Consider the following 72,089-nt stretch of genomic DNA (forward strand, 5'->3'; position numbering starts at 1 on the left):
CAGCCAATAGTAACTTGCTCGCAACATCTTCTTCGCCATAGCATGTCCGTTGGAATGAGTACCAAAGGAGCCTTCATGCACTTCGGTCATCAACAAGTATGCTTCGTGTCTATCCACGCATCTGAGCAAAACCATGTCGAAGTTTCTCTTGTACAGTATATCACCATTCAAGTAGAAATTACCGGCTAATCTTCTCAAAGTCTTCTTATCTTTCAAAGACGCCCCAGGCGGGTAAATCTGACTTTGGAGGAAACATTTGATGTCGTAATACCACAGCTTCTCATCTTTGATCTCTTCAACAACAAACACATGAGCTGACCTATCAAGATGCATCACAGATAAATTGGGAACTTCATTCCAATACTTCACTATAATCATTGATGCCAACGTTGCAAGAGCATCTGCCATCCGGTTCTCATCTCAAGGGATATGATGAAACTCAACCTTTGTAAAGAAAGTTGAAATCATCCTCGCATAATCTCTATATGGTATTAAACCGGGTTGATTTGTCTCCCATTCTCCTTTGATTTGATTTACAATCAAAGCCGAATCACCGAAGACATCCAAATACTTGATTCTGAGATTCATGGCCTCTTCAAGCCCCATAATGCAAGCTTCATATTCTGCCATGTTGTTTGTACACTTGAAAGTCAATCTAGTTGTAAATAGTAGATGCGTGCCTTGAGGAGTAATAATCACTGCCCCAATGCCATTTCCATATTGATTAACAGCTCCATCAAATACCATGCCCCAACGGGAACCAGGTTCTGGCCCTTCTTCAAGCAATGGTTCATCACAATCTTTCATTTTCAAGTACAAAATCTCTTCATCAAGAAAATCATACTGCACTGACTGGTAATCTTCAATTGGTTGGTGAGCCAAATGGTCAGCCAAGATACTACCTTTGATCGCTTTCTGAGATCGGTATTCGATATCATACTCTGATAACAACATCTGCCAACGGGAAATCCTCCGAGTTAAAGCAGGTTTCTCAAATATATACTTGATTGGATCCATTTTGGATATCAACCAAGTGGTATGATTCAATATATACTGGTGCAGACGCTTAGCAGCCAAAGCCAATGCGCAACAAGTCTTCTCAAGCATTGAATACTGAGTCTCACAGTCGGTGAACTTCTTACTGAGGTAATAAATTGCAAATTCTTTCTTCCCAGTCTCATCTTGCTGACCAAGAACACAACCCATATTATCTTCTAGCGCAGTCAAATACATGAGCAACGGTCTTCCTTCAACAAGTGGAGACAAAATCGGAGGTTCAAGCAAATATTCCTTGATACTATCAAATGCTTTTTGACAGTCTTCGGTCCAATCACAAGACTAATCTTTCCGAAGAAGCTCGAATATAGGCGCACATGTGGCAGTCATGTGTGAAATGAATCTTGAGATATAATTCAAGCGGCCGAGAAAACCTCTGACTTGCTTCTCAGTTTTGGGCGCAGGCATCTCTTGTATTGCTTTGACCTTGGTAGGATCAACTTCAATACCCTTCTCGCTGACAATAAAGCCCAACAACTTACCAGAACGAACACCAAAAGTACACTTATTGGGATTCAAGTGGAGTTTATACTTCCTCAAACGCTGGAATAACTTCAACAAATGCTCAACATGTTCCTCTTCATCAATTGATTTAGCAATCATGTCATCGACATAAACTTCAATCTCTTTATGCATCATATCATGAAAAAGAGTAGTCATTGCTCTCTGGTAAGTTGCACCAGCATTCTTTAGACCGAAAGGCATCACTCTATAACAAAATGTTCCCCAGGGTGTAATGAATGTGGTCTTCTCCATATCCTCGGGTGCCATCTTGATCTGATTATATCCAAAAAATTCATCGATAAACGAAAAGACTTTGAATTTAGCAGTATTGTCTACCAACATATCAATGTGTGGCAGAGGGGAATCATCTTTCGGACTGGCTTTATTCAAATCTTTATAATCGACACACATGCGGACTTTTCCATCTTTCTTCGGTACAGACACAATATTGGCTACCAATTGTGGGTACTCAGCAGTTACAAGGAAACCGGCATCGATCTGCTTATGAACTTCCTTTTTGATCTTCACAACCATATCAGGATGCGTTCTTCTCAACTTTTGCTTGACTGGAGGATATTCTGGCTTCAACGGCAATCTGTGCTCCACAATCTCAGAATCCAAACCAGGCATGTCTTGATAGGACCAAGCAAACACATCTGAATACTCTCGAAGAAGATCAATCAACCCCTTCTTAGCATCTGGACACAGTCGAGACCCAATCTTGACTTTCTTCACATCATCCTCGGAATCCAAGTTGACTAGCTCAATCTGCTCTTCAAAAGGCTGAATAATCTTTTCATCTTGCTCAAGAAGACGAGACAATTCCTCACTTACTTCCACATCACTTTCATCCTCGGCCTCAAACACAGGGAATTCAAAATTTAGAGAAGGAGAAAGATCATTGTATTCAATGGGGTTAGGAAGCAACCTGCATAATGATTTGATATTTTGATTTTAGAGAAGTGAATTTGTGACCAAATATTATGCAAATGGACAATTATATTATTTATGTTTTTTATGATTACCATTTTCAGAATAAAGCAAAATGTAAAAACAAAACATCAAAGATGTGGATGAATAAAATTAATTTTATTGATGATCAATTTAAAATGCCCAAACAATGTTCACTTCTCCCTTAGGCATAGGAGAAGGATTTTAAAAATATAAAAGCAATTACTTAGATCGATGCAAAATAATAGGAATATCAACGGCAGTCCAATTGTTGCATGTCCTTCCATGCGTTACAAAGTTGGTGCAATCTTCCTCTTCGCTATCCTCTAGCACAACAACTAAGTGTTGTTCATTACCATGAATGAACCCTCTGCTACAGAAGCTAAGTTGCATATCTTCAGATCTAACAGCTGATGAGCCTCTCTGGAACCCCAAACCAGTTCTCCCTTTGTTATCGGAGACCTCTACCATGCGCCCCCACTGATCAACAGGACCTTCTTCAACAATCTTCTGAGCATCTTTCAACAAGGACATAGGTGCCCCAATTCTCTTCTCAGCAGCAATAGACAAAGCTTGGAGCGGAGTTCCAACTTCATCCTCAGCTTCTACATACAAGAAAGATGACATATGGCTAACCAACAACGCTTTCTCTCCTCCCATAATCACTAGCTTGCCATTCTTGACAAATTTGAGCTTCTGGTGCAGAGTGGAGGTAACAACCCTTGCCTCATGAATCCATGGCCTTCCCAATAAACAGTTGTAGGCCGGGTGGATATCCATTACTTGAAAAGTAATATGAAAATCACTTGGACCTATCTTAACTGGAAGGTCCACTTCACCAATTACTGTTTTGCGCGAGCCATCGAAGGCTTTGACAATCACCCCATTATATCTCATGGGAGCTCCTTGGTAAGATAACTTTGACAGAGTTGACTTTGGAAGCATATTGAGTGACGAACCGATGTCAACAAGCACATTTGACAAAGCATCTTCCTTACAGTTCATTGAAATATGCAAAGCCAGGTTATGGTTTATTGCCTCCTCAGGGAGTTCTTCGTCACAAAAGCTTAAATTATTGCATGAAGTGATGTTAGCCACAATGTGATCAAACTGATCCACAGTAACATCTTGCTCTACATACACATGTTCAAGAACTCTCTGTAGTGCTTCTCTGTGTGCTTCAGAATTCAAAATCAGAGACAACACGGAAATCTTTGAGGGAGTCTGTAGCAACTGCTTAACCACATTAAATTCACTCATTTTTATCAGTCGGAGTACCTCATCATCATCATTGGCTTTCAAGTTGCTAGATTCACTAGACTTATCTTTTGAACAGCCAACTGGATCTACATTAGGTACCTCCATCTTCTTACCAACAATCAACTCTTCTTTACTTTCTGGGACCACCGACCCAAACACTCAACCACTGCGGGTCACCTTCGTAACATCAGCAATGCTCACTACTGAACTAGTCATAGGTAATGGTACCTCTTGACCATTCTTCATCATTGTAGAATTATACTAGTATGGTACATCCTTATCAGATGCATACGGGACTGGGCCCGCTAACCGTATTACCAACGACGATACTGATCTCTGACTGACATTCTTGTTATTGCTGCTATCATACTGAATTATTAACCGCTCTTGTTGCTTGAAAACGGGCACTATGACATTGACATCGTCATCTACATGACGGGATTGACAAATTTGGATCATGCTTTCATCCATCAGACACTGGATGTCCCTTTTCACCACAACACACCCTATTGGGTTCACACAACACACAACACAACCATCATGGTCATGTTCACAATCACTCACCATACAAATATCCTTGTGTATCTGTACCAAGGATCCTCGGATGAAACGCACATCAAAAACTTTGTACTCGCCGAGACAACCGTCTACCATATTCACTGAAGAGTTCCCATGAGCGGGCAAATGGTTAGCTTTCACATTTGGCGCGCGGTCCTCAAAGGACACCGTACCACTCTTCATGAGCTTTTGAACCTCATACTTCAACGGATATCAGTTTTCAATATCATGCCCAGGTGCACCCTGATGAAAAGCATAACTAAGCTCAGGTTTATACCACCAGGGAAGTGGTTATGGGATGTGTGGTGGGTTCCTCGGTTGAATCAAGTTCTTGAGAACTAACGAGGGATATAACTCTGCATACGACATAGGAATTGGGTCAAAAGAGACCTTCTTCCTCTCGAAATTTTGCCGCTGATGATGATTGTTATTGGTATTGTTGTTATTGTAGGTGTTCGTTCTTTATTGCGGTTGTTGTTGTTGACGTTGATGTTGTGGTTGAATTGGTGTTGTTTGTTGATTAGAAAATACCGGAATAACGGAAGATACTTGATGATGATGATGTTGACGGGGTGGTGGATTTCTTCTTATTTGAGGCCTCCTCTGCCTCCCACTAGAAATTGCATTGGTCTCACTATCCTTCTTTTTGCTGAAACTACTACCATACCTCTTACTAGATGACGCCTAATCTCTTGACAAACGTCCTTCACAGACCCCTTCTTCAAGTCTCATCCCCATATTTACCATTTCAGTAAAATCACTGGGGGCACTAGCAATCATGCGTTCATAATAAAATGAACTCAGGGTTTTCAAGAAGATCTTCGCCATCTCTTTCTCCTCCAAAGGATGAGTGATCTGGGCAGCCAACTCCCTTCATCTCTGCGCGTACTCCTTGAATGTCTCATTGTCTTTCTGAGACATAGACCTCAACTGGTCTCTATCCGGTTCCATGTCCACATTGTATTTGTATTGCTTCACAAAAGCCTCTCCTAGGTCATTGAAAGTGAGGATGCTTGCACTATCCAACCCCATATACCAACGGAGTGCAGCACCAGTCAAGCTATTCTGGAAGTAGTGAATAAGCAATTGGTCATTATCTGTCTGAGTTGACATCTTGCGGACATACATCACAAGATGGCTGAGCGGACAAGAGTTCCCCTTATATTTTTCAAATTTATGTTTGAACAAATTTGATTATGGTAGATTTATGTTTGAACAAATTGTCAAACATGCTTCTACAAATGCAGTAAAGCTGCCTATAACTTTTCCCTCAATGATTTGTGGGATTATCCTGAGTAAACACCCTGGAATTTTGAGTACCAATGACCTTCCAAGTAGAAGAAAACCTCCTTTATCAGTACACTACAAATTGTTTAAAGGCAGTCATGTCGAAGACATTGTCATGACATCTGTTGTGAAAAAGCCAGCCTCAAAAGGTGGTCTTATTGCTGAGCTGAAGGAAACTTGTAAAGAGTTGGATATAGGGATAAGGGTAGCAACAACCAGGAAAGAAGCGTTGAAGGCTCTGATTGCAAGCTTGGAGCAAGCTGAAGGTGAGAATATTGGACAGGCCAAGGAAGCTGAAGCCCAAACCTCTAGTGAGAGGTCTGCAACTAAAGATGAATCAAGTGGCAATTCTATTTCTGATGCTGATGAAGATACAAGCTCAAGCTCCTCTGACTAGCTTTTTATAGAAGTTGTCCCCCACTCTTTTGATGGTGTTTTATTTTCTCTTTGGAAAGGTGAGATCAAGAGGAAAAACTTTGATGTTCAAAACTTTTTAATTTGGAGCTTGGAACTTATATAAATTTGAGGTGGAAGTTTGGAAATTTTTGACATATCAAATTTTTTCTAAGTGTCAAGCCATATGTCTCAATATTCCACCTTTCTTAACTTTTTATATGAGCTTCAAATGAGAAAAGTGTCTTCATCAAAGTTGTATATCTTTCAAATACCTTAAAAATGGTCACAAATTTCATATCATTTAGATTTGAAATGATAGAGTTGTGCATTTTTGAAGTTTGGAAAAATCACTTGATCAATGGTATAGGTCAAAAGTGACCTATAATGTAGCCTCATATCACATGCTTAAAAAAGTTGAATTAGCTCCCACTTCAAACATCAAAGTTGAATTATACACATTGAATTTGATTGTGCAACTTTTAAATCTTTCATCTCATAAAAATTGAGCAAGTTATGGCCTTGGAAAGTTGGCTTTCAAATTAGGGTTTAGACAAAATGACCTATAATGTTTTAACATAGAAAATGATTTTCCAAGCAAAACTAGCTCTAGGTCTCAACATGAAAGTTGTTTGAAATGTCATTCAGAGTATGTTTTATCTTGGAATAATTTTCATATGGTGAAAATTGTAGGAGATGGGGTCTAGGGAGACCCAGTTTTGATCAGATGAATTCATCTGGCCAACCACCATCAACCAACTTGCTAATTTCCAATTATCTTGGCTTTCTTGGTTAATGGTAGATCACATATGCATAATATGATGACATTTGAAGTGTCCATTGAGAAATTTTATCAATTGGTGAGATAGCTTGTTGGAGAAGTTACTCAAGATACCTAGTCAAACTAGGGTTTCCAAGGCAAATCACTTCCAAACTCTTGAAGAACACTTGATCAATATAACATGTAGGAATCATTGGGACTCATATATGATGTTCATAACCATTCTTGAATTAATTCTTGGTTGTGCTCTTTGTTCATGAGGGTCTCAAACCCTAAATGTGAACTTGATGAATCAAATGAGATCATGCCCTTCCTACAAAAGAGTTAGACACATACAAAAACATATTTTTGGTATTTTAGTTAGTAAAATGATAATATACAAGTATGATATAATCACAAAGTGCTTGGTGATCTCTCCCAAAACAAACCCAATGAAAGAGGGGTAAGGAGAACGCCAAGACATGATCCCAATGCTAATGCATATGATGAAATTTCATGAGGGATCTTAGGGTCACCATTGAGAAATTTCCTTGTGTGTGATCCCTTATCTGTGATTGTTGAATTCATGCATTCATGCGCATCATAACATTCATCACACGAAAATTTCAAGGAACTGAGGTATTATTTGCAAATATTTTCAGACCATGGATTGTGGACGAAGGAACACTAAGAAGTACAGTTTCAGATGTCCCGACTTGAAAGAGTTAAGGAAGCTAGCATCTTTTATATTAGATCCCTTGGACTTCAAACAACGTCATGGGAAGATTCTGTCCATCTTGTCTGCCGATGTGGTTGAAGGACTTTTGAGTGTGCTAGTGCAGTTCTATGATCCTCTCTACCATTGTTTCACTTTCCCAGATTTTCCACTTGTGCCTACATTGGAGGAGTATTCTCATCTTTTGGGGAGACCTATTTCTAGTAGAGTTCCTTTTATTGGATTGGAGGAGAATCCCCGATTCAGTCTTATTGTTGAAGCTCTTCACTTGAAGAAGTCTGAGATAGAGGCTCATTGGGTGAAGAAAGGAGGACTGTTTGGGTTGCCATCTGATTACCTCATCAAGGAAGCTACTGCTTTTGCTCAACCCGGTAGTGTGGACGCTTTTGAAGCTATCTTTGTGTTGCTCATTTATGGATTAGCTTTTTTCCCTAACATTGACGGTTTTGTTGATGTCAACGTCATTAGACTTTTCTTGATTGGGAATCTTGTGCCTACTCTGTTGGGTGATATGTATTTATCTTTGCATCTAAGGAATTCTAAGGGTGGTGAAACTATTGTCTGTTGCATTCCTCTTTTGTACAAGTGGTTTATTTCGCACTTGCCTCAGACACTTGCTTTTGTGGAGAACAGACAATGTCTACGGTGGTCTCAGAGACTTATGCCTCTCACTAATGATGATATAGTTTGGTATGATCCTTCTTTAAGCAGTTTTGACATTATTGATAGTTGTGGTGAATTATCTAATGTACCTCTCATTGATACACAAGGAGGAATTAACTACAACCCTGCTTTGGCTTGTCGTCAACTTGGGTTCCCCTTGAGAGACAAATCTAATAACACGTTGTTAGAAGGTCTTTTGTATCAAGAGGGTAAAGATCCCCAACATTTGAAGCAGAAGATTGTGCATGTTTGGCATAATGTTCATAGGAAAGGAAGATCCGAGCTTGGTCCGTGCAATTGTGTAGCTTTGGAAGCCTACACTCTTTGGGTGAAGAAGAGAGCTTTGGAGTTGAAGATGCCTTATCCTTGTGAAAGACCTATGTCTATGGTTGTGGTTGAGTCATTAACTCTCCCTAACCAAGATGTAGAGGAGTTGGAAGACGCGCTCGCCAAGATGAAGCAAGAGCAAGATATGTGGGAAGAGCGTTTTCATGCTTTGAGCAAGAAACATGAAGAGTTACAATTGGAGTCTAGGGACAAAGATGCACTTATTGAGCTACTTGAAGACCGAGTGACAAAGAGACAGAGAGAGCCAGAAGTTTCATCTTCTAGCATGCCTCAGCCTTCCGTTGCTTGGAAGAAGATTGTTGATCAGCTTGTCCTCGAGAATACTCAGATAAAGACTTATTTTGAGACCGAGATCCGTCGCTTTCGAAGGAAGTACGCGCCTTCATTTAGGTCTTCTGACATTGCTGTTAGGGATCCTTAGGATGACTAGTCTCCTTTTCTCTTGTATTTTCCATTTGGTTTCTGAAATTGTACTCAGTGTAATCCTTCCAATTATAAATGAAAAGAGATTTTTGGTCATATAAAAATTATTGCAATTGGTGATATATATATATATATATATATATATATATATATATATATATATGTGTGTGTGTGTGTGTGTGTATTTGCAAATGATATAGTAAGTTCCTTGAAAATAAAATAATAAATAAACAAGCATTACGTTTCATGCATTGCATAAGCAGGTTTCTCTTTCGCCGGATGTCTCATTGGTGTTTCTTCTGTGCTTTAGCCAAGCTGACTCATCGGTACAATACCCGTGCCAACCATCTGAAAATTATGGAGCATCTAGAGCAAGAGAACAGAGAGCCGAAGGACGAGATTTCCCGACTGACTGCCATGATGGAGTTAGTTCTTGCTGCTCAAAGCCAAGCTTCTCCAACGCCTGTAACTCCTCCTCAGAGGACTGTTATTTCAGAGGTGGCTACCTCTACCATGCCTACTGCTACCGCTTATTTTGAGCCCACCACGCCTGTCGGATTCTCGTGGGGAATGCCGCCAAACTTTATGCCTGAAGGTTTCGTGCATACCTTTGCTTCCATGCCGGTATCTAGCCCGATCATGTCTGTGCCACCGCCCGTTGTGCACACCTTACCTCGTGTATAGGACACCATTTATCACTCCGAGCCGTCTGAGGGCCTGGATGTTTACGAGAAAATGGACGAAATAAAAGATCAGTTTCTTGAGTTGCGCAAGGAATTGAAGATGCTAAGGGGCAAGGACTTGTTTGGAAAGAGTGCTGCTGAGTTGTGTTTAGTGCCCAACGTCAAGATCCAGGTGAAGTTCAAAGTGCCTGACTTTGAAAAGTATAAAGGGAACACATGTCCGTTCAGTCATCTAGTGATGTATGCTCACAAGATGTCTACTCAGACTGACAATGATCAAGTGTTGATTCACTATTCCAAGGCAGTCTGACTCGGTGCTGCGCTCAGATGGTATATGGGATTAGACAGTGCAAGCGTTTGTACTTTCAATGACTTGGGAGAGACTTTTGTCAAGCAATATAAGTGAAACATGGACATGGTGCCTGATAGAGACCAACTGAGGTCTATGTCTCAGAAGGATAAGGAGACGTTTAAAGAGTATGCGCAAAGATGGAGGGAATTGGCTGCCTAGATTACTCCTCCTTTGGAGGAAAAAGAGATGACAACAATCTTTTTGAACACTCTGAGTTCATTTTATTATGAATGAATGATTGTTAGTGCCCCCAGTGACTTTACCGAAATGGTAAACATGGGGGTGGGGCTTGAGGAAGGAGTCCGAGAAGGACGTTTTTCGAAAGAAGAAGCATCGTCAAGTAAGAGGTATGGCAGCAATTTTGGGAAGAAAAAGGATAATGAAGAGAATGCAATAAGTAATGGGAGGCAGAGTGTTGGTTCTATGTATTGGCATCAATTTTGGTAAAACTTAAGTGTTATCACAAGAAGTCACGCTTGTTGCTTTACATGTGATATCAGCTTTCTGCAGGTTGTTTGATATGGTTGTGCAGGATTTATTCAAGATGTCAGACCCGATGTTACGACATGTGCATACAGAACACTCAGTTTGAATGTTATGTATTTTGTTGTTGCGCTTTTCATGCAAGACTTTGTGTGCTTATGTGTGGTGATTGCATGCGTTATTCAAGGAGTAATTCTATTTAAAACCAAAATATTCTGTTTCCAAAAGAGGAATGATTTGTTAAAAATTCCCAGGGAATACGCATTAAATAGAATTAGGGTTTCATGTTGCCCAGGCCCATTCAGAAAGCTTCTATTTAAAGACCATGTGAACCCTGTGTGATTGTACACAAAAACAAAACGTTGAAGTGAGTGAGTTTTAGGGTTTTTGCCTAATGTACGTTTGTGAATTGTGAGCCATTCATTCATCTTGTTGATGTGTGAATTGGACTGAGTTTTGAGTTGTATTGTGTCCACTCTAAGCTTTGAAGTACGAGTGTATTTGTTTACTTGATTGAAGCTTTTAAGCAAGATCAAGTGTGTGTCCTTGAAGTGCGTCTTTTTTCTTTGTGGTATTTGTTCTAGTATCACTGTTGTGATTAAGGGGGAGTGAGTAGTGTCTCATATCTAAGAGTTCTTAGATAGAAGTCACACGGGTAGAGATCAGGCGTAAAACTGTAACATGAATTTGTTTACTGAGAGTCTTTGAACTAATTCCATTTAGTGGATTTCCTTCCTGGCTTGGTAGCCCCCAGACGTAGGTGTGTTTGCACCGAACTGGGTTAACAATTGCCTGTGTCATTTTTCAATTGTTTAATGATTTTTATTCTGTTTATATGTCATCTGTTGTTCAGATATTAGTGTCGTGACATTACTTTCGACATCTCATATCTGATACCAGAATTTCAATTGGTATCAGAGCAGGCATCCTGCTCTGGTTCTGGGTGAGATCTTGGGACATTACTTTCTGGTACTATGGACAGAGACGGAGGATCTATAAACAGACCACCAATTCTAGATGGATCTGACTATGACTACTGGAAACCTCAGATGGTATCCTTCTTGAAATCTTTGGACAATTAGGCTTGGAAAGTTGTTCTAACAGGTTGGGAACATCCATTCATTACTAAGGATGGAGAAGTTACAACTGATAAGAAGCCTGAGGAAGAATGGACCAAGGAGAAGGATGAACTAGCTCCTGGAAACTCTAAAGCATTGAATGCTATATTCAATGGGGTTGATAAGAACATCTTCAGACTGGTGAACAATTGTGAGGTGGCTAAAGATGCTTGGAATATTCTCAAAACCACTCATGAAGGTGCCTCGAGAGTGAAGATGTCTAGATTGTAGTTGCTTACTACTAAGTTTGAAAATTTGAGGATGAAATAAGATGAAAGTATTCATGATTTCCATATGAATATTCTTGAGATTGCTAATTCCTCAGGAGCCCTGGGTAAGAAGATGTCAGATGAAAAGCTTATGAGGAAAATTCTCAGATCACTTCCTAAAAGATTTGCCATGAAGGTGACAGCCATAGAAGAATCTGAAGATATCTGCAAGATGAGAGTGGATGAGCTAATTGGATCCCTCCAAACATTCGAGTTGGGAATGAGTGATGGATCTAAAAAGAAAGTCAAAAGCATAGCCTTTGTGTCAAACACTGAAGATAAAAAGGAAGAAAGTAGTCAGGATACTGATGAAGGTATGTCAAATAACTTAGCCTTACTTGGAAGATAATTCAACAAAATCCTGAAGAGGATGGATGTGAGGTCAAAGTCTAATGTCAAGAATAACTCATTTGACATCAGTAGGCCCAATGATGCTGGAAGAAGAACAAAAACTGAAGAAAAATACAAACAGGACAAACGAATTCAGTGTCATGAGTGTGAAGGGTATGGTCACATTAGAGCTGAATGTGGGACCTATCTCAAGAAATAGAAGAAGAGTCTTGCTGCTACTTGGTCTGATGATGATTCTGAAAGTGAAACAGAAGGACAATCTGCCAATCTTGTGATTGCCTTGATTGGGAGATGGGATCTTGATGAAGACTCTAGTGATGATGAATTAACCTTTGATGCATTAGCTAATTCTTACAGGAAGTTGTATTTCAGAAGTGAAGAAGTGTGTCAACAAGTGGAGAATCAGAAGAAACTGATAACCCACCTAGAGGCTGACAAGATAGAACACTTAGAAACCATTTCTAAGTTGAAGATCGAAGCCTTGTTCCTGAATTCCAAACTGGATGAGATGACGAAGTATGTCAGAATGCTAAACAGTGGATCTGACACCTTAGACAAAATCCTCCAGGCTGGAAAGATGACAGGAGACATGACTGGCCTTGGGTTCAATGAATCTTCTCCTGAGTGTAATCCCTCTAATAGCAAACCAAAGATGTCACATCAGGTATCTCAACATCACAAGGGAAGACAACATAAAGGAAAACACCAAAGATGGAGATGTCATTATTGTAGGAAATTTGGTCACATAAAACCATTCTGCTTCAGGCTGTATGGTTATCCTAGTCCTACTCATCAACCTAGACCTAAACAACACATCTCTTCTAACAGAAAACAGTGGGTTCCTAGGGTTGGTGCTACTAACTTGATAGCTCACACTTCCTTCAGAGTCTCAGCCAAATAAGATTGGTACTTTGACAGTGGATGCTCCAGACACAAGACTGGAAGCAAAAATCTGCTAGTTGATCTTCAATCTCATGTCACAAACTATGTAACTTTTGGTGATGGAGCAAAAGGTAAAATCAAGGGGATTGGAAAGTTAAACTGCTTTGGACTTCCTAACCTTGATAATGTGTTTCTTGTTAAAGGATTGACTGCAAACCTGATCAGCATCAATCAGGTATGCGATCAAGGTCTCAATGTGAACTTCACAAAAACTGAATGCTTGATTACTAATGCAAAAAATGAGGTGATCATGAGAGGAGTCAGATCTAAGGACAACTGCTATATGTGGATTCCTCAAGAAACTAGCTACTCATCAATATGTGCTCTAGCTAAAGAAGAAGAAGTGAAACTATGGCATCAAAAACTGGGTCATCTGCATCTTAAAGGAATGAAGAATATCATATATGTTGAAGCAGTCAGAGGAATCCCAAAATTAAAGATTGAAGAAGGAAGAGTATGTGGTGAATGTCAGATTGGAAAGCAGACAAAGATGTCACATCAGAAGATCAAACATGACACCACATCTAAAGTGTTGTAACTTCTCCACATGGACTTGATGGGGCCTATGCAAGTGGAAAGTCTGGGTGGAAAAAGGTATGCTTATGTTGTGGTGGACGACTTCTCCAGATATACCTGGGTGAATTTTATAAGGGAAAAATCTGATGTGTTCAAAGACATTTGCCAAAGAATTCAAAGAGAAAGAGAGAGTCATGTCATCAGAATCAGAAGTGATCATGGGAAAGAATTTGAGAACAGTAAATTTGCTGAATTCTGTTCATCTGAAGGGATTGGACATGAGTTCTCTTCTCCCATTACCCCTAAGCAAAATGGTGTGGTGGAAAGGAAAATTAGAACTCTCCAAGAATCTGCTAGAGCTATGATTCATGCTAAGAAGTTGCCTTACCACTTTTGGGCTGAAGCTATGAACACTGCTCGTTATGTTCAGAACAGAGTAACCTTGAGAAAAGGGACCTCAACCACTTTATATGAAGTCTGGAAGGGAAGAAGACCTACTATCAAATACTTCCACGTGTTTGGTAGTAAATGTTATATCCTGGCTGATCGTGAACAAAGAAGGAAAATGGACCCCAAGAGTGATGAAGGAATATTTTTGGACTACTCAACAAACAACAGAGCCTTTAGAGTTTTTAATTCCAGAACTAAAGTTATGATGGAATCTATCAATGTTTTTGTTGATGATCAAGAGACTGATGTCACAGACGATGTTGAAAATTTTCTGAATGATGCCCCAGCTGAAATCCCTGATAAAAGTAGTGAGAGTGAGTCCACTCAAGCTGAACCTGAAGCTGATTAAGTAAATAAGGGACCCTCTATCAGAATTTAGAAGGATCATCCTAAGGATCTCATTATAGGAGATCCTAATAAAGGGGTCACCATTAGATCAAGGGAAGTGATCTCACATGTCTGCTTTGTGTCAAAGATTGAGCCTAAGAATGTTACAGAAGCCTTAACTGATGAATTCTGGATCAATGCCATGCAGGAAGAGTTAGGTCAATTCAAGATAAATGAAGTATGGGAATTGGTTCCAAGACCTGAAGGAATAAATGTTATTGGAACAAAGTGGGTTTACAAGAATAAATCTGATGAAAAAGGTGTGGTTACTAGAAATAAAGCAAGATTGGTAGCACAAGGATACACTCAAGTTGAAGGAGTTGACTTTAATGAAACATTTTCTCTTGTAGCTCGCCTGGAGTCCATTAGATTATTTCTAGGAGTGGCATGTATCCTGAAGTTTAAACTGTTCCAAATGGATGTGAAAAGTGCCTTCTTAAATGGTTACTTGAATGAGGAAGTATATGTTGAACAACCAAAGGGATTCACATACCCAAATCTTCCAAAGCATGTGTATAAGTTGAGGAAAGCTCTTTATGGGTTGAAACAAGCTCCTAGAGCTTGGTATGAAAGACTCACAGTGTTTCTCATTGACAATGGATATAGAAAGGGAGGCATTGATAAGACTTTATTTGTCAAAGATGAAGGAGGAAAGCTCATGGTTGCTCAGATCTATGTGTATGATATTGTGTTTAGTGGGATGTCAAGTAAGATGGTTCAACATTTTGTTGAGCAAATGCAATCTGAATTTGAAATGAGCCTTGTTGGAGAACTTACCTATTTTCTTGGCCTGCAAGTCAAGCAGATGGAAGATTCTATCTTTCTATCTCAAAGTAAATATGCCAAGAATATTGTTAAGAAGTTTGGCATGGAGAATGCAAGCCACAAGAGGACACCTGCTCCTACTCATCTGAAGGTGTCTAAAGATGAAAATGGTGTCAGTGTGGATCGAAGTCTCCACAGAAGCATGATAGGGAGTCTGCTATATCTTACAGCAATCAGACCTGACATTGCTTTTGCTGTAGGTGTATGTGCTAGATAACAAGTTGAACCAAAGGTGAGCCATATAAACCAAGTGAAAAGGATCCTGAAATATGTCAATGACACTTGTAACTATGGGATGCTATACACTCATGGATCTGAATCTGTGTTGTCTGGATATTGTGATGTTGATTGGGCTGGAAGTGCTGATGATAGGAAAAGCACATAAGGAGGATGTTTCTTCTTGGGGAACAACTTAATATCGTGTTTTAGTAAGAAGCAAAATTGTGTTTCACTGTCTACTGCTGAAGCTGAATACATAGCAACTAGAAGTAGTTGTTCTTAACTGGTGTGGATGAAACAAATGTTAACTGAATATAATGTCACACAAGATGTCATGACATTGTACTGTGATAACCTGAGTGCTATAAACATCTCAAAGAACCCTATTCAGCACAGCAGGACCAAACATATTGATATTCGTCACCATTTTATTAGAGAACTTGTGGAGGATAAGATTCTAGTCTTAGAGCATGTTTCTACTGAGATGCAGTTAGCTGATATTTTTACAAAGGCCTTGGATACAAATCAATTTGAATTCCTGAGAGGGAAATTAGGGATTTGCATTTATGAAAATTTGTAGCAATTAATCTGGAGTGGAAAAAGTAATCAAATTACTGCCTATTGTCTTAAAATAAAGTGTCCTCATTATGGTAAATCATCAATTTGTTTTGGAAATACCATTTATTCCATCTTCACACGCTACCCCCATAACATCATTACCTACTCTAACTCTTCCATCTTCCTTTTCCTTCTCCACAAACCTCTGCTAGGGAAACATTACTTTTTCCAGAAAAACTCCAAAATGTCACAACATCAAGATACTTCTGCTTCAAAAATTACTAAGTCTACTCCAAACGTTAGTGCTCCTCCCATGGGCATCCCTAATGATGAGATTCTGGATATTGCTCCTCTCTTTGTTATTCCTGGCGCGGACATTGACTTGAACCAACCCATCTCCATTGATGCCTCCGCTTCTGCATGTTCCAATCAAGGTAATCCCTCTAGTATTCCTTTTGGTTCAACTCCTGCCACTAACTCTAAGGAAGGAACACACTATATTGATCGTGTTATAAGAGACCTAGTCACTAGGATTCTTAATGAAGGCCACTCTGTGAAGGGAGTTTCTACTCCCCTTTCTCAAATATACCCCTCTCTTGAGGTTGAACAATATAGTGGTAAGGATGACGATTCTTCCAGTTCTGACAAGGAGTTGGCTGCTGAAGGGTTGCAATCTCTAGGGTAGACCATGTCTGAAAAGGAGAAATTTGTGGCTTCTCTCACTGATAATGCTTCCTACTCTGAAAAACATGACGAGGCAAATGTTGTGATTGATTTAGAGGATGGTAGCTCTGATGATCAAAAGGAAAGCTTGATTTATCACATGAAGCCAAGTGTGGCTAAACGCATGAAGACTCACAAAGGAAAATCTGTGGCTGAACTTATGTCAGCTAGAAAAGCTAAGAAGACTGCAGGTATTGGCCCCTCCAAACCATGGAGCAAGGTTGAAGTAAAGAAGAGGAAGGTCAAAGATGATTTTGAGCCTGAAGAGGATGTTGAGGAAGATTTCCCTGACATCTCGCTTGCAAAGAAAACTATTGTTAGGAAGTCTCCTGTTAAAGTCCCTGTTGTTCATTTGGATAACATATCCTTCCATCTTGAGGATGGAGCTGCTAAGTGGAAATTTATGATTCAGAGAAGGGTAGTTGTGGAAAGGGAGTTGGGAAAAGATGTTGCTGATGTCAAGGAGGTCATGGACCTGATAAAAGTTGTTGGGCTGTTGAAAATTGTTGTTGGGTTCTCTCAATGCTATGAAGGTTTAGTTAAGGAATTTATTGTTAACATTCCTGAGGATATTTCTGATAAGAACAACAAGGAGTTCTGCAAGGTGTATGTGAGGGGTAAGTGTATAACATTTTCTCATATTGTTATTAATAATTTTCTAGGCAGAAAAGTTGAGGGTGCAGGAGAATTAGAAGTTACAAACAATCAAGTATGTAGGGAGATTACAGCTAGGCAGGTAAAAGTTTGGTTTGTTAAAAAGCATCTTGCTGCTGGAAAGTTGACTGTCAAGTATGCTATCCTGCATAAAATAGAAGTTGCCAACTGGGTCCCTACCAACCATATCTCCACCATCGCTAATACCCTTGGGAGGTTTATTTTTGTTGTTGGAACAAAAGTGAAATTTGACTATGGTAGATTTATGTTTTGAACAAATCATCAAGCACGCAACTACTAATGCAGTTAAGCTGCCAATTGCTTTTCCCTCTATGATCTGTGGAATTATCTTGAATCAACATCCTGGTATTCTGTGCTCTAATGACTTACCGAGTAGAAGAAAACCTGCTTTGTCTGTGCACTACAAACTGTTTGAAGGAAGTCATGTCGAGGATATTGTCCTGACATCTGCCATGAAGAGGCCAACCTCAAAAGTTGGAGCAATTGCTGAGCTTAAGGAGACATGCAAAGATCTAGGTGAAGGGATAAGGGTTGCCACAGCTAGATAAAAATCGTTGGAAGCCTTGATTGCAAGCTTGGAGCAGGCTGAGGGTGAAAATATTGAACATGCTAATGCCAGCCATGAAGAAGAAGCTGAAAACCACACCTCTAGTGAGAGGTCTGCAAACAATGATGATGCCAGTGGAAATTCTGGTTCTGGTGATGCTGAAGAGGCTGCAAACTCAAGCTCTACTGAGTAGCTCTGTTGACTCTGGTCTCCCTTGATTTGATGATTTTCTTGGCCATTTGTTGATTTGGTGGATTTCTTTGTTTTTTTGTGGTTTGTTTCTCAGCATTCTTTCAGCTGTGTATGAACTTGGTGTTGTAACTTTTTAACTTCTGGTATTTCGGTTAATGACTAAATAAACATTTATTTTATCTCTTTGGTTTCTTTTGGCTAAAAAGGGGGAGAAGTAGCTCTAGATGTAGTTGTTGTTGCTCTGTTTGTCCGATACAGGGGGAGCATTCTGGTGTTTGTTTGTTTGGCACAGGGAGAGAAGTCTCTGGGGTTTGTGTGTGTTAAACAGTATAGTTGTTGCTTGTTGTGGACTGGCTTAAGGGGGAGATGTTGTGTTCGGGGATGTTGCATGGACTTGAGGGAGAGTACAAGCGCTTGTGTGTTTACTAGTTGTTATTTTTGCTAGTAATGTGTGTATGTTTACTTCTGCTGCTGAACTGATACTTTGATTGATTGCGTGTGAACGTGTGATCTGTTGTTTGTTTTAGCCAAAAATTTCCAAAGGGGGAGTTTGTTGGTTCTATGTAATGGCATCAATTTTGGTAAAACTTAAGTGTTATCACAAGAAGTCACACTTATTGTCTTGACATGTGATATCAGCTTTCTGCAGGTTGTTTGATATGGTTGTGCAGGATTTATTCAAGATGTCAGACCCGATGTTACGACATGTACATACAGAACATTCAGTCTGAATGTTATGTATTGTGTTGTTGTGCTTTTCATGCAAGTCTTTGTGTGCTTATATGTGGTGATTGCGTGCGTTATTCAAGGAGTAATTCTATTTAAAACCAAAATATTATGTTTCCCAAAGAGGAATGATTTGTTACTAATTCCTAGGGAATACACGTCAAATAGAATTAGGGTATCATGTTGCCCAGGCCCATTCAGAAAGCTTCTATTTAAAGACCATGTGAACCCTGTGTGATTATACACAAAAACACGAACGTTGAAGTGAGTGAGTTTTAGGATTTCAGCCTAATGTACGTTTGTGAATTGTGAGCCATTCATTCATCTTGTTGATGTGTGAATTGGACTGAGTTTTGAGTTGTATTGTGTCCACTCTAAGCTTTGAAGTACGAGTGTATATGTTTACTTGATTTAAGCTTTTAAGCAAGATCAAGTGTGTGGTCTTGAAGTGTGTCTTCTTTCTTTGTGGTATCTGTTCTAGTATCACTGTTGTGATTGAGGGAGAGTGAGTAGTGTCTCATATCTAAGAGTTCTTAGATAGAAGTCACACGGGTAGAGATTAGGCGAAAAGACTGTAACTTGAAGTTATTTACTTAGAGTCTCTGAACTAATTCTGCTTAGTGGATTTCCTTCCTGGCTTGGTAGCCCCCAGACGTAAGTGTGTTTGCACTGAACTGGGTTCACAATTTCCTATGTCGTTTTTCAATTGTTTAATGATTTTTATTCTGTTTATATTTCATCTGTTGTTCAGATATTAATGTCGTGACATTACCTTCAACATCTCATATACGATACCAGAATTTCACATAGGAGGCCTCAAATCAGAAGGAATCAACCATCCCGTCAACATCACCATCAAGTATCTTCAGTTATTCTAGTTTTCTCTAATAATCAATCAACACCAATTCAACAATAACAACAACGTCGACAACAACAACCGCAACAACAAGCAAACACCTACAACAACAACAATCATCATCAATAAAACTTTGAGAGGAAAAAGGTCTCTTTCGACCCGATTCCTATGTCATATGCAGAACTGTACCCATATTTGGTTCTCAAGAACCTATTCCAACCAAGAAACCCGCCGCAAATTCCAGAACCACTTCCATGGTGGTACAAGCCTGAGCTCCGTTGTGCTTTTCATCAAGGAGCATCCGGGCATGATATAGAGAACTGTTATCCGCTCAAGTATGAGGTTTAGAAGCTGATGAAGAGTGGAATGGTGTCCTCTGAGGATCGTGCGCCGAATATGAAAGCAAATCCATTGCCCGCTCATGGGAACTCTTCTGTGAATATGGTGGATGGTTGTCCTGGCGAGTTTAAGGTGTTGGATGTGTGTTTTATCCTAATATCCTTGGTGTAGATGCATAAGGATATTTTTATGATGAGTTATTGTGAGCATGACCATGATGGTTGTGTTGTTTGCAGTATTAATTCAAGGGGTTGCGAAGTTGTGAAAAGGGACATCCAATGACTGATGGATGAAGGCATGATTCAAATTGTTCAATCCCGTCATGTAAGTGATGATGTGAATGTTATAGTGCCCATTTTCAAGTAGCCATAGAGATTGGTAATTCAGTATGACAATAGCAACAGTAACAATGTTAGCAATAGATCAGTATCGCTATTGGTTATACTAAAATTTTAGTTATCAGACTTTTGATGTCACACGGGTTGTTATTGTAGCGGTGTATTCGTCACTTTATGATTTATTGACTAAATCAAAAGCAAAGCATACAAAGATAGAGTCGCCACCGCACTTTTATTTATCCAGAGGAATGGCTAAAAAGCGAACAAAAACCTAAGAAGTTTTACACATAGAAAACTAATGAAAAAGGTACAGAGATCTGGGTAAGGGGGTAATTATGCAAAGGGAAGGTGTTAGGCACCCAATGCATCCTAGGTACTCCTAGGGAACCCTTTTCACAAATTGTCGCAAAAGATATTGTTTATGAAAATATTTATTGTGCAAACATTGATTGGGAAGATGAGAGAAGAATATACAATTTTTATTATTTTTGTGTTTGGATGGATAACCATTGCCTACGTACCCTTACAGGATCAAAACCTCGTAGTTCGGCTAAAAGATATCCAAAAAGTAAGTGGATTGATTTTAAAACAAAAGCCCTAAGGTCTTTCATTATCCACGGGAGAAAACTCAACCTATACAACCACAAGTCCACCATGTGAGAAAAGCTTCAACTTGCTAGTGAGGGACCATGCCCTATAATAAGCAAGGAAGTCTTACAATTTAATCACTAAGGACAAAAGGTGAGATTTACATCAACCACTAAGATAATTGAGATCTATGGCTAATGTAAGAAAACTTATCAAGAAAGTGGACTTGAGCCACAAAACAATTGAATGAGTGAAATTAACCAATTAGAATTTATTCACAAAAGATGGTCAAAGTATGATTAGAATTCAATTCAAAAGAAGTATTATGAAAATGAATTTTGAAAATCAAAGGCTTAAGGCCTAGGTTTCTAGTTTGAAAAGAAGTGAAAATGTTTGCACAAAGTATTTGGTTTGAGTTGACATGCAAATGGAGGTTTAAAGAACAAAAAGGGGGAGGTTAAGGGATGTAAAACTTCTTAGATGTTCACCTTTTGAGATCATATGTAGATGATCCAAGTGATTCCTTTGGAAAAGGCAACAAGTGATAACAAATAAACAACATAAATGGATACCGGATGCCAATCAATGGACTTACACCAATCTCACAAAACCAAAATGGATATCGGATGCCAATCAATGGACTTACACCAATCTCCTAAACAAACAAACAAAACATGGATACCAGATGCCAATCAATGGACTTACACCAATCTCACAAAGCAAAGAAAACATGGATACCAGATGCCAATCAATGGACTTACACTAGTCTCACAAAATAAAAATGGATACCGGATGCCAATCAATGGACTTACACTAGTCTCCAAGGAATGATCATATGAAACAACTGCCAATAGTTGGACTTACAATTGACTCCTCACAAGAAACAAATAACAAATGCAATAAGAAAGAGGAAACAAGTTGCCAATAAATGGTCTTACACTCGACTCTAAGGAAATGGGATGCCAATCAATGGTCTTAGTCCCAACTCCTACCAGATCATAGGAAACAACTGCCAATTAATGGGCTTACAATTGACTCCTCAATGGACAAAACAAACTGTCACAAAGTATGAACAATGATCATGAGATGATATACAATTGATGTTCACAAATGAAGACAATGCACAGAGGCACACACAATCAATTATGCACATATGGGCAAACAAACAACAAGCAACCAATTAGCACACACTATACACAATCAATAGGCTCAAGCAAGGTTAGGCTTTAGAGCCAACTGGAATGGGGTGTTTTGAGCTCTTAACCCTAACATTGAGAGTTAGGGTGAAGCAAATGAAATGGAGATGAGGAGTGTGCCTCATAGCTCTTATCCCTGGCCTGGGAGAGCTTTTAATCAATAGAAAGTGTGGGAGTTCAGAAAGTAGGAACTCTTCTCCACAAATGATTGACTCTATAAGATCTTGGATTCTTATTCACAATGCATCAACACATGGTGTGAGCAAGGTGAATGACACAACTGAATAGCAGGGGATGGATTGCACATCCCTTTTATCTACCAATTGCCTCTTAAGAGGACTTAACCTGCTTGGTACAAAATTAAACAAACAAAGACATGGCATCTTAAGGAGGGCTTCAGACAGGTGCCTGCCAAAGTAACACGACAGGTCTTCCAGACTACATGAAGATTAGGGGTTATACCTAAGTGGTATGCCAACCACAAGCAAAGCAAAGCAAAGTTCAAATGAACTTAAAGCAACTTAGGTACCTGTGTAAACAACTAAACAAATCAGTACAGTAAACAGACAACCCAACAACAGTCACTAACAAATAGACAATCCCAATGTACAACATATAAGCCATAGGTAAAAACTCAAGTGACTTATCATCAACCTACAAAACATCAAATGTTAGCAATCAAAAGCAAATATCAACATTCAAATGATGAAGCAACATTAACCATGGAATTTGGATGCTTGAACCTGAAATTCAAAGCCCACATGTAAGTACAAACCACTAAGTCAAAGCCTAGGGTCAAAGGTGAAGAAAAAATTCAAAACAGGAGCTGAAATTCAACACAATGCAACTTCAAACACATATTAACATGTCCTAAAAAGGATCACATCAAAATCATCAAGCAAAAGCATTTCATGTGCAAAGGAAATCAAAGGCAATTTCAAAGCTCATATTTGGACATCATGAATGAAAATTCCAAATCAAAACAGAAATTATTCAAATAATTCTGGAAAAATTCATGAGCATTAAACACATCCAACATGACCAACATACAAAAAATCAGAAGCATTAGAGGTCATTTGATATGGAAATTAAATTGCACAAGTTGATCAATAAAATGTGTGACACAAATTGTCACACCATGCAAACATGTGCATAAAACAGAAATGGTAAATGAGAAAAATACCAAACCAAGCCTAAAACATCCATCAATGTGTCAAGAATCATCATGTAAAATTTCATGTCCATTGGATTAAAATCAAGTATTTCATGATAAGATGAATGGAGCAAGGTCACAAATGCACATATGATCAAAGAGTCTAACACCATTCAAAATCCAGCCATGCACAATTTCAGCAATTATCATCATAAAAAACTATACAAACAGAGGATCATGCTACAAAAAATTTGGAATTATTTGAGCCATTTTTCAATTTGTTATGCATTTTCTAAGTTGATGAAAAAATAAAAATCAAGATGAGCACATAGCATGTAAAATGGAGGGAAGGCATAAAAGATGAATGGATTTGAATAATGCTCTCGCCAAGAATCGATCCGTGTGAACATTTGAAAAGAAGCGCGCCGACACATGAAACAACGTCGTTTCACCTGTAAACCCTAGCGAAAATCAATTGGACGCAAAACCGTCGCTACTCCGACGCTAGGATGAAGATCTTCATCTTCCTCATGAAGATGAAGATGAACAGTAGCAACCTTCAAACATTTTTCCAGATTTTTTTCCAGAAATCCAAAACAAATACATCATTTCAAAGATCTTTCCATGGTGATTACAGATCAAGCAATAGCTAAGCATAATTCATCATAACAAGAGAGAATCGAGCAAAAACATTTATGAATGCAAAACTTGAATCACACATAACTCAGTCAATAATGCATCAATTCACACGATTTTTAGCTCAGAATCATCAGCAAGCATGGATCTACAAGAATATAGCAATGAATTGCAAAATTAAGAGATTCGAAACTTGACCTCTTGAAGAGCAGGTCCTTGAATTCACACGATCCACAGCTTGTAATGATCCAAATCCACTCTATAATGCTTGTGATGATGTTTGATGAAGAAATTGAAGCTTGAAAGGTGCTGGATCTAGCTCAAAACAGAATTTCCATCTTCACCTTCATGAGCTTGATACACTTGATTCTTGCACGAATTCAACAATCTAACACTTGGTCTGCACAAAATCAAAGCCAGAGAACCAGAATATGGAAAGAAATAGCAATGTTATTTGGAAAAAATTTGAATTATGCTTGAGAGAAAATTTTGGAGGGAGAGAGAATTTGGATCTTGAAATGGTGAAAAATGATTAACCCTCCCCCAAATTCTGTTATGATTATGGTATTTATATGAAGTTTTAATCACACTGAAAATGTTAATTAAGCTTGGTTAATGGTAATTGGCAAAAATGAGGTGTTTTGATAAAACTTGAAAATTAGTGGTGCATGAAGTAATATGGACGTGAACAGTAGCCAATACATGATCAAAACAGAGTTATGTATTGATGCAAAGCTCGTATGTATCAATACATAGAACATTTTGCCCTGCATGGATCGATACGAAACTCGTATGTATCAATACATAGCACATTTTGCCCTGCATGGATCGATACGAAACTCGTATGTATCAATACATAGCACATTTTGCCCTGCATGGATCGATACGAAACTCGTATGTATCAATACATAGCACATTTTTCCCTGCATGGATCGATACGAAACTCGTATGTATCAATACATAGAACATTTTGGCCATGCACACTTGATGATGATTTGCTCATAACTCCTCAACCATTCATCAGATGCTCGTGATCTTGGACTTTTTGGAAATGGGAGAGAAATATCTACAACTTTCATGTTCAACAAAATTTCATTTGAAGCTTTTTTGATGATATAAGATTGAGTTGAAGTTGGTCCAAAACCCTTCCATTTTTGAAAAATATTAGGTCACTTTCCATTTTGGGAAATTTTTGACTTGACTTCAAATTCTTCAATGTGAGTGTTTGAAATGTCAAATGAGACTTGTTTGAACATGAATGAAGTATTTCTAATCACTCCCACCTCCAAATCCACAGTTGACTTTGTAGTTGACTTTTTGGGTCTTCAGATGACTTGGAAATGTCCTGATGAAATTTAAACCTCTACCACTTGGGATTTTGCTTCAAAATGACATCATAACTCATATTAAATCTTGATAATGATCATGGGGTCCAAATTTCAAGAATAACCACCATCTATTGCTCAATGAATGCCTTTCATTGCTTGACCTGCAAATGCTTCAGCTGCAAGTAACAAGGGTTAATGACATATTTTTGTACATTTTGGTTAGTGATAAAAAGAAAAGCAATGATATACAAATGCAAGCAATGCTTGGTGATCAAGAACCACTCTTAAGAAAGATCCCACCCACAGGGAAGGAAGCAAGGTGTCCAATGATCCTTGAGGCAATACAATGTTATGATATGATGCCATGAGGGATCTTAGGGCCAAAATTGGGGTCTTACAGTTATGACATCCAATTCTGCATAGACAAGAATTATGCAGAACTTAAAAGTAAGTGCAGTAAATAACACAAGTAATTGTTTACCCAGTTCAGTCCAACATGACCTACGTCTGGGGGCTACCAAGCCAGGGAGGAAATCCACTATTAGTAGTATTAATTCAGACCTTAAACCAACTGTTTAACCCTATCACTTAATACCTACCCAATGCAATTTCAATCTTACACTAAGATCAGAGTTCCTACTCACTCCCCCTCAATCACCTCAGTGATTACTACCTTTAATCAATATTAAAGACAATTATGAAGTCACACTTCAAACAACTCTTGATTGTGCTTAACAGCTTTAATCAAGATACACAACACTCACGTTTAAAAGCTTAGAGTGACACAACACTTACAACTCAATGAACACCCTATACCAATGCAATAGCTTGGCTTATAAGATATGTCTAATACAAGACTCACAAAAATACAACAGTGAAGTATGATGGACACACTAAATCTTCACGCCTAAAATCCCCCGTTCTGAATGAAGGAATGACTTCCTTTTATATTGCAGCACTTGGGCCTTGTACTTGTATTCTCCTGAATTTAAGGTCACGCGAGTTCCCCTAAATTCCACATCTAGGTTACTAACAAATAGGCTATTTGTTAGGTTCATTAAATGTAGCTTGGTTGTTGGTTTCCTGGATTTTCTCTTAGCTGTTGAATCCCTGAAGAATAGCCTGAGAAAAATGTTGAAACAGAAAAACTAAACAACCTACAATATAGCATATGCTGTCAGGAATAAATGTCACAACATTCAGTTTGACATCCAAAACAAGGACCATATGCTAAGTCTGTTTTTCCTGAAAACAAACTGTACAAATTTGCTGAACTGTACAGGACCAATCTGTCCATACCTCAGTATCAGCGTACATTAGTAAATGTCAAGACATCCAATTTGACATTTACACAATTAGCCTTATGCCAGGTCTGGTATTTCCTTGATAACCAGATTGAAAGTAAATACTGAGTTATAGCTGAACACCAACTGTTCTATTCCTCAGTATCTGCTAACAGGGATGAATGTCATAACATCCAGTTTGACATTCAATAAATCCTGTATTAGCTAAACCTGCAATATACTACTCAGACTGTCATGACATCAGCCAAGACATCAGAGTACAGCTAGATATTCTAACATACAATGCAGTCAAACAAACATCTCCACAGCATGTCATGACATCAGTCAAGACATTAGAATCCAGCTAGTGTTTTACCATACAATGCAGCCAATTAAACATCTACAAACTCCCCCTTTGGCAAATTTTTGGCTAAATCACTTTGGTCTCACAACAGAGTCCGTAGCAGCGGAAATCTCACATCTAGCAGGAAAATAACCTAGCTAATACACTCAGAGTGGCAGCACACTCACACACATGGAAGTTAGATAAAAACTTCACATATCAGCACACATACAGAAGTTAAATAAAAACTTCTAATTGCAGCACACACAAACACACTCATACTCATAGAAGTGGAACATCTGCTGCAGCACAACCTCTGGATTAGAGGATCTTGAATATCTGTTCTGAATATCTGTTTAGCAATAAGCAAAACAATCTGTTGTCCTGGGGTATCACCTGTTACTCCCCCTTTTTGTCAAAAATGTTGCCAAAGCAACACTTTAAATTACAGATCCACATAAACAGAGTTACACATAAATGACAGAATTACAGACTTGGTTTTACTTCACAATTTCAACCAAGTCAACACCCACTTGATCTTGCTTCACAGCTTTGATCAAGTAGTCACACACTCCTGCTTTACAGTAGGTACCACCATACCAGATGCCATGACTTTGTGTCTGACATCCAGAACCACTCCTGCATGAACATTGTCCTTGAACTCCTGCAGGTGCATAGGCTGCCTCAAGTTAGGATATCTCCTTAACCTCTTGTTGCCACACTTGTTGCAAGTGACATAGCTATTGTCGCACCTTGAAAAAATGGGGATACGACTTTAAAGCGAAGCGCAATCGCACGCTCGCAATGATGGACTGAACAGAGTCGCCACCGAACTTTATTTATTCCTAAAAAGGAAAGGGGAAATATCGATAAAACCTCTAAAAGAAAGGATAAGATATGGTCATCGCAACCAATATCAGGGTTCGGGAGTCGATTACGCAAGGGGAAGGTATTAGCACCCCTCACGTCCGTTGTACTCAACGGGAACCATTAGGTCAGTTGTGTGCATTAATGTTAGTTTGAAATGTTAGGCTTTTCAGTTTATTAGGTAGTAAAGAAAGAATAGAAGAGAGGATAAATGTTTTTGGATTTTTTAACGAAAGACTAAACCTAAGTTTTTTATTAGTGGGCCTGACAAGATTTACAAATCCTGCTCCTACGTATCTCAAAAGAGAAATCAAGGCTTACGTAGTTCTGGGTAGAAAAATGTTTTGTTTGTTGGTCGATTTTAGCGAAAGTTATATTGTATCAATCGACGAAAACATTGTTTTACCCAAAACAGATGAGGAGTGGACGCATACCACACATCGAACGGATTTATAAATCTACATTCGGAAAAGCGTCATTTATCTCTACTCAACAATCGTGGCCGAAACATTGTTTTGTATCACTTAAGACAATATATCTTTCATTTATGAAAAAAAAGTTTTTGATTAGTCGCACAGCGGCGAGAGAAGAGTTTGATTGGTTGGATGTATTTTGAGTGATGGCGAGAGCTAGGATTGGCGAGATATACATCTCGAGTCCTAGTCTCAGGAGTGCACGGTATACACCATGTTCCATTTCCATCTTTATTGAAAAAAGTTAAGGTAAGAATTAGGTATTTTGAAGTTTGAAAGACGAGTACTTGTGACCTACAAGCTCTTACAGCTTGGGTCTAATACTCGGGACTACGTCTGGACATTCCACCCAGGCAGTCTGTTTCTTTCCAATATTGCTAAGAAAATGATTTGAATATTTATGAATGTTTTGGAGGGAAGACGAATATTTATGGCTTGCAAGCTCTTACAGCTTGAGCCTAATATTCGGGATTACGACTGGACATTCCATCCAGGTAATCTTTTTCTTCCAACTTTATTTAGAAGATGGTTTGAGATATTTACGGATATTTTGGCGAGAAGACGAATATTTATGGCTTACAAGCTCTTACAGCTTGAGCCTAATATTCGGGATTACGACTGGACATTCCATCCAGGTAATCTTTTTCTTCACGTTTTAATTAGAAGGTGATTTGGGATATTTACGGATATTTTGGCGAGAAGACGAATATTTATGGCTTACAAGCTCTTACAGCTTGAGCCTAATATTCGGGATTACGACTGGACATTCCATCTAGGTAATCTTTTTCTTCACGTTTTAATTAGAAGGTGATTTTGAATATTGGAGTGTTAAAGAGAAGACGAATATTAACGGCTTGCAAGCTCTTACAGCTTGAGCCTAATATTCGGGATTACGACTGGACATTCCATCCAGGTAACCTTTTTCTTCCAAATTTGCTTAAGGAAATGATTGAAATATTGGAGTGTTTTGAATTGATGAGATTGAAATGGTTTAGTAAGGAAATTGAAATGGTAGTGAAATAAATTGATCAATACTAAATTAACAAAATTAATTAATTAAAATTTGGTTAAATAGATTAAATAAATAAATTAAAATTAATTATCAAAATTATTGAATTGAATCAAATAACTAAGTTAATTAAAATTAATTAATCCCAAAATAACTTAACTAGTCAAAATTTAATTAATTAATTTTAATTGCAATCAAAAGATATAAGTGACAATTGTCAATTTATCTAACGAAATCGGTGAGCTCAAAACCGATTTGTACGAAATGACAACATAACTAATGTCATTCGTATGATCATAACTCGGTGAAATGTTCAATTAATGTATTGAAATTTGGCGACATATCGGCATGAAGTTGCCGAACCCGCAGATAAAAAAAATTGATTTCTCGCCATGCAATGAAACTAAAAGTAACTCGGTTGCAATTTACCCCTTTTTTAAAATTAGTAGACTAATCAAATTATTTACAATGCTTAAAATAAACAAAAATAATATAAAGTTAGTCCACAACATGACAATATTCTTCAAGCAATGAAATAATCCTTAATATGATCAGTTAACATACACATTAGAAAATAATCATCAAATTTTGCTTCTACAATAACTATGATATCCTGAGAAGTAAGTTTAAAAACTAAACAAAATTTTACTCAACATTAGCTAGAACCGAAAATGCATTATAATATGAATTTAATTTTTATGAGTAATTCTATTGGATTAACGTCATCTTCAAGTGTGCATAGTTATTCAAGATACAATAGAAACTTAAATTCTAACTCATATCTCTCACTTAAATTGTTCAAACTACACAATAGTAAAATCAAATATTTGAGCCATATAGCAAAAAAAATGTTCTAATGTTCAGGAAAATTAAAAAAAAACAAATGCTGAATCTAAACAGTATGAGTACACCACCATTTAAGATGTTCAAAACCCCTTGTTCAACTCTTACAAGAAAACTCAAACTCAATGAGGTCCACAATAAATCCAGATCAGAAACAGTATGTAATACATAGTTATAACAGCACATGCATGTTTGTAATAATTCAGTACCAACACTCAACAAAAGCAAACGCAGCAATAAGCCATACAACTGACAAATAAAGTATGAGCAGTGATGCACCAATGAAATCTTAACAAAATGATTACCTAAATCCGTGCGGTCGCACTGCTTCAACGGTGTCGGTACGAGCTTGTTAACCATCCATAAACTTCTCCTCGCGCTTGAATTCGGCTTGTGCTTATTCCAACCTTGGTGCCTAATCCAAATCGCAAATCACCTCTACATCTTGCACCAACGCGTAGCTCGTAATGCAATTTCAGGGTCCTTCAAGATAGCTATAGAAAGTTGTATCTTGATCAAGATCTGCCAACAACATTGCTTCCGCCAATTCTTCCAATCTGCATCCTCTCCAACAACTCTTGCATATTTCTTGAATGGTTTTTTGGACGAAAGGCCAAGCTCGTGCGTCGCAAATAGAATCCTTCTATGAACAGGCTTCAACCCATCACGAACATCAGACGAAGCACGACCAAGCAACACCGACATAGCATACGCCATGTAAACTTCCGTCACCTCTTTACGAAGTTCAGTCAGCACAAACCTCCCCTCGGTCCTCTTAACAATATCACTACCGTTACTATCCACCACCGCCAAACTTCCATTTCCGTCTTGCTCCGGTTGTATCAATGATTGTTTTAGCAAAAATGGCTGGTTGTTGAATTGGTTTTTCTCCTTCTATGAAAAGGGTAGATCCTTTGGCACCAAGTTTCACAAGAACTTGCTTAACACCCAGTTTATGGCATTTCGCAGCAGCTTGTGTAATCTCTTCAAAACTTTCAGTCGGTAATCCGGGACACCAGCATTCCTTGCAGCCTTTGCCACTTGAACATTAACAAAATCAGGAATCTACCTCCGCAACAGAACAATCCCAGCGGAAGAAACAACCTCAAAATGCCGAAGCTGCAAACTCTGACCAACGAAGTAAGTCGGATGTGACAGTTTAGCACCGCAGCAAGCTTGGTTAGCGCCTTTCTCGCCGGCTAGAGTTTGACCGCTTTTTGCGGAGATGGTTTCGCCTTCCTTTGGGAGTCGGTCGATCTCGACGTAGATGTCAGCATCGGCGGAGCCTACGACGACGATCGGTGGGAGTTGGGATGAAGGGTTTGTGGCGGAACGCAGGATTGGGAGGTTTTGTTTGTCGTTTTGGTCGTTTGGGTTGGGGTTGATGAAGGTGAAGGCTGATGATTTGGTGTGGCGGCTAGGTCAAGAGAGGACGAAGGTTTGTGGTTTCGTGAGGAAGATGATGAAGTGAAGAAGATGAAGGTGGCGGCGGCTAGGGTTTCGTCGTGAAGAAGAGGAAAGGGTTTTCTTTTTATTTATTTTTATATCATTTTTATTTTCAGAAAAAAGATCTCTCTTAATGAGAGAGTCAAAAGAGACGTTGAGAGTGCCCCTTTTGTCTCCTAGGCATCTGTTTTTTTTTTCTCATGAGCTAATGGCATTAGCTTAAATAGTAAGGATTTCTAGGGTTCTCTTGACACACAAAGACCAAAATGTCCCTTTTAATCATTTTAATTGATAAGATTAGTTTGAAAATTAAATAAACAAAAATAAATATATATTTTTTGTTAAATAAAAATAAATAAAACAAATAAATATTTTAATTATTTTTATTTAATATTTTTTTAATTAGATAATCAAAAATAAAATTGAAATGGAAATAGGAATAATCCTATTTATTTCTTGTGAATGTGTTAAAAAAATATATAAATAAAAGGACTCAAAATGCATGAAAGATGTGCGCAAAAATTCTAAAAAAATTAAAATAAATGCACCAAAATGATCAATGTGAAATAAACTTATTGGAAAAATACAGCGTTTCTTTTAATTTTGAAATAAATTTTGACCGGTTAAACAGGCTTGAGCTGATCAGAATGTGGTCGAAAAATTAGCTAAAAAATAAATCGAGCATGCCAGATTAAACTACGCGAAACGTAGATTAATAAAATTGATGTCTAGAAGCTTGATTTTAAAATTTTTTGTTCACTAATTTAACGCACATCCTTTGATTAATTCAATCGATTTGTCTGAAATTTCCAAAAAATTATTTCGACTGATATTTTAGGCATTATGCGGTATAGAATGCATGGTATGCTATGTAGACATGCAATAGCTATGATGGATGTGTTGAATCAGCGATTCAGGGTCAAAATTGGGGTATGACAGCTATGATCTGTTGACCAATCGGAGCACACTTCCAATTGTTTAATAGGCAGAGATATTAAACAATACATCCCAAACATCATTGGTTGCTATAAGTTCTCAGAGAGACATATTCCCAGTTTGTCCCTTAAGTTTTCAAACTGAGTAGCATCCAGAGCCTTTATGAATATGTCAGCCAATTGGAGTTCAGTGGCTACATGTTCCAAGGTAATCACTTTGTCTTCCGCCAGATCTCTGATGAAGTGATGTCTAATGTCAATATGTTTGGTCCTGCTGTGTTGGATGGGATTCTTGGAAATATTGATGGCACTGAGATTATCACAGAACAATGTCATGACATTTTGAGAGACATTGTACTCAGTAAGCATCTGTTTCATCTAAACCAGTTGGGAACAACTGCTTCCAGCTGCTATGTATTCAGCCTCTGCAGTGGACAAAGATACACAATTCTGCTTCTTGCTGAACCATGATATGAGATTGTTTCCCAAGAAGAAACATCCTCCTGATGTGCTTTTTCTGTCATCAGCACTCCCAGCCCAGTCAGCATCACGGTACCCAGATAAGACAGGCTCAGAACCATGTGAGTACAGCATCCCATAATCACAAGTCCCATTGATGTACTTGAGAATCCTCTTGACTTGATTCAAGTGGCTCACTTTGGGCTCTGCTTGGTATCTAGCACACACTCCAACTGCATAGGAAATGTCAGGTCTACTTGCAGTTAGGTAAAGAAGACTACCTATCATGCTTCTATACAAACATTGATCAACACTGGGCCCTCCATCATCTTTGGTTAACTTTAGATGAGTAGGTGCAGGAGTTCTCTTGTGCCTAGCATTATCCATACCAAACTTCTTAACTATGTTTTTGGCATACTTGCTTTGGGAGAGAAACATAGAATCCTCCATTTGGTTGACTTGCATTCCAAGAAAATAAGTAAGTTCCCCAACCAGACTCATTTCAAAATCAGATTGCATTTGGTGAACAAAATGTTTTACCATTTGCTCTGACATTCCACCAAAAACTATATCATCCATATAGATTTGAGCAATCATGATTTTACCATCTTCATCCTTCACAAACAAGGTCTTATCTATCCCACCTTTTCTGTATCCATTTGAGGTCAGAAATTCAGTCAACCTTTCATACCAAGCTCTAGGTGCTTGCTTCAATCCGTACAAGGCTTTCCTCAACTTATACACATGTTTAGGTTGGTTAGGATCACAGAACCCTTTCGGTTGTTCCACATAGACTTCTTCACTTAAGTAGCCGTTTAAGAATGCACTCTTCACATCCATTTGGAATAGTTTGAACTTCAGAATGCAAGCTACACCTAACAACAATCTGATTAACTCAAGCCTAGCAACGGGTGCAAACGTCTCATCAAAATCAACCCCTTCAACTTGAGTATATCCTTGAGCTACTAGTCTCGCTTTATTCCTAGTAATTACTCCTTTCTCATCAGACTTGTTTTTGTAGATCCACTTGGTACCAATGATGTTAGTTCCTTCAGGTCGTGGAACTAGCTCCCATACTTCATTCCTTTTAAACTGCTCCAGTTCATCTTGCATGGCATTGATCCAATATTCATCAGTCAGTGCTTCTTTCACATTTTTTGGTTCAACCTTGGATACAAAGCAGGAATTTGAACTAATTTCCCTTGATCGGGTAGTCACACCACTATTGGGATCTCCTATGATAAGATCCTTAGGGTGGTCTTTCTGAATTCTGATAGATGGCATTTTGGTGGGTGCCTCTACCTCACATTCAGTAGGAGTCTCCTGTACTTCTTCAGACTTGACTGGTATGTCTATTGAAGTATCAAGGAATGTTCTAACATCCTCTATGACATCGATTCCTTCCTCTTTATCATCCACAATAACATTTATGGATTCCATCAGGACATTGGTCCTGTAGTTGAACACTCTGTACGCTCTGCTGTTAGTTGAGTATCCTAGGAATATACCCTCATCACTTTTGGGATCCATTTTCCTTCTCTGTTCACGATCTGTGAGAATGTAGCATTTACTTCCAAAGATATGAAAGTACTTCACAGTGGGTTTTCTGCCTTTCCATATTTCATACAGAGTGGAGGAGGTTCCTTTTCTCAAGGTGACTCTATTGTGAACATAGCAAGCGGTATTCATCGCTTCAGCCCAAAAGTGCATAGGGAGCTTCTTTGCATGAATCATAGCTCTGGCAGATTCTTGAATAGTTCTATTTTTCCTTTCAACTATCCCATTCTGCTGAGGAGTTATAGGAGAGGAGAACTCATGACTTATTCCTTCAGACGAGCAAAACTCATCAAACTTGGAATTTTTGAACTCCGTACCATGATCACTCCTAATTCAGACAACATAATTGTCCTTTTCCCTTTGAAGTCTGATACACAGGTCTTTGAAGACATCAAATGTATTTGACTTCTCTCTGATGAAGCTTATCCACGTGTATCTGGAATGATCATCAACCACCACATATGCATATCTCTTTCCACCCAGACTTTCAACCTGCATAGGTCCCATTAAGTCCATGTGCAACAGTTCCAGAACTCTGGAAGTTGTAGGATGTCCCAGCTTCGGATGTGACATCTTGGTTTGCTTGCCCACCTGGCATTCTCCACAGACTCTTCCTTCATCAATAAGCAGCTTTGGGATTCCTCTAACTGCTTCTTTGGAAATGATCTTTTTCATTCCCCTTAAGTGTAGATAACCAAGGCGTCTATGCCACAGCTTCACCTCCTGATCTTCCTTGGCAGAGGAGCACATTGTGGAAAAGTTTGAGAGCTTAGGTTCCCACAGATAACAGTTATCTTTGGATCTGGATCCTCTCATAACTTCTTGATTATCTCCATTTGTCACCACACATAGCTCCTTAGTGAACTGAACATAGTATCCTTGATCACACAACTGGCTTATGCTAATGAGGTTGGCCGTCAGTCCTTTTACTAATAGTACATTATTCAGTTCTGGGACTCCAGAGTAGTCCAGCTTACCCACACCTTTTATTTTTCCTTTAGCACCATCACCAAAGGTCACATAACTGGTAGTGTGGGGTTGTATATCCACCAATATATTCTCCATACCAGTCATATGTCTTGAGCAGCCACTGTCAAAGTACCAGTCTTCTCTGGTAGATGCCCTTAGAGCTGTGTGAGCTAACCTAGCATACCATTATCGCTTCTTGATGGGGACATAGTGTCTATATGTCTTATGCTTAGGTCTGACATGAGGGGCTTGGTTAGGGTAACCATGAAGCCTGTAGCAGAAGGCTTTTATATGGCCAAGCCTACCACAGTGGTGACATCTCCATTTCTGGAATTTCCTCTTCTGATGATTATTCATCCTGGTTCCCTGATGTTGAGACGTTGGGTGTGACCTCCGCTTGAATTTCTGAACTTTAGCCTTTGGGCGTTTGAGTTCAGCTGAGGCTTTTTCCACAAAGCCTAAACCAGATATGGTTCCAGACTTCTGTCCAACCTTTAGGATCTCTTCCAAGGTGTCAGTTCCTTTATTCAACATTCTGATGGATTTAGTCATTTGATCCAGCTTGGAGGTCAGCAAGGTTATCTCACCATTTAGACCCTCTATGACTGTCAGACGCTTCTGTCTCTCATCTTCCAGCTCCTTGATGAGCTTCTTCTGCTCTTCTCCATGTACACGCACTTCTGCACTGGTGACACATAGCTTCTTATAAGCTGCAGCAAGTTCATCAAAGGTCAGTTCATCTGCACTTGAGTCATCATCAGTGGCACAAACACTCGTTAGTGCAGTGACATGTTTAGCAGATTATCCTTCAGATTCACTTTCAAAATCTCCCTCAGACCATGTGACAGCTAGCCCCTTCTTTTGCATCTTGAGGTAAGTAGGGCATTCAGCTCTAATGTGTCCATAGCCTTCACATCCATGACATTGGATTCCCTTTCCTTGGTTGAACTTTTCTTCAGAAGTTGATCTTTTCCTGATGTCAGACGAGATGTTCTTGACATTTGGTCTACCTCTTTGATCAATCTTCTTCACGAACTTGTTGAACTGTCTCCCAAGCATGGCTATGGCTTTTGATATGCTTTCATCACCTCCAGTATATCCTGCTTCTGACTCCTCTTCAGTATTTGATACAAAAGCTACGCTTTTGTTCTTCTTTTCAACATTCTCACACATGCCCATTTCAAAGGTTTGGAGAGAACCAATGAGCTCATCCACCTTCATATTGCAGATGTCTTGAGCCTCTTCTATGGCTGTGACCTTCATAGCAAATCTCTTAGCTAAAGACCTGAGAATCTTTCTTACAAGTTTCTCTTCAGCCATTTTCTCACCTAGGCCACCAGAGGTGTTTGCAATCTCAAGAATATTCATGTGAAAGTCATGAATAGTCTCATCCTCTTTCATCCTCAGATTTTCAAACTTGGTGGTCAACATCTGAAGTTTGGACATCTTCACCTTGGAGGTACCTTCATGAGTTATCTTAAGGGTATCCCAAACTTCCTTAGCCAGCTCACAGTGGTGCACCAGTCTGAAGATGTTCTTACTGATTCCATTGAACAATGCATTCAAGGCCTTAGAATTTCCAAGGGCTAATGCCTCTTGCTCCTTGTCCCACTCTTCTCCAGGAATCTGCACACTGACTCCATCTTCACCTGTCTTCGTTGGATGTTCCCATCCTTTGTTGACAGCTCTCCAGACTTTTCTATCTAGATACCTTAAGAAGGTTATCATACGAGGCTTCCAGTCATCATAGTTAGAACCATCCAGCATGGGTGGTCTATTTGAGTGTCCTATATCCTTGTCCATGGTACTAGAAAGTAACTTCCCTAGATCTCACCCAGAAATTAACAGGCAGGGTGCCTGCTCTGATACCAATTGAAATTCTAGTTATCAGACTTTCGATGTCACACGGGTTGTTATGACATCCAATTCTACACAGACAAGAATTATGCAGAACTTAAAAGTAAGTGCAGTAAATAACACAAGTAATTGTTTACCCAGTTCAGTCCAACATGACCTACGTCTGGGGGCTACCAAGCCAGGAAGGAAATCCACTATTAGTAGTATTAATTCAGACCTTAAACCAACTGTTTAACCCTATCACTTAATATCTACCCAATGCAATTTCAATCTTACACTAAGATCAGAGTTCCTACTCACTCCCCCTCAATCACCTCAGTGATTACTACCTTTAATCAATATTAAAGACAATTATGAAGTCACACTTCAAACAACTCTTGATTGTGCTTAACAACTTTAATCAAGATACACAACACTCACGCTTAAAAGCTTAGAGTGACACAACACTTACAACTCAATGAACACCTTATACCAATGCAATAGCTTGGCTTACAAGATATGTCTAATACAAGACTCACAAAAATACAGCAGTGAAGTATGATGGACACACTAAATCTTCACGCCTAAAATCCCCCGTTCTGAATGAAGGAATGACTTCCTTTTATATTGCAGCACTTGGGCCTTGTACTTGTATTCTCCTGAATTTAAGGTCACGCGAGTTCCCCTAAATTCCACATCTAGGTTACTAACAAATAGGATATTTGTTAGGTTCATTAAATGTAGTTTGGTTGTTGGTTTTCTGGATTTTCTCTTAGCTGTTGAATCCCTGAAGAATAGCCTGAGAAAAATGTTGAAACAGAAAAACTAAACAACCTACAATATAGCATATGCTGTCAGGAATAAATGTCACAACATTCAGTTTGACATCCAAAACAAGGACCATATGCTAAGTCTGTTTTTCCTGAAAACAAATTGTACAAATTTGTTGAACTGTACAGGACCAATCTGTCCATACCTCAGTATCAGCGTACATTAGTAAATGTCAAGACATCCAATTTGACATTTACACAATTAGCCTTATGTCAGGTCTGGTATTTCCTTGATAACCAGACTGAAAGTAAATACTGAGTTATAGCTGAACACCAACTGTTCTATTCCTCAGTATCTGCTGACAGGGATGAATGTCATAACATCCAGTTTGACATTCAATAAATCTTGTATTAGCTAAACCTGCAGTATACTACTCAGACTGTCATGACATCAGCCAAGACATCAGAGTACAGCTAGATATTCTAACATACAATGCAGTCAAACAAACATCTCCATAGCATGTCATGACATCAGTCAAGACATTAGAATCCAGCTAGTGTTTTACCATACAATGCAGCCAATTAAACATCTACATATACGGTTAGCGGGCCCAGTCCCGTATTCATCTGATAAAGTTGTGCTGTATCAGTATAATGCTACAATGATAGAAGGTGGTCAAGAGGTCCCGTTACCCACGACTAGCTCTGTGGTGAACATTGTTGATGTTACCAAGGTGACCCGCAGTGGTCGTGTGTTTAGGCCGGTGTTCCCAAAGGATAAGGAAGAATCAGTTGTTGGAAAGAAGGTGGAAGGGCCTGTTGTAGATCCAGTTGGTGCTTCAAAGGGTAAGTCTGGTGAATCCAGTGACTCGAAGGCTAACGATGATGATGAAGTACTTTGGTTAATCAAAAGGAGTGAGTTTAATGTGGTGGAGCAGCTGCTCATGATCTCTGAAGCGCATAGAGAAGCACTGCAGAAAGTTTTGGAACAAGCATTTGTAGAACATGATGTTACAGTGGATCAATTCGATCATATCGTGACTAACATCACTTCTTGCAATAATCTTAGCTTCTGTGATGAAGAACTCCCTGAGGATGGTAGAAATCATAATCTGGCTTTGCACATTTCTATGAATTCCAAAGAAGATGCTTTGTCAAATGTGCTTGTTGACACCGGGTCGTCACTGAATGTGCTACCAAAGTCAACTTTGTCCAAGCTATCATACCAAGAAGCGCCTATGAGGTATAACGGTGTAATCGTCAAAGCTTTTGACAGTTCGCGCAAAACGGTTATTGGTGAAGTGGACCTTCCAGTTAAGATAGGTCCGAGTGATTTTCAAATTACTTTTCAAGTAATGGATATCCACCCGGTCTACAGTTGCTTGTTGGGAAGGCCATGGATCCATGAGGCAGGAGTGTCGCATCCGCGAAAAACAACCGGCGGGCTAAAACAAAACAAACAGAGCCGCCACCGTGCGTTATTTATCCCAAAGAGGGAAAGGAACCGCTCAAAGTAAACCTGGAAAGGAAATGGTCTCGCGACCAAAGAGATGGGATCGGGAGTCGGTTATGCGAAGGGAAGGTATTAGCACCCCTACGCATCCGTCGTACTCGACGGGATCCACGCTCAAAAAGATAGGATAAGGTTGCTAAAACTGCTCAAAGAATGCACACACACACTGAAAACACAGGTGGAAGAAAAGGGGAACGGGCTCGCTAGGATACCGCATCCTATGCCTACGTATCTCATCTGGAATGAGAATCAGAGCTACCGTAGTTCGTCTCACGCACGCCGAAACAAAACACACGCAAACAGGCAGATGTAACACCCCGATAATAATAAAATAATTATTTGAATTGAGTTAATAATTTAATTATTAATTTAATTAAATAATTGGAAATTTTATTATTATTATTATTTTTTGAATTATTATTATTTTGGAATAATAATTATTATTTGGAAAATATATATAAGTTGGAATTAAGGAAAAAGTCCCATTTGGAGTAAAAAGGTTTCTACGTGAAAAACAGAGAAAATCGTGAAAAGGGAAAGGGCAGAGAAGAGGAGAAAGGAGCTGAAGAGCAAAGGTTGAAGAACGGAAAGGCTTGAAGCTCAAAGATTCGCCGGATTGTTAAGGTAAGGTGGGTTTATCGTCGATTAATGGGTATTTTGGGATAATATGTCATGGGTAGTGATAAGCCGTTAATTTGACCCTAATTGGGATTTGGAATGCTGAAAATTTGTGATGAATAGGTTGAGTGAAAACCGTAATCAAATTGATAATTGTGTGTGTAATCAAACCGATAAATTGGTGATGAATGGCGACGAGTAAGTTTGAGTGGGAAGGGTCTGGAATGGGCACAGGAGATCCCTGCCCAAAGAAAACGCGTCTGGTGAACTGTCATGTTCGCCTAGCGAACATAACCTTCGCCTAGCGAAGGAACGCGCCTCAACCTCGCCCAGCGAGATTGAGAGGTTTTGCTACTGTAATGTTCGCTGTGGACTCGCTGGAGCTTCGCCTAGCGAGTGAGTGCTAGCTGTGTTTTTCACCAAAACAGAATGAGTTCGCTATTACCTTCGCCTTGAGCTCGCCTAGCGAATTAATTTACCAATTTCCTGGAGCTGTTCGCCTTGAGCTCGCCTAGCGAACCAGAGCTTCGCCACTGCCTCGCCTAGCGAGCAAGGCAGAAGAAGTGTTTATACATGTGTTGCTGAGGTGTTTCATACATGTGTTGAGGAAGTGTTTTATACATGTGTTGATGACGTGTTGATACATGTATTGATGATGTATGATGATATGCAAAATGTTGTGAATGTATATATTATGCATGTATTTGTGAATGGACTGTTGTATGGCTTAGAGTGTGAGCATATGTCCATTGTGAGTTGTTGTTGATGCTGCATTGCTAGATGATTAGTGTGCATGGCATAGCCTGTGGGGCTGTAGCTAATTCCCATTGTGAGGAATTGGTGAGTGAATCGTTGTGAATTGTTGTTGATGTTTGCATGCTAGATGATTAGCTTGCATAGTCTAGCCTTTGGGGCTGTAGCTAATTCCCATGGTGAGGAATTAGTGAGTGAGTCATTAGGTCTCAATGAGTGGGACTAGTGAGCTTAGTAGCCGTATCCGGAGGGATCGGTGAGCTTGAACTATATGTTCAAGGATAGTCGGTACCGCATGTGTAGAGTCTCATTGCATAAAAATATGTATGGCGTATAATATGAATGGATGTGTTCCAATATTATACGTGTGTTGTGTTGTTGTTAAGTATGATTTGAGATTATACTGGTATTGTATATTGATGTTGAGAATGATGTTTAAGCCAATGAGCTATTACTGAATGTGTATTGCAATTAGGGTGATTGATGTGTTAATTACTTGGCATTACATGTTGTTTTATAATGCTTATTATATTGATTGAGGAACTCACCCTTACAACTATTTTTCAGGTAACGAGAAATGAGTTGAGTAGAAGCGAATGCTTGGAGTCTAGTGTAGTCTCCTTAGTGGGTCATGCTCTGATAGATGTAACATCGGGAGGGAACCTTTTAATTATGTTGTTAAAGATTGTTGAACCAGTTTACATGTAGTATGTTACATGTTTTGATTAATTTGATTTATATCCGCTGCGATTTATGCAAATGTTTAATTGATTAAATAAAGAGCATGACAGTTATTTTGGAACATGTTGTGAATGATTGTGTGACACCCTTAACTGCATAATTACTCTGATATATGTTTATTATTTTAATTAAATAATTGGGGTATTTTAGAAGGGTGTTACATTAGTGGTATCAGAGCATAGTCGGTCGTGTCGAGTCGTAATTATTCTGTTTTCCCTGTACGGGATAGGTGTTGTGTAACCCTATCAGTACTTATTGTTTTAGTTTGTTGGGTTTTCAGAATAGAGATGGCTGGAAGAGGTAGAGATGATGCTGCGATTGCTGAGGCTCTGGGTATGCTGGCTGGAGTACTTGGAGGGAATCCAAATGTTGTAGGAATGGGAGCTGCTCGTCAACTGAGTGAGTTCCAGAAGAACAATCCTCCAATGTTCAAGGGAGCATACGATCCAGATGGTGCTCAGAAGTGGTTGAAGGAGATCGAGAGGATCTTCAGAGTAACTGAGTGTGCTGATAACCAGAAGGTCAGGTTCGGTACACATATGCTGTCAGAGGAAGCTGATGATTGGTGGGTTGCTACCCGCACTGAGTTGGAATCTGCTGGGAATACTGAGATCACTTGGACTGTGTTCAGGGAAAGGTTCCTGAGAAAGTATTTTCCAGAAGATGTCAGAGGAAAGAAAGAGATAGAGTTTTTGGAATTGAAGCAGGGTAACAGGTCGGTTACTGAGTATGCTGCGAAGTTCACCGAGCTGTCAAAGTACTATACTCCCTATAATGAGGCCGCTGGAGAATTTTCGAAATGTGTGAAGTTTGAGAACGGGTTGCGTCCTGAGATCAAACAAGCTATTGGATATCAGAGGATCAGGGTGTTTTCTGACTTGGTTGACTGTTGCAGAATTTTTGAACAGGATTCCAAGGCTAGAGCAGAGAGCTATCAACAGAGGGTTGATAGGAAGGGTAAGAATCAGATGGATCGTGGAAAACCGTATGCAGCTGGCAAAGGTTTTCAGAAGCAGAGTGGGATGAAGAGGCCTAGTGGGGGAGACTCTAGTGCTCCTGCTAAATGTTATAGATGTGGTCGGGCTGGACATCGTGTTCATGAGTGTACCAGTGCTGAGATGAAGTGTTTCAAGTGTGGGAAAGGTGGTCACTTGGCTGCAGAGTGCCGATTGAAGACTGTAACTTGTTTCAACTGTGGAGAGTTGGGTCATATCAGTCCCCAGTGTCCTAAGCCGAAGAAGGAGAATCAGTCAGGAGGCAAAGTTTTTGCTCTATCAGGTTCTGAGACTTCTGCAGATGATCGTTTGATCAGAGGTACGTGTTATATTAATGGCTTTCCTCTTATAGCTATTATTGACACAGGTGCTACTCATTCTTTTATATCTGTGGATTGTGCTGTGAAGCTTAAATTAGAGATGTCGGAGATGCGTGGAAGTATGGTGATTGATACTCCTGCAAAGGGTTCAGTGACTACTACTTCGGTTTGTTTGAGTTGTCCTTTGAATATTTTTGGTAGAGATTTTGGGATAGACCTTGTGTGTCTTCCATTAGTGCAGATTGACGTTATCTTGGGTATGAACTGGTTGGTGTTTAACCGAGTTTATATCAACTGTTTTGATAAGACAGTGATATTTCCTGAGACTGAGGAAGGGCAAAGTCTGTTTCTATCAGCCAGGCAGGTGAATGAGGAAGTGGCAGATGGGGCAGAGTTGTTTATGCTGTTGGCAACTTTAGAGGCTAAAGATAAACTGGTGATTCGTGATCTAGCAGTGGTGTGTGACTTTCCGGATGTGTTTCCGGAAGAAGTGAATGAGTTACCGCCAGAGCGTGAAGTTGAGTTCTCGATTGAATTGGTACCTGGTACTAGACCGATATCGATGGCTCCGTACCGTATGTCTGCGGTTGAGTTAACTGAATTGAAGAGTCAGTTGGAAGATCTGTTGGATAAGAAGTTTATTCGTCCGAGTGTGTCACCGTGGGGTGCACCAGTGTTGTTGGTTAAGAAGAAAGAAGGTACTATGAGGTTGTGTGTGGACTACAGGCAACTGAATAAAGTGACGATCAAGAATCGGTATCCTTTGCCGAGGATTGATGATTTGATGGATCAGTTGGTTGGTGCGAGTGTGTTCAGCAAGATAGATTTGAGATCTGGGTATCATCAGATACGTGTGAAAACTGAGGATAGTCAGAAGACTGCTTTCAGAACAAGGTATGGACATTATGAGTATTCTGTAATGCCTTTTGGTGTGACTAATGCGCCTGGAGTATTCATGGAGTATATGAATAGGATTTTCCATCCGTACCTAGACCAGTTTGTTGTGGTGTTCATTGATGACATTTTGGTGTATTCGAAATCTGAAGAAGAGCATGCTGAGCATTTGAGAGTGGTTTTAGAAGTTCTACGAGAAAAGAAGTTATTTGCTAAACTCTCTAAATGTGAATTTTGGTTAGAAGAGGTTAGTTTTCTTGGGCATGTGATTTCAAGAGGTGGTGTTGCTGTTGATCCTTCTAAGATAGAGGCGGTGTCTAAGTGGGAAGCTCCGAAGTCGGTTGCTGAAATTCGAAGTTTCCTTGGTTTGGCTGGTTATTATAGGAAGTTCATTGAGGGATTTTCTAAGTTGGCGTTACCGTTGACGATGTTGACTAGAAAGGGGCAAGCGTTTGTTTGGGACTCAAAATGTGAAGAAGGTTTCCAAGAGTTAAAGAGAAGGTTGACTACTGCTCCTATTTTGACGTTACCGAGTTCGTCGGAACCATTTGAAGTTTACTGTGATGCTTCATTGTTGGGTTTGGGTGGTGTGTTGATGCAGAATAAGCAGGTTATAGCTTATGCTTCGAGACAGCTGAGGGTTCATGAAAGGAACTATCCGACGCACGATTTAGAGTTGGCAGCTGTAGTGTTTGTTTTGAAGTTGTGGAGGCATTACTTGTATGGATCAAGATTTGAGGTTTTCAGTGACCATAAGAGTTTAAAGTATTTGTTTGATCAGAAAGAGCTGAATATGAGACAGAGGAGATGGTTAGAGTTTCTGAAGGATTATGACTTTGGTTTGAATTACCATCCGGGTAAAGAAAACGTGGTGGCTGATGCGCTGAGTCGGAAATCATTACATATGTCTATGTTAATGGTTAAGGAATTGGATTTAATTGAGCAGTTTAGAGACTTGAGTTTGGTGTGTGAGAGTACTCACAACAGTGTTAAATTGGGAATGTTGAAGTTAACGAGTGGTATTCTGGAGGAGATCAGAGAGGGTCAGAAATCCGATATGCATTTGGTTGATAAGTTGACTTTAGTGAATCAAGGTCGAGGTGGTGAATTCAGAGTTGATGAGAATGGTGTTTTGAAATTTGGTAGTCGGGTGTGTATTCCGAATGTTATTGAGCTTAAGAAGAGTATTCTTGAGGAGGGACATCGTAGTGGCTTAAGTATTCATCCTGGAGCTACGAAGATGTATCATGATTTGAAGAAGTTATTTTGGTGGCCGGGAATGAAAAGAGAAATTGCGAGTTTTGTTTATTCTTGTTTGACTTGTCAGAAGTCAAAGATTGAGCATCAGAAGCCGTCTGGACTAATGCAACCGTTGGCTATTCCAGAGTGGAAGTGGGATAGTATCAGTATGGATTTTGTTTCGGGTTTACCGAGGACAAGTAGGAATTTTGAAGCCATTTGGGTGATTGTTGATAGATTGACGAAATCGGCTCATTTCATTCCGATTAGAATGGATTATCCGTTAGAGAGATTAGCCGAGTTGTATATTGAGAAGATTGTAAGTTTGCATGGTATTCCGTCGAGTATTGTTTCGGACAGAGATCCTAGATTTACATCGAAATTCTGGGAAGGTTTGCAGAGGGCTTTGGGAACTAAGCTGAGATTGAGTTCTGCATATCATCCGCAGACTGATGGTCAGACTGAGAGGACGATTCAGTCGCTAGAGGATCTTTTGAGAGCTTGTGTTTTGGAAAAGGGAGGTGCTTGGGATTGTTATTTACCGTTGATTGAGTTTACCTACAACAATAGTTTTCATTCGAGTATTGGTATGGCACCGTTTGAAGCTTTGTATGGTAGGAGATGTCGGACACCTTTATGTTGGTATGAGTCCGGTGAGAGTGCTGTGGTTGGACCGGAGATTGTTCAACAAACTACAGACAAGATTAAGATGATTCAGGAGAAGATGAGAATTGCTCAGAGTCGACAGAAGAGTTATCATGATAAGAGGAGGAAGGCACTTGAGTTCCAAGAGGGAGATCATGTGTTTCTTCGTGTTACTCCGATAACTGGTGTTGGTCGAGCTTTGAAGTCAAAGAAGTTGACACCTCGATTTATTGGTCCTTATCAGATTTTAGAAAGGATAGGAGAGGTAGCCTATCGTATCGCTTTACCGCCGTCGCTTGCGAATTTGCATGATGTTTTTCATGTGTCTCAGTTGAGGAGATACATTCATGATCCGTCGCATGTAGTCCAAATAGATGATGTACAGGTGAGAGATAACCTGACTGTTGAAACATCACCTATGAGGATCGAGGATCGAGAGTTGAAGCAGTTGCGGGGTAAAGAGATTGCCTTGGTGAAGGTAGTTTGGGGAGGACCAGCAGGTGGCAATGTGACCTGGGAACTTGAGAGTCAGATGAAGGAGTCTTATCCGGAGTTGTTCGCTTGAGGTATGTTTTCGAGGACGAAAACTCTTTTAGTGGGGGAGAGTTGTAACACCCCGATAATAATAAAATAATTATTTGAATTGAGTTAATAATTTAATTATTAATTTAATTAAATAATTGGAAATTTTATTATTATTATTATTTTTTGAATTATTATTATTTTGGAATAATAATTATTATTTGGAAAATATATATAAGTTGGAATTAAGGAAAAAGTCCCATTTGGAGTAAAAAGGTTTCTACGTGAAAAACAGAGAAAATCGTGAAAAGGGAAAGGGCAGAGAAGAGGAGAAAGGAGCTGAAGAGCAAAGGTTGAAGAACGGAAAGGCTTGAAGCTCAAAGATTCGCCGGATTGTTAAGGTAAGGGGGGTTTATCGTCGATTAATGGGTATTTTGGGATAATATGTCATGGGTAGTGATAAGCCGTTAATTTGACCCTAATTGGGATTTGGAATGCTGAAAATTTGTGATGAATAGGTTGAGTGAAAACCGTAATCAAATTGATAATTGTGTGTGTAATCAAACCGATAAATTGGTGATGAATGGCGACGAGTAAGTTTGAGTGGGAAGGGTCTGGAATGGGCACAGGAGATCCCTGCCCAAAGAAAACGCGTCTGGTGAACTGTCATGTTCGCCTAGCGAACATAACCTTCGCCTAGCGAAGGAACGCGCCTCAACCTCGCCCAGCGAGATTGAGAGGTTTTGCTACTGTAATGTTCGCTGTGGACTCGCTGGAGCTTCGCCTAGCGAGTGAGTGCTAGCTGTGTTTTTCACCAAAACAGAATGAGTTCGCTATTACCTTCGCCTTGAGCTCGCCTAGCGAATTAATTTACCAATTTCCTGGAGCTGTTCGCCTTGAGCTCGCCTAGCGAACCAGAGCTTCGCCACTGCCTCGCCTAGCGAGCAAGGCAGAAGAAGTGTTTATACATGTGTTGCTGAGGTGTTTCATACATGTGTTGAGGAAGTGTTTTATACATGTGTTGATGACGTGTTGATACATGTATTGATGATGTATGATGATATGCAAAATGTTGTGAATGTATATATTATGCATGTATTTGTGAATGGACTGTTGTATGGCTTAGAGTGTGAGCATATGTCCATTGTGAGTTGTTGTTGATGCTGCATTGCTAGATGATTAGTGTGCATGGCATAGCCTGTGGGGCTGTAGCTAATTCCCATTGTGAGGAATTGGTGAGTGAATCGTTGTGAATTGTTGTTGATGTTTGCATGCTAGATGATTAGCTTGCATAGTCTAGCCTTTGGGGCTGTAGCTAATTCCCATGGTGAGGAATTAGTGAGTGAGTCATTAGGTCTCAATGAGTGGGACTAGTGAGCTTAGTAGCCGTATCCGGAGGGATCGGTGAGCTTGAACTATATGTTCAAGGATAGTCGGTACCGCATGTGTAGAGTCTCATTGCATAAAAATATGTATGGCGTATAATATGAATGGATGTGTTCCAATATTATACGTGTGTTGTGTTGTTGTTAAGTATGATTTGAGATTATACTGGTATTGTATATTGATGTTGAGAATGATGTTTAAGCCAATGAGCTATTACTGAATGTGTATTGCAATTAGGGTGATTGATGTGTTAATTACTTGGCATTACATGTTGTTTTATAATGCTTATTATATTGATTGAGGAACTCACCCTTACAACTATTTTTCAGGTAACGAGAAATGAGTTGAGTAGAAGCGAATGCTTGGAGTCTAGTGTAGTCTCCTTAGTGGGTCATGCTCTGATAGATGTAACATCGGGAGGGAACCTTTTAATTATGTTGTTAAAGATTGTTGAACCAGTTTACATGTAGTATGTTACATGTTTTGATTAATTTGATTTATATCCGCTGCGATTTATGCAAATGTTTAATTGATTAAATAAAGAGCATGACAGTTATTTTGGAACATGTTGTGAATGATTGTGTGACACCCTTAACTGCATAATTACTCTGATATATGTTTATTATTTTAATTAAATAATTGGGGTATTTTAGAAGGGTGTTACAGCAGACATGGAAACCGAATGCCAATCGCTGGACTTACATCAGACTCCGAACCAACAAACACACCCTGGAAACCAACTACCAATCGCTGGACTTACGTCAGACTCCACACAAACAAACGCCAATAGGATACGGACTGCCAATCACTGGTCTTACGTCCATCTCCTGACACACGAGAAGGATTAACGACAAAACAAGTTACTAAGGAGTCTGGCACTCGAGCCTAGTAACTGTCAAGCAAACACACACAAAAAGAAAAAGGGTGCCCGGAGAGATCTCGTAGGATCTCCTGCCTACGTACCTCATCTGGTATGAGGATCAGGGCAACGTAGTTCCCCTTAACAGGGGAGAAACTTTCTCCTAACCAGAGACTGGGAAATGACAAACTAGAAGGGAGACTGACTCGAGCCTAATAGTTATCATGCAATCCACAATGGTCCTAGGTTGAGTTTTCTATCTAACTTGCACAGGCAGCAAGCTATCCTAAACAGGCAAAGCAAAGCATACAAGCACAATAAACAATCATACACACAATTAACACACACTATATACAAACAAAGTGGGCTCACACAAGGTTAGGCTGTGCAACACAAGCCAACTGGAATCGGGTGATGTTAGCTCTTAACCCTAACATTGAGAGTTAGGGTGAAGCAGATGAAATGGGAAGTGAGGGGTGTGCCTCACAGCTCTTATCCCTGGCCTGGGAGAGCTTCAGACAAATGAAAGTGTGGGAGTTCAGAAAGTTAGAACTCTTCTCCACATATGACTGACTCAACATAGATCTTGGGTTAATATCCACAATGCATCAACACAAGGTGTGTGAGCAAAGGGATGACTCAACTAAATAGCAGGAGATGGATTGCACATCTCTTTTATCTGCCAATTGCCTTATCAAAGGACTTTTCCTGCTTGGCACAAAAATAAACATACACAAGCATTGCCTCTTAAGGAGGGCTTCAGACAGGTGCCTGCCCAAGTAACAGGACAGGTCTTCCAGACTACATGAAGTCAGAAATATTATACCTCAAATGGTTAAGCAACCAAGCAACAACAAAAGTAAGTTCAAAAGAACTTAAGCAACTAATGTACCTGAAAACAATCTAACTCAGTCAGTATACAATTCACAAAGTCAAACAGACAGTTAATAGTCAACAGTCCACTGTACACAAGCAAACAATGCAACAATGTGCAAGGCACAAGCTCAACTCAAATGAGCTAAAAGCCACCTACAAGACAAATCAATGTTAGTCAATATCAACCAAACAAACCAACTTAAGCAATGTGAATCAATCTCCTCACGGCCATATGCTTCTTATCCTGAAAACAAAGCTCAAACATAAGCACCAACCACTAGGACAAGGCCTAGGGTCAAAGATGGAGAAATAATCCAAAACAGAACATGAAAATTGACATGAATCAACTTCAATCAAGTAAGAACATCATCCAAAAAGTCCAACATCAATATCAATCACCAATTTCATTTCATGAATCAAATATGGCAAGGTATGCACATTGGAACCACATTGTGACAACAGAATAAACAAATGCACAATAATTCAAAAATGATTCAATTAATTTCCATAAAATTCATGGCTAAACAGAACACACAACATGATCAACACACCAAAAATTAGAGCAATTGGACTAGTTTAAGCATGGTAATCAAATTCATCAAGTCAAGGCAATCACAATAAGCTCAAAAGAGGCACTAGATGCTACATCAACTTAGCACAAGCCTAAAACAGAATTGGAACATGATAAAAACCTCCAATTAAAGCCAAAACAAACTTCAATATGTCTATAAGCAATGTGAAAAATTTCACATCCATAGGATAAACAACCAGCATTTCACAAATCATTGAAGTTCATGACAATCCAAAAGTACACAAATAATCATCCAGAAAGAAAAATCTCAAACAAATCCTAAATGATTAATAAAAACCCCAAACCAAAGCCAAAACAACCTCTAGCATGTCTAGGAAGAGTGTTCAAAATTTCACATCCATAGGATAAAGCACAAGCATTTCACAAATGAATGAAGTTCAAGACTATCCAAAAGCTCACAAATGACAGTCCAGAATGAAAAATCTCAATCAAATCAGAAATCAGTCCAAAAATTCCAGAAAATACCAGGAGCACTCAAAACATTCATATCAAGCACCATACGAAACATCAGAACATTTGGAGTTCATTTGCCATGGTAAATGCATCAATCAAATTGGTCATCACAAGGTGTGACACAAATTGTCACACCTAACTTAGAAAAATTATAACATAGCAATGGCAATTGATAAAAATGCAAACTCAACACCAAAATGTCCAGCAAGATGTCTAGTTTAAGCATGTAAAAAATCATGAGCATTAGATAAGAATTGAGCATTTCACAATTATTATAGCAAAGTAATGTCCAAAATACACACATGTTAACATTCCCTAGCACAAAAAGTTATACAGCCATGCACAATTTGTGAAAAAATATTCATAAAATTCTAGACACAAAATGTAACACAATGCAAAAACAACCATATTTTTTGGATCATTTTTCTATTTATTATGAATTTTTAAAGTGAGGAAAAAAATTAAAAAGCATGAAGGAACATGTATGATCATAGCATGGAATAAAGAAAATGAACATGTGAAAACCACACGCTGCCAGGATTCGAACCTGGCCCCTTTTTAAATGTACAAGGGCGCGCGCTGCATGGCTAAGCCTAAGGGAACGGTTTAGACCACAGCAAAACCGTTGCCGTAGCCTTGTCTTCTTCCCCATGCAGCGCGCCTAAGGCCACGCTTTAGACCACAGCAAAACTGTTGCCGTAGCCTTGTCTTCTTCTTCTTCAAAATTGCACACGGTTATGAACAGTAACCTCACCAAGCATTCAAGAACAAATTTCTCCTATCTTAAAATTGAACACATGAACATGTAGATCTTTCAACATACATTCAAAATCAACTAATAGCTAAACTTAAAACATCATAAACAATGAGAATCAATCAATTTAAGTTTCATGCACAAACCTTTAAATCACCATAACTTGTTCAATAATGCACGGTTTTCAGTGGTTCAAAGCTCAGAATGCTCACACAAACAAGATCTACAAGTCTAGCACAACAATTTCAAGAAAAGAGAGACTCGAAATTTTGACCTCTTGATGAGCAGCTTTCGATTCGTGTGGTTTCAGGCCGTGTAACGCTTAGATCTTCCTCCAACAAGCTTGTGGAGTTGATTGGAAGAGGTCTTGATGCTTGATTGCACTTGATTCAACAAAATTTTGATTCCACCATTGATGACCTCAAGCTTTGGATATGCTTCAAACTACACGAATTGCTATGATTCTTGATTCAATCTTGCTCCATAATGATGCTAGATGATGAATTGATCAAGAAAAATGCATGAGATGAGAAGAAATTTGGAAAAAAAATGAGAGAGAATTTTGAGAGACTTTGAGAATTTCTAGATCTAGAATTGGAAAGTGTGAAAATTCTGTTATGATTTGTGTTATATATGCTTCACTAATCATGGTTAATTAACCTCTAATCAAATGCTAATGAAAAATGGTTAATTTTGGAGGTGTTTTGCAAAAATTATTTTTTCACCTTATGCATGGCATGGCATGTGAATAGTGCACGTTTTTGCATTCATTTTCTCTCAAAATAATGTTTTAAGACCAATGGAAATGTTAAAATGTGAAAACAATGCATTATTTTTTAACTTGATTTTTTCCCTCCAAAATGCATTGAATTTTCAAATATTTATATGAATGGAATGCATGTCATGTAATGCATGTTTTGGAAACTAGAAGTCATAACAAGAATTTAGCAAAAAGAGCCACATGATTTGGACTTATGGTTTGAAAGTTATGCTCCTTTGAAGTTCCATGTTCATTTGACCAAGATTTGACCATATCTCTTCAACCATATATGAGAAATTCATGATTTTGGACTTTTTGGAAATGGGAGAACAAGATCTACAACTTTCATGTTCAACAAAATTTCATTTGAAGCATTTTTGAGGATGTAATCTTGAGGAGAAAACCTTTCCATTTTTGGCAATTTCAAATTATAAGTCACTTTCCATTTTTGGAAAGTTTTGTCCTGACTTTATTTTCTTCAATGTTGATGTTTGAAATGTCAAATGAGACTTGTTTGAACATGAATGAAGTATTTCTAACCACTTCCCACCTCCAAATCCAACAGTTGACTTTTGGTTGACTTTTTTCAGTTGATAGATGACTTGGTCATGCACAAATGAATTTGAGCCTCAACCTTTTGATGAAATGGCTCCACAATGAAACCCTAGCTTATACAAGCTCCTTAAAACCATATGATGATCCTTATATCAATGAAGACCTCATCTCCTTGACAAACCCTGATTGGCACAATGCAGCTGATTAGGGTTGACCAGAGGTCAAAACCCTAATCCCCAGGAACATGATCAAGCACAATGAACCTCTCGGTGATGATAAGACCATGATGATGGTGATGTACCATTTCAATCAAGAAAATGATCAATCTCCTTGAGGAACCAATAAACCCTAATTGAAGCACAAACCCTCAGATGGCTAGTGATCAATTCATGAAACCCTCAATCTTGAATCTCTTAACCTCTTTATCTTCTGAACAAAACTTAGGAGGATGACTTGCTTATTGTTTCCATGATATGCAAAGATGTAATGCCTAATGTCCTAAAAGATGAAATGCAATATGCTAAGCTAGTCCCAAGAGAGGAGGGCAAATTTTGAGGTGTTACAGCTGCCCCTATTCAATCCACTGTGAACCTGTCGATATGAATAGCCTCGGCTTTCAGATGATCAGGGTGAAGAGTGATTGAATACCAAGAACAGACGAACAATTTGCACTCTGATGGGAAAATAATTAGCAATGCTTGTCAGAATCAGCAAAAAAGCAATCTCAAAGAAGAATCCGTCTGGCACGGAGAAAAGTCGGCCTGAATACCGAACAGAAACTCGACCTGTATACCAAAATAAATGGTAACACAGGAACAACCATGGCCTGAACACCACCTATCCGCTGGGGATTGCCCTTTTTTTGCTTTTTCTTGAACCCCAAAACTTTCTGATGATTTCCTCTTTTTCGTTTTCTTGAACCCCAAACAAATATTTTCTCGCGTATGATCCCGGATCACCGCAGTTGAACCCCGACAACTTCATAATAGTCTCGTTTGCCAAATAATGAACCCCGTTCTCCATTTGAACCCCAGTCGCCTGACGATAACTCGCGATCGCCATTGTGAACCCCGTTCTCCCGAAAACACCCCGTGTCTCCCTTTCTCCATTTGGACCCCGCTCTCCAGAAAATGTCTCAACACTTCCTTTTCTCCAATTGAACCCCGCTCTCCAGAAACTTGTGATAATTCCGCTGGCAACGTCGGAAATAACACCAAAATACCACTCTGATGGCGACATATCAGAGGGTATACCTTCACAAAAGGAAGGTAACATGTGCATCTCTTCCTCAGAAGACACCCATAACGACCTCTGTTGACCTCAGCCAAAGTCTAAGGTGACACATGAACAGAAGATAATCCTGAGGACCTCATCCCGGATATAATCTTCAACTCCAATCTCCATTTGAACCTCGCTCTCCAGAAAATGTCTCAACACTTCCTTTTCTCCAATTGAACCCCGCTCTCCAGAAAATGCCGCAACACTTCCTTTTCTCTGATTGAACTGTATTTTCGCGCTGATCGCGTAACGTCATTTGATTTCATTTCCATCTCCGCCCGACGGAAAAGTTTCCTCCAGTATCGTACTACTGGGGAACATTGCTAACCTGACGTCATGATGCTAAACTCCTCAGAGTAACACCTTTAAATTTCTATCTCGCACGACAGAAATCTCCTTCAGTATCGCACTACTGGGGAACACCGTTGACCCAACACCACGATGCTAAACTCCTCCGAGTGACATCTTTACCATCCGGCGAAACCAACTCCCAAGCGATAACCACAGCTCGAGTTGCGCTGATTGTGTAACATTCTCCGATCTTCATTTCCATCTTTGTCCGACGGAAACTCTTCCTCCAATATCGCACTACTGGGGAATACTGTTGATTCAAAATCATGATGCCAAACTCCTCAGAGTAACATCTTCACCATCCAACTCCCAAGCGGTAACCACGGCTCGAGTAACTGATGGTTACAATGCTGATACTGATCTTCCAACTAGCGAAACCACTTCTCAAACGGTAACCACGGCTTGAGTAGCATCTTCACCCACTGGCGAAATCAAATCTCAAACGGTAACTACGGCTTGAGACTAGCTTATGCTTGCAATGCTGATGCATGACTTTTTTCAGCGTAATGCTCCATAATTATGGAAATGCTACGCGAATTATTATGCAATATGCTATGCTTATCTACATGATGAATGCATAAAAAAGTATCCCCCTTAAGGGACTCTTCTGGGGAGCTCGAGGCACTCTGCTGAGGAACTCGTCATTGCTCCAACCTCCACCCTGTTGGGGAATAGCACTGCTGCTGGGAAATAGGCCACCCTTACCAGGAATAACCTCCTCTACACCCGATCCGCTTGGGGACTTCGCTGGGGAAAGCACCACCAACGCACTCTGTGGGGAAACAACGGTCTCTGACTCGCTGGGGATATAACAATCCCGACTCTGCTAGGAGAAACCACTACCAACAGATACCTCCACTGGGAAATAGCAACCTTCGGGCCTGGCTGCTGAGGAAACACCGATCTCCAACCTGCTTGGGGAGATAACCATCCCGACCCTGCTAGGGAAGTCACAGACCTTGAATCTGCTGGGGAGTATAACCATCCCGACCCCGCTAGGGAAGCCACAAACCTTGAATCTGCTGGGGAGTATAATCATCCCGACCCCGCTAGGGAAGCCACAGACCTTGAATCTGCTGGGGAGTATAACCATCCCAACCCCGCTAGGGAAGCCACAGACCTTGAATCTGCTGGGGAGTATAACCATCCCGACCCCGCTTGGGGGAAACCTGGAAAGTCTGGTACTGAACACCCGTCGACTCGTCGAACCCTGGTATCCAACATCCAAATCCAGTGTCAGCTTTCCAATTTTGAGAACTCCCAGACTCATCTGGACTTTCCTGATTCATCGCCTTGTATTCTTGACTGCTCTGTCCTCTACGGAGAGCGAACTCCTTAGATTCATACAGACTTTCCAATCTTAGACTTTGAAGAGTCTTCTTGATTAATATCCAGGGTCGTCGTACGTTCTCGCCATCTTTCCACCATTCTTCCATTCATTCGTCCCTGACTGGACTCCACGGGGATCTTTCGTCAAAAGCTTCCACATCACCACCTGCAAGTGAGTGAAAACATCTAACAGCACCTGCAAAAGAGATCGTTAGATAAAACCCGTGCCCCAGGCGTGTCAAGATTCCAACACTTAAGTCACTCAACCTTCCGAATAAGATTTCAAGCTTTCAATCTTATAAGCATGCATAGGAAGGGACCTGTATGTCTTAAAATGCAAAGATTCTTTATCAAAAATAACTGGATGTTTTTGCAATCAAAGCAGTAATGAAAAACGAAAACAAAATTATTTGACTGAATATGCATTTTATTGATTGAAAAAGCGTGGCTCATGAACGAGCAATACAAAGGAAGCAATTCCTGAAAAGAGGTAATTGCGCACAAAAGGAAAAATCTATCCTAATGGCAATGCGAAACCGCGATCTCATCGAGTTCCAACTCGGTTACACCCCATATGTCCTCAGACTCTCCGTGCTTTCTGCCTTCAGAACAAGACGTTTCCGACTGATCCCTACCGGGGATTATCCATGTCATAACCAAAGCACAAACAATCATGTCAGACGCAGTTGTTCGTTTCAATCCCTCTTTTGCCTGGACCGCCCTTTCGGGTTTTCAGTCCACCGGGATACCCCTTTTTGCCCAAGCCGCCTTTTCAGGTTTTCGACTTGCCGGGTGTACAATTTTTTTCATCTTTATCCCTAATTTTTTCCCGAACCATTTTATTTTTCTTTTTTCGGTTCGCCGGGATGCCCATTTTTGCCTGGACTATTTTATTCTTTTCGTCCAGCGGGTCTCTTTATACGAAGTATTTTTTAACTGCGTCCGCATTCACAGGGGATGGAAAATCCTCGCCATCCATGGTCGTCAACAACAAGGCTCCGCCAGAGAAAACCTTCTTGACCACGAATGGACCTTCATAATTGGGTGTCCACTTGCCCCTACGATCGTTTTGAGGAGGAAAGATCCTTTTCAGCACCATATCACCCACGTGATATACCCGAGGTCTCACCTTTCGGTCAAAAGCACGCTTCATCCTCTGCTGGTATAACTGCCCATGACAGATGGCTGCCAGCCTCCTTTCCTCAATCAGGCTCAACTCCTCGTACCGGGTCCTTACCCATTCAGCCTCCTGTAATTTCACGTCCATCAGGACTCTCAAAGAGGGAATTTGAACCTCAACCGGTAGCACCGCTTCCATTCCATATACCAACGAGAAAGGCGTTGCCCCAGTAGATGTACGCACCGAGGTTCTATACCCAGGATACCAGCTTCATACTCAATCACACCGTTGGTGCATTCAAATGTTATCCGGGCAACAAAAGAAATGTGGGATCTCTTCGGTACAACCAGAACGGCACTAACTCACCCACATTAACCTCCCCCCCATCAGACATCAGAATCCGTTCGGATTCAGGGTCAGGCCCCTCCTCCGGGATCGGTTCCTCACAGTCTTTCGATTTGAGCACCTCGAGATGTCCTCATCAGGAAACTCAAACTTCCTCGGTTGATAATCCTCAATGGGTTGCTCATTAAGGTGATTAGACAATACACTCCCCTTGATTGCTTTCTGAGAGGTATACTGAATATTGTATTCAGGCAGAATCATTTGCCATCTTGCAACCCGTCCGATCAATGCTGTTTTCTCAGATATGTACTTGATCAAATCCATCTTGAAATCCACAAAGTGGTATGAACCAGCATACACTGTCTCAGTCGGCGAGCAGCCTATGCCAAAGTACAGCAAGTTTTCTCGAACAGTGAATGTATTGTTTCACAGTCAGTAAACTTTTTGCTAAGGTAAATTGCATGCTCTTTTCGACAAGACTCGTCATGCTGACACAATACGCACCTCATAGACCCCTCAAGGGCTGTCAAGTACTAGATTAACAATTGTTCCCTCCACAGGAGGCATCAGAATCAGAGATTTCTGCAACTTATTCCTTCATTTTTCAATGCCCCTTGGCAATCATTATTCCACCTGACCGTTTGATTTTTTTTCACAGCTTGAATGTGGATTCATACGTGGCTGTTAGATGAGATGTGAACCATGAAATGCAGTTCAATCTACCTAAGAAACCACGAACCTCTTTCTTTGTTCTCGGTTCAGGCATTTCTCTTTTTTTTTAGCAGGATCAACCTCGATTCCTCTTTTCCGCTTACAATAAGCCCCAGCAACTTACCGGACCGCACTCTGATAGTGCACTTATTCGGATTCAACCTCAGTCTGAATTGTCTCAACTGGTCCACTCAACTTGGCCAGATCTACCGAATGCCCCACTTTTGTTTGGGACTTTGCTATCATGTCATCAACATAGCATTCAATTTCATGATGAATCATATCATGAAACAAAGTCACCATGGCTCTCTGATACGTGGCACCGACGTTCTGCTTCTCTAGAGGACAGTCTTCTCTCCATGGTAGCTTGTGAACAACGACATCGGTATCCGACCCTGGCATATCCTGACACGACCAGGCGAAGGTATCCACATGCTCTTTCAACAGGGCTACCGTTCTGCTCTCGCCTCGCCTCTGAAGCGGCCCCAATTTTCACTTCCTTTCAGACCTCCTCGGTATACAGGTTAACAAGCTCAACTTGCTCTTCGTGCGGCTGAATCACCTGCTCCTCTTGTCTCAACAACCTAGCTAATCTTCCAGCAGATCACAATCTTCTTCGCCTTCTTCTTCGGCATGATAGATCGGATTGTCGAAGTCATACAGAGGTGTAACCAAATCGTTATCAACGAGATCCGGAGAATTATTTTTCGAAGTCGGAACGAAACAAATCAAAAAAAGGGAAAAAACGAAAACAAACATTGCCATTTTTATTTGTTTTTAAACTGCAAAAATAAATGAAAAACAGGGAACACCGCTCTTACTACAAAAACATCCATTTATTAATGATGCAAAATGTTGCAAAATGAAACATATGAGGTGGCCCTTACAATGGACCAATACGTTTCGGGCAAAGTGTATGGCTTTCATGCAAACAGAATTGAAAAACAAAAAATATTACTCTTCCGGAGGAGTGACAGTGATGATCTTTGAGGCCTTCCAGTTCCCTGGTACGCACGATTTTATCCACGACTCAAGCTCGCGGTCACTGTCGATCTCTTCACCCACTGTACAGGCGTGACCTGGATTCAACATTCCGGCACTGACAAACGTGAACGGTGGACGACGTCCTCTGTTTTGTCTAGACGACTCTTGATCTGGCTGATAGCCAACCCCGAACATATCCGCCTTCACCATAATGTCTATGATCTTTCCCCAGCCTAGGACTTCCCCGTTCTTCACCACCTCCATGGCCTGTTTGTAAGAAGAAATGGACAGCTTCTTCTCTTTCTTAGCAAGAATGGCATTCTCCACATTGACGGTCTCAACTGCCTGACATGGTGTTTCAAATATTTCACTGTCCATTTCTACCTGCTTGAACGATGACAAGTGGCCGACAAAGATGTCCTCCTTCCCTCAATCAACTATCTCAAATCGGAGACGTCCTTCATCCATCATTCTCTGAGTCGTCTCCTTCAGCATCACACACCCATCTGTAGTGACGGTGCAGGCAGCACAACGATTATCACAACCAGGGAAAACTCCACTCTTCATCAGATGTCTCTTGACCACAGACATTGGAGTCCTCAACAGGTTTACATCCGTCACCTCTATTTCCTTTTATCCTCTGTCATCACATTTACCCCCATAGGACTATGCATCGGCACGGGGTTAGCATTAACATTCGGCGTCGGTGCAAAATTGATGGCTTTAGAATCCACCAAATCCTGGACCACATGCTTAAAAGCTTTGCAATCCTTAATGTGATGTCCGGGTGCACCGGCATGGAACTCGCACCTGACATTCTCATCGTAACTTGCAACCCTTTGATCCGGTTTCCCTGGAACCAATGTCCTTGGCTGCACCAACCCAAGATCCTTCAACCTTTTAAACAAAGAGGCATAAGTCACGGGCGGCTTATTAAAATGACGATCTGTCGTCCTTCTCCTCACTTGGCACCCGGTTTTCTGTGTTCTCTGTTGATGTGACTGCCGCTGCTGTAGTACAAATGAATTACCAGCAGGAATAGTCAATGCAGCAGCATACGGGTGGTAACGATCTTTACCCCTTTTGGCATGCACATCACTTGATTCAACCTCCTTCCTGTGCTGACCACTACCAGAGGGCTTCTTTATTCCAGACAATAGAGCATCTCCCTGGATTTCCCCCATTCTCAGCCACTGTTCAATCCTCCCCACCTTCTCGGCGATTACCTTCTGCCCCAAGGCGAGCCCTCGTACAACTTTGAACAACCCCCTCATCATCTCTTTCAACTCGAGAATGTCGGCGTTGGGAAGATTCGTCATTCCTGTGTCAATCAAACAGGTTAGAAACTGACACCTGCAAAACAGAAGACAAGTTAATATGATTCATGCATGAATGCAATGTCTATCCGTATGAGGGACATTCTGCCTTTCGATCCTGGCTTCATCGAGACAGATAATAATTCGGCGACAATATTTTGACATCACATCTGGTTTCATCATACAAATCAGAGATATATGATTTAGCAAAGATATCACCCAACCATGTGTGTGCCATGTGAGAGCATACAGGAAAGCAAATAAAGCTTGAAGATCAATCACTGAGTGAAAACAACCACTGTATATCAAAAGTGCACCATAAGTACAAGAGTCATACATCAGGCTGATACAAATCAAATACAATTCTCCAGAATCAGAAAGAAAATACAAGCAAGTGAATTTCGTCAACAGGCCTGACGGTAATCCACACAAATGATAACAAGAGGCTACACTGAAGAAGGCCCCACAGCCGGCTCTGCATCATCAACCATCTTGGTAAACTTCACCGCGAACCTAAGCTCAGTGTTCTCCTGCTGCAATCTCCCTATCTCCTTCTGGCAAATCTTCATCTGTCTGAAGTAATGATCTCTCTCAGTAAGATAATGATCTCTCTCAGCAATGATCTTCGCGTTCTCTGCTTCCTTAATCTTCAATTTTGCTTCCCACTCGGCGGTAAGGATTCTGACTCTGGCATCTCTCTGATCCCTCACAAGGATTTGCCTCCTCTTCTCATCTTCAATATCCCTCAAAGCTCTGGCTAGCTTTTCCTTAGTGCTATCATGCTCCCTTGTGGACGACTCTAAGGCTTGGCTGACCTTACCATAATAAGCGGTGTCTACCTCAAAGCGCTTCACCACAAGAGCATGTCTCTTATCCTGATCTTCCATCCTCACTCTAATCTCCTGATTAGCCATCTGAATTCGAGCAACACTCATCTCCAACTCGGTCTTCTCTGCTTGCAGCTGATCTCTGGCTTTCTTCATCTCGAGGAATTCTTCCATACTGACAGAAGAACATGGCCCCTCGATCAAAGGACACCCAAGATCACCTCCAAGAAACGGTAGATGGGTGAGCTCAATCCTCTTCCTAAGCCAATCGTCAAATGGAGGAAAAGACCTGCTGTTAACCTTGCCAAAAGGAACCTTGCCCTTCCTCCGAATGTTACGCCATGCCCTAGACACTTGCTTCAACTGTGGCAGATTACCCTCAGTCGGGAAATAGAAAGACTCCTGAATCTCATGCTCGAGAGGAGGAACCTCCATAGCAAACCCCATTTGTATCCTAAGAAGCGTTGGATTGTAATTAATGCAACCCTGAACTCCTATGAGAGGCACATTGGGAAGACTCCCACAACTGTATATGAAATCTCGTCCGGCCATACCATTGTGAGTCAAAGCTATGTCCTTGGCTCGCAAACCCATCAATCTGACTGACCACTTGACAGTAGGATCAAGAGCGACAAAGGCACCTCTGGAAGGCAAATACCCCACAAACCATTTGTACAGCAGCTGAGCACAACATCTGATCAATCCCCCACGCCGCTTCTCGTTCAGATTATGGACCGAGTAGTAAACATCCCCAACCAGGGTAGGAATAGGATTCCTCTGCATAAACAATCTGATGGCATTAATGTTCACAAAGTTCTTCTGATTAGGAAACAAGATGGTCCCATAAATGCTCACAGCAATCAAGGCACAGACGGTCCTCCAATTACCCACAACAGCATGCTCCCTGGCTTTAGCCTCCAAGAAACTCATATGAAAACCAGGCAACTTTCCCTTCTCCTTCAAACCCCCCTTTGTCACCTCCGGGCTCAAATAAAGAGCACGAGAAATCTCCACAACATCAGGTTCCTCCTTAGTGACATAGAATGGAATCTGGTCTCTGATCGGAATACCCAGGATGCTGGCATAGTCCTCCATCAAGGGTCCCAACAAGTAGTCCGGGAACACAAAACACCTCAAGCCCGAGTCATAGAACTGGAGAAAAGTATGGATGACACTCCTATCACTGTCTGTGAGCCTGAAAACCAACTTCAGCATACCACCGTATGCCTCCCGAAAAATCCCCACATGGTCAGGTGTAATCAATGCTATCATATCTCTCAACACACTGATCTCTGGATCAAAGAAACTGTAGACAACATCGTCTTTCAAACCGGGCCTCATGTCTGAGCAAAGAAGTCTCTCAACCAGGATCTCAATCAAAAATGTCCCTGCATATGGATAAACATGAGTTAGATGCAGATAAATGCAAAATGTTAATGATGCTGATGTATGAATGCAATGCACTGTGCCATCCTCCAAGTCATCTGATCATCAACTGCACTGAGTTACGGCCTCTGAACTGATCACAATCATCTGAAGTACTGAGCAACCATAGATCCGACTTGGGGTTCCGAAATAAACGGAACTGAAAATACATCACCATCATCACCAGAAATCCTCTGAACAGATAACCACAAGACCCTCTGAACCAGCCCGGGGAATCCTGAAATAAACGGATCCCCACTGATAAATACCGCGGACAGAACTCCGACGTCTCAGAAATGAATCCCTAAATCCAACTTATAAATAGGACCCTGATCAATAGCTGAACCATTAGTCACCATCAAAGTCACCATCAGAACATGCATCTGTACGAATCAACCCTCCCCTCACAGGTGAATTCTAATCAGGTCATCCTAAGGCGAATAATGGTCTCGACAATCGGGCAAGGATACTCAACGGGTTTGCCCTTTCGGGTGTGCCGTTGCAGCTCTCTTAAGATCGTCTAAACCAAAGATCCGGGAAAGAACGGTCACCGAAGTCAATAGCCCAAAAGAGGTAACTAGACCAAAGTGGAGTACTCCACAATGGAAGAGCTCTCTCAGATGAACCTCGTCCGGCTTGTGGTATGCCACGTCACAACAACATGCTGATAAAGCAAGTGAGGAAACGTGAGACCACACTAATCCTAGGTGTATACTCGGGCCTGGGTTTTAGCCCCACTCAGAACACCCACCCCAAATCAGAGAAACCAACCTGTACAGAAGACAGCACAATGATAGTATGATGCATGCAAACATTTATGCAAATATATACAATCATAATAATCATAAATGCAATAAATAGAGCAACACAAGCAACCTAAACTATCCTAGAGAGCGCTAGGAGAGACTCGCTTAGGGAAGATGGACCAGCAAAAGGTCAACTTCGAAAGATCCCCAGCAGAGTCGCCAGCTGCCGCATCCGCGAAAAACAACCGGCGGGCTAAAACAAAACAAACAGAGCCGCCACCGTGCGTTATTTATCCCAAAGAGGGAAAGGAGACGCTCAAAGTAAACCTGGAAAGGAAATGGTCTCGCGACCAAAGAGATGGGATCGGGAGTCGGTTATGCGAAGGGAAGGTATTAGCACCCCTACGCATCCGTCGTACTCGACGGGATCCACGCTCAAAAAGATAGGATAAGGTTGCTAAAACTGCTCAAAGAATGCACACACACACTGAAAACACAGGTGGAAGAAAAGGGGAACGGGCTCGCTAGGATATCGCATCATATGCCTACGTATCTCATCTGGAATGAGAATCAGAGCTACCGTAGTTCGTCTCACGCACGCCGAAACAAAACACACGCAAACAGGCAAACATGGAAACCGAATGCCAATCGCTGGACTTACATCAGACTCCGAACCAACAAACACACCCTGGAAACCAACTGCCAATCGCTGGACTTACGTCAGACTCCACACAAACAAACGCCAATAGGATACGGACTGCCAATCACTGGTCTTACGTCCATCTCTTGACACACGAGAAGGATTAACGACAAAACAAGTTACTAAGGAGTCTGGCACTCGAGCCTAGTAACTGTCAAGCAAACACACACAAAAAGAAAAAGGGTGCCCGGAGAGATCTCGTAGGATCTCCTGCCTACGTACCTCATCTGGTATGAGGATCAGGGCAACGTAGTTCCCCTTAACAGGGGAGAAACTTTCTCCTAACCAGAGACTGAGAAATGACAAACTAGAATGGAGACTGACTCGAGCCTAATAGTTATCATGCAATCCACAATGGTCCTAGGTTGAGTTTTCTATCTAACTTGCACAGGCAGCAAGCTATCCTAAACAGGAAAAGCAAAGCATACAAGCATAATAAACAATCATACACACAATTAGCACACACTATATACAAACAAAGTGGGCTCACACAAGGTTAGGCTGTGCAACACAAGCCAACTGGAATCGGGTGATGTTAGCTCTTAACCCTAACATTGAGAGTTAGGGTGAAGCAGATGAAATGGGAAGTGAGGGGTGTGCCTCACAGCTCTTATCCCTGGCCTGGGAGAGCTTCAGACAAATGAAAGTATGGGAGTTCAGAAAGTTGGAACTCTTCTCCACATATGACTGACTCAACATAGATCTTGGGTTAATATCCACAATGCATCAACACAAGGTGTGTGAGCAAAGGGATGACTCAACTGAATAGCAGGAGATGGATTGCACATCTCTTTTATCTTCCAATTGCCTTATCAAAGGAATTTTCCTGCTTGGCACAAAAATAAACATACACAAGCATTGCCTCTTAAGGAGGGCTTCAGACAGGTGCCTACCCAAGTAACAGGACAGGTCTTCCAGACTACATGAAGTCAGAAATATTATACCTCAAATGGTTAAGCAACCAAGCAACAGCAAAAGCAAGTTCAAAAGAACTTAAGCAACTAATGTACCTGAAAACAATCTAACTCAGTCAGTATACAATTCACAAAGTCAAACAGACAGTTAATAGTCAACAGTCCACTGTACACAAGCAAACAATGCAACAATGTGCAAGGCACAAGCTCAACTCAAATGAGCTAAAAGCCACCTACAAGACAAATCAATGTTAGTCAATATCAACCAAACAAACCAACTTAAGCAATGTGAATCAATCTCCTCACGGCCATATGCTTCTTATCCTGAAAACAAAGCTCAAACATAAGCACCAACCACTAGGACAAGGCCTAGGGTCAAAGATGGAGAAATAATCCAAAACAGAACATGAAAATTGACATGAATCAACTTCAACCAAGTAAGAACATCATCCAAAAAATCCAACATCAATATCAATCACCAATTTCATTTCATGAATCAAATATGGCAAGGTATGCACATTGGAACCACATTGTGACAACAGAATGAACAAATGCACAATAATTCAAAAATGATTCAATTAATTTCCAGAAAATTCATGGCTAAATAAAACACACAACATGATCAACAAACCAAAAATTAGAGCAATTGGACTAGTTTAAGCATGGTAATCAAATTCATCAAGTCAAGGCAATCACAATAAGCTCAAAAGAGGCACTAGATGCTACATCAACTTAGCACAAGCCTAAAACAGAATTGGAACATGATAAAAACCTCCAATCAAAGCCAAAACAAACTTCAATATGTCTAGAAGCAATGTGCAAAATTTCACATCCATAGGATAAACAACCAGCATTTCACAAATCATTGAAGTTCATGACAATCCAAAAGTACACAAATGATCATCCAGAAAGAAAAATCTCAAACAAATCAGAAATGATTAATAAAAACCCCAAACCAAAGCCAAAACAACCTCTAACATGTCTAGAAAGAGTGTGCAAAATTTCACATCCATAGGATAAAGCACAAGCATTTCACAAATGAATGAAGTTCAAGACTATCCAAAAGCTCACAAATGACAGTCCAGAATGAAAAATCTCAATCAAATCAGAAATCAGTCCGAAAATTCCACAAAAAATCAGGAGCATTTTCAACATTCATATCAAGCACCATATAAAAAATCAAATCATTTGGAGTTCATATTCCATGGTAAATGCATCAATCAAGTTGGTCATCACAAGGTGTGACACAAATTGTCACACCTAACTTAGAAAAACCATAACTCAGCAATGGCAATTGATAAAAATGCAAACTCAACACCAAAATATCCAGCAAGATGTCTAGTTTAAGCATGTAAAAATTCATGAGCATTGGATAAGAATTGAGCATTTCACAATTGATATATCAAAGCAATGTCCAAAATGCACACATGTTAACATTCCCTAGCACAAAAACTTATACAGCCATGCACAATTTGTGAAAAAATATTCATAAAATTCTAGACACAAAATGTGACACAATGCAAAAACAACCATATTTTTTGGATCATTTTTCTATTTATTATGAATTTTTAAAGTGAGGAAAAAAATTAAAAAGCATGAAGGAACATGTATGATCATAGCATGGAATAAAGAAAATGAACATGTGAAAACCACACGCTGCCAGGATTCGAACCTGGCCCCTTTTTGAATGTACAAGGGCGCGCGCTGCATGGCTAAGCCTAAGGGAACGGTTTAGACCACAGCAAAACCGTTGCCGTAGCCTTGTCTTCTTCCCCATGCAGCGCGCCTAAGGCCACGCTTTAGACCACAGCAAAACCGTTGTCGTAGCCTTGTCTTCTTCTTCTTCAAAATTGCACACGGTTATGAACAGTAACCTCACCAAGCATTCAAGAACAAATTTCTCCTATCTTAAAATTGAACACATGAACATGTAGATCTTTCAACATACATTCAAAATCAACTAATAGCTAAACTTAAAACATCATAAACAATGAGAATCAATCAATTTAAGTTTCATGCACAAAACTTTAAATCACCATAACTTGTTCAATAATGCACGGTTTTCAGTGGTTCAAAGCTCAGAATGCTCACACAAACAAGATCTACAAGTCTAGCACAACAATTTCAAGAAAAGAGAGACTCGAAATTTTGACCTCTTGATGAGCAGCTTTCGATTCGTGTGGTTTCAGGCCGTGTAACGCTTAGATCTTCCTCCAGCAAGCTTGTGGAGTTGATTGGAAGAGGTCTTGATGCTTGATTGCACTTGATTCAACAAAATTTTGATTCCACCATTGATGACCTCAAGCTTTGGATATGCTTCAAACTACACGAATTGCTATGATTCTTGATTCAATCTTGCTCCATAATGATGCTAGATAATGAATTGATCAAGAAAAATGCATGAGATGTGAAGAAATTTGGAAAAAAAATGAGAGAGAATTTTGAGAGACTTTGAGAATTTCTAGATCTAGAATTGGAAAGTGTGAAAATTCTGTTATGATTTGTGTTATATATGCTTCACTAATCATGGTTAATTAACCTCTAATCAAATGCTAATGAAAAATGGTTAATTTTGGAGGTGTTTTGCAAAAATTATTTTTTCACCTTATGCATGGCATGGCATGTGAATAGTGCACGTTTTTGCATTCATTTTCTCTGAAAATAATGTTTTAAGACCAATGGAAATGTTAAAATGTGAAAACAATGCATTATTTTTGAGCTTGATTTTTTCCCTCCAAAATGCATTGAATTTTCAAATATTTATATGAATGGAATGCATGTCATGTAATGCATGTTTTGGAAACTAGAAGTCATAACAAGAATTTAGCAAAAAGAGCCACATGATTTGGACTTATGGTTTGAAAGTTATGCTCCTTTGAAGTTCCATGTTCATTTGACCAAGATTTGACCATATCTCTTCAACCATACATGAGAAATTCATGATTTTGGACTTTTTGGAAATGGGAGAACAAGATCTACAACTTTCATGTTCAATAAAATTTCATTTGAAGCATTTTTGAGGATGTAATCTTGAGGAGAAAACCTTTCCATTTTTGGCAATTTCAAATTATAAGTCACTTTCCATTTTTGGAAAGTTTTGTCCTGACTTTATTTTCTTTAATGTTGATGTTTGAAATGTCAAATGAGACTTGTTTGAACATGAATGAAGTATTTCTAACCACTTCCCACCTCCAAATCCAACAGTTGACTTTTGGTTGACTTTTTTCAGTTGATAGATGACTTGGTCATGCACAGATGAATTTGAGCCTCAACATTTTGATGAAACGGCTCCAAAATGAAACCCTAGCTTATACAAGCTCCTTAAAACCATATGATGATCCTTATCTCAATGAAGACCTCATCTCCTTGACAAATCCTGATTGGCACAATGCAGCTGATTAGGGTTGACCAGAGGTCAAAACCCTAATCCCCAGGAACATGATCAAGCACAATGAACCTCTCGGTGATGATAAGACCATGATGATGGTGATGTACCATTTCAATCAAGAAAATGATCAATCTCCTTGAGGAACCAATAAACCCTAATTGAAGCACAAACCCTCAGATGGCTAGTGATCAATTCATGAAACCCTCAAACTTGAATCTCTTAACCTCTTTATCTTCTGAACAAAACTTAGGAGGATGACTTGCTTATTGTTTCCATGATATGAAAAGATGTAATGCCTAATGTCCTAAAAGATGAAATGCAATATGCTAAGTTAGTCCTAAGAGAGGAGGGCAAATTTTGAGGTGTTACAAGGAGCTGTTATCTCCACTTTGCATCAGAAACTCAAATTTGTGAAGAATGAGAAGCTTGTGATTGTTGGTGGGGAGAAGGCGTTGTTGGTTAGCCACCTGTCATCTTTCTCTTATGGTGAAGCTAAGGATGAGCTTGGAACTCTGTTTCATGCCTTATCTATTGCTGCTGAAAAGAGAGTTGGGGCACCTATGTCCTTATTGAAAGATGCCAAGAAGATTGTTGAAGAAGGCAATGTTGATCTAATTCGAATTTGGTTTATCGTTGGATGAACTGCATTGCTGATATTGATCCCAAAAAAGAAACGGTGGGTACCGCTAGTCCGTGAACAGCCAACCATCATACTGTAAAAATGGGATAGGTCATATTATGGTCATTGGAGCCTCCTAAAAAGATCTACTAAATTCATCGAGTTGTTCCGAAGAATCAAAACGGCCAGTTATTAAAGGAATTCCTTGTCGGGTTTCTGTAAAATACTCGTTTGGATGGGGGCTTCCAAATACATCGTAAGCTAAACTCGTGCTGACAAATAACCAACCCGCAATGAATAGGGAGGGTATAGTAATGCTATGACAACAAAGGCATAATCGATTTGGGGTTCCAGAAAGGTTCATCAACTGCAAGGTCTAAAGATATGCAACTTAGCTTCCGTAGCGGAGGGTTCATTCATGGCAATGAACAACACTTAGCTGTTGTGCTAGAAGATGACGAAGAGGAAGACTGCACCAATTTTGTGACGCATGGAAAGTCTTGCAACAATTGGAATGCTGTTGATATTCCTGTTATTTTGCATCAATCTAAGTAATTGCTTTTATATGTTTTCAAAATCCTTCTCCTATGCCTAAGGGAGAAGAGAACATTCTTTGGCCATTTTCAAATTGATCATTAATAAAATTAATTCTATTCATCCACATCTATGATGTTTTATTTTTATTTTTTGCTTTATTCTGAAAATGGTAATCACGAAAAAATATAAATAAACAATATAATTGTCCATTTGCATAATATTTGGTCACAAATCCACTTCTCTAAAATCAAAATATCAAATTATTATGCAGGTTGGTTCCTAACCCCATTGAATACAATGATCCTTCTCCTTCTCCAAATTTTGAATTCCCTGTTTTTGAGGCCGAGGAGGAAAGTGGCGAAGAAGTGAGTGATGAATTATCTCGTCTTCTTGAGCAAGATGAAAAGATCAATCAGTCGTTTGAAGAGCAGATTGAGCTAGTCAACTTGGGTTCCGAGGATGATGTGAAGGAAGTCAAGATTGGGTCTCGCCTGTGTCCAGATGTCAAGGAGGGGTTGATTGATCTTCTTCGAGAGTATTCAGATGCGTTTGATTGGTCCTATCAAGACATGCCTGGTTTGGATTCTGAGATTGTGGAGCATGGATTACCGTTAAAGCCAGAATTCCCGCCAGTTAAGCAGAAGTTGAGAAGAACACATCTTAATATGGTTGTGAAGATCAAAGAGGAAGTGAAGAAGCAGATTGACGCCGGTTTCCTTGTAACCGGTGAGTATCCGCACTGAGTGGCCAATATTGTGCTTGTGTCAAAGAAAGATGGAAAAGTCCGCATGTGTTTTGACTATCGAGATTTGAATAAAGCTAGTCCGAAAGATAATTTCCCTCTGCCACACATTGATATGTAGGTAGACAATACTGCTAAATTCAAAGTCTTTTCATTTATGGATGGATTTTCCGGATATAATCAAATTAAGCTGGCACCCGAAGATATGGAGAATACCATATTCATTACACCTTAGGGAACATTCTGTTATAGAGTGATGTCTTTCGGTCTAAAGAATGCTGGTGCAACTTGCCAAAGAGCAATGACTACTCTTTTTCATAATATGATGCATAAAGAGATTAAAGTTTATGTCAATGACATGATTGCTAAATCAATTGATGAAGAGGAACATGTTGAGCATTTATTGAAGCTAGTCCAGCGTGTGAGGAAATATAAACTCCGATTGAATCCCAATAAGTGTACTTTAGGTGTTCGTTCTGGTAAGGTGTTGGGCTTTATTGTCAGCAAGAAGGGTTTTGAAGTTGATCCTGCAAAGGTTAAAGCAATACAAGAGATGCCTGCGCCCAAAACTGAGAAGCAAGTCAGAGGTTTTCTCGGCCGCTTGAATTAAGTTTCCAGATTCATTTCCCATATAACTGCCACATGTACGCCTATATTCAAGCTTCTTCGGAAAGATCAGTCTTGTGATTGGACCGAAGATTGTCAGAAAGCTTTTGATAGTATTAAAGCGTATTTGCTCGAACCTCCGATTTTGTCTCCTCCTATTGAAGGAAGACCGTTGATCATGTATTTGATTGTGCTTGATGAAAGTATGGGTTCTGTTCTTGGTCAGCAAGATGAGACTGGAAAGAGAGAATTTGTAATTTACTACCTCAGTAAGAAGTTCACCGATTGTGAGACTCGGTATTCTATGCTTGAGAAGACTTGTTGCGCATTGGCTTGGGCTACTAAGCGTTTGCGTCAATATATGTTGAATCATACCACTTGGTTGATATCCAAAATGGATCCAATCAAGTATATATTTGAGATACCTGCTTTAACTGGGAGGATTTCCCGTTGGAAGATGTTGTTATCAGAGTATGATATCGAATACCGATCTCAGAAAGCGATCAAAGGTAATATCTTGGCCGACCATTTGGCTCACCAACCAATTGAAGATTATCAGTCAGTGCAGTATGATTTTCCTGATGAAGAGATTTTGTACTTGAAAATGAAAGATTGTGATGAACCATTGCTTGAAGAAGGGCCAGAACCTGGTTCCCGTTGGGGCATGGTATTTGATGGAGTTGTTAATCAATATGGTAATGGTATTGGGGCAGTAATCATTACTCTTCAAGGCACGCATCTACCATTTACAACTAGATTGACTTTTAAGTGTACAAATAATATGGCAGAATATGAAGCTTGCATTATGGGGCTTGAAGAGGCCATGAATCTCAGAATCAAGTATTTAGATGTCTTTGGAGATTCCGCTTTGGTTGTAAATTAAATCAAAGGTGATTGGGAGACGAACCAACCTGGTTTGGTACCGTATAGAGATTATGCGAGGAGGATTTCAACTTTCTTTACAGAAGTTGAGTTTCATCATATTCCTCGAGATGAGAACCGGATGGCAGATGCTCTTGCACTGTCGGCGTCAATAATTGTGGTGAAGTATTGGAATGAGGTTCCCAATTTATCAGTGATGCGCCTTGATAGACCAGCTCATGTGTTCGTCGTTGAAGAAGTCAAAGATGAGAAGTTGTGGTATTACGACGTCAAATATTTCCTCCAAAGTCAGATTTACCCGTCTGGGGCATCTTTGAAAGATAAGAAGACTTTGAAAAGATTAGCCAGTAATTTCTACTTGAATGGTGATATACTGTACAAGAGAAACTTCAACATGGTTTTGCTCAGATGCATGGATAGACACGAAGCAGACTTGTTGATGACTGAAGTGCATGAAGGTTCCTTTGGTACTCATTCCAATGGACATGCAATGGCAAAGGAGCTGTTGCGAGTAGGTTATTATTGGCTGACAGTGGAATCTGACTGTTGCAAATTTGTGAAGAAATGCCACAAGTGTCAAATTTATGTTGATAAGATTCATGTTCCTCTGACACT

At 39.9% G+C, this 72,089-nt stretch overlaps 1 protein-coding gene across 1 annotated transcript; it reads left to right on the forward strand.

Annotated features, from left to right (window-relative positions):
• The first annotated feature begins 16,780 nt into the window (after positions 1–16,780).
• LOC127137724 (uncharacterized) lies at positions 16,781–18,230 on the forward strand. Its single transcript, XM_051064154.1, has 3 exons — positions 16,781–17,432; positions 17,478–17,604; positions 18,065–18,230. The coding sequence occupies exons 1-3, from the start codon at positions 16,781–16,783 to the stop codon at positions 18,228–18,230; spliced, it is 945 nt and encodes a 314-aa protein (XP_050920111.1).
• The last annotated feature ends 53,859 nt before the right edge of the window (positions 18,231–72,089 follow it).

Source organism: Lathyrus oleraceus, chromosome 4, assembly GCF_024323335.1.
Source record: "Lathyrus oleraceus cultivar Zhongwan6 chromosome 4, CAAS_Psat_ZW6_1.0, whole genome shotgun sequence".
Classification (NCBI taxonomy): Eukaryota; Viridiplantae; Streptophyta; class Magnoliopsida; order Fabales; family Fabaceae; genus Lathyrus; species Lathyrus oleraceus.

Bases quoted from the DNA above. Each gene is read 5' to 3' on its own strand.
- LOC127137724 (XM_051064154.1), top strand. From the start codon at position 16,781: ATGTCTGAAAAGGAGAAATTTGTGGCTTCTCTCACTGATAATGCTTCC. The intron at 17,433-17,477 runs GTAAGTGTATAA...ATAATTTTCTAG, and splicing joins CTGCAAGGTGTATGTGAGGG to GCAGAAAAGTTGAGGGTGCA. The intron at 17,605-18,064 runs GTATGCTATCCT...CTTGATTGCAAG, and splicing joins GCTGGAAAGTTGACTGTCAA to CTTGGAGCAGGCTGAGGGTG.